Consider the following 72,089-nt stretch of genomic DNA (forward strand, 5'->3'; position numbering starts at 1 on the left):
GGTCGCAGGCAATAGTCAAAAACAAACAATACCTCACAACCATACAAACAGAAAGAACTGAACTAAATAGGGAGCTGATGAGACCAGGTGAGAAACGAACACAGGTGAAATCAATGAACAAAAATGAAAGACAGGGCTACGTTCCAGGACACAAAGAAACAGGGCTGTGTTCAAGAACACAAAGAAAAGGCACACAAGGTTGACTAAGAAAAGAAAAGCAGAACCTTATAGGTACAGGTGTCTTTTTTAAGCCCATAACCATGTGTGTGAGGTGTATGCTTTTGTTTCAAAGTAGATTTGTTTAAGACTACCAAGAAACACTCTGTGTGACCCTGATTTTGCCCAACGCAGTAAAAGGTTAACCTGTTTCCTCGCCTTCATCTACACTGATTAAAGTGGATTTAATAGGTGACATCAATAAAGGATCATAGCTTTCACCTGGATTCACCTGGTCAGTCTATGTCATGGAAATAGCAGGTGTTCCTAATGTTTTGTACACTCAGTTGTCACAATGTTGCCCTGTTGGGTGAGGTTTATGACCCTCCCATAAATACCTTTCCCACTTTTCTCTCCACTCTACAGAATGGACTCTTGGAAAGTGCTTTGTTACCACAGAGAAAGTATGGTCCCATCAAAAGGTTGTGGAATGGAACAATATTTCGTTCTCAACCAGTTGAAAGTGTCCGTTGGTACTTAAAGAATATGATGTCAGATCAGTTGTTGTCTGGGACATTATATCTGATGATAGGACGACGTAAATTGTATCTTGGAAAGTCTACACATTCCAGTTATCAGATTCACATGGAATTGTTGTGMAATTTAAATGTTTAAATATGAAACTATTTGTGAAAATATTAAATGTAATTTTAGCTTCTAAATGAGAGAATTGTTTTCATAAGTAAACGACGCTCACTTAGTGGCCACGCCCAAGTGAACAGACATTGGTTGAGAACTATGAAACACGCCCTTCTCTTCCACAGTACAAAAGCCCATTGACGGAAGTCAACCTTAGTTCCCGATGACATGAGGACTGGTGTCCATACGTTTAAAAGGGCTAATTTCAACTACAACCTAACAAATTAAGATTTAGTTCCAGAAATGTTAGGACTGCTGTGCTAACGTTTAAAAGGGCGAATTTCAACATGGAGGTTACGATCACCACGCTGGAATGTAGAATTTTGACTAGACCAGCCAGAATACAGCGCGAGCTGATTATTCACTAAAGATGTGATACATCCTAGACGTCGAGTTATCAGTTGTAAACGTACGTGGCCTAGGAAAGGACAAGTAATATCTAACAATTCCACAACAAGTACCTAATACACACAAATCTAAGTGAGGAATGGAATAAGCATATACAAATATATGGATGAGCAATGTCAGAGCGGCATAGGCTAGATGCAATAGATAGTATCGAATACAGTATATACACATAGTATGAGATGAGTAATGCAAGATATGTAAACATTATTAAAGTGCCATTATTAAAGTGACTAGTGTTCCATTTATTAAGTGGGCAGTAATTTCAATTCTGTATGTAGGCGTCAGCCTCACTGTGCTAGTGACAGCTGTTTAACCGATGGCCTTGAAATAGAAGCTGTTTTTCAGTCTCTCGGTCCCAGCTTTGATGCACCTGTACTGAACTCGCCTTCTGGATGGTAGCGGTGTGAACAGGCAGTGGCTTGAGTGGTTGCTGTCCTTGATGATCTTTTTGGTCTTCCTGTGACATCGGGTGCTGTAGGTGTCCTGGAGGGTGGGTAGATTGCCTCCGGTGACAAACCAAATTTCTTCAGCTTCCTGAGGTTGAAGAGGCACTGTTGCGCCTTCTTCACCACACTGTCTGTTTGGGTCGACCATTTCAGTTTGTCAGTGATATGTACGCCAAGGAACTTAAAACTTTCCACCTTCTCTACTGCTGGGTCAGTTTTTTTAATTAACGACCTTTCGTAAAGGGTTTCAAACTTTCTGCCTCTCAGTATCCAAGAATGGAATGTTTGTGGTATAGAGAGACTCTTGGCTAAAGAACTTCAACATCCAAAAGTGGATAATGAAACAATATTTCTAAACATAAAGAATGTGGGAAATGGTCSGTGATTTTGTGATGTCATTAAAGACAGTATAATGGAAACATTGTAACTTTAAGAGCKTTCACAATGTWTATGTCAGAGTCACATCTAAATGTTGGAAAACTTATATGATTAAATATGAAACTATTTGTGAGAAGATGAAATGTGATGTTAGCCTTCTAAATGAGAGAATTGTTTTTCATGTAAAGTTTTACCCAGTCAGTAACCACGCCCACGTGAGCAYAGACATTATGCCAAAAGGATGGAATGCCACTTTTGCCAGAGTGCTTATAAAAGGACTGCTAACGAAATTTACATTAGACCAAAACATGCCGGGTTGCTGCCGGTGTGGAAAGTGGTCTTAGCTGTACCCTGAATAATTAACCATTGAGACCAGAAAATGTGGAGCGGTGAATGCACGTTGAAATGGTTGCAATTTAAATACAAACCAGTACATTACCTGGTTGCTACTGGCGTAAAACTACTAGACMAGTATACGTGCAGCGCGAGCTGGATAAGTGACAAATGGTCTAAAACTACAAGACCCTCTGAAACTCGACGAGTGAAGAAGACTAAGACATGCATGTAAAGTAGTCTAGAACTTTTACAAAAGATGCGAGGAAGATCTTATCAAACGTATCCAGTCCAACAAACACTTCCAGAACAAAGAAAGCTACTACTACAACTACTAAGGACATGGTGACCTCTGGCGGACAACCAGAGACTTTCTGTCGACCTATTCCTCACAGACGGATCGGGCGATTTCAATAGAGACGACAAAGACATTGTAAGGTTCTGTATTTATTTTCTTAGTCAACCTTGTGTTCTGTTTCTTTGTGTTTTTGAACATAGCCCCGTCTTTCATTATTTGTTCATTGATTTAACCTGTGTTAGTTACTTACCTGGTTTCATCAGCTCCTTATTTAGTTCAGTTCATTCTGTTTGTGCCTTTGTGAGGTATTGTTSATTTTGAATCTACACCTTTTCTCCCCGAGTATTCATTACAGAATACCTCACCTAAAAACGGAATGGAATCAGCAGAGCCACAGCGGCGCCTAACCCAGCAAGAGGAGCGTATGGAGGAAATCTGCCATCTTCTCTGCAAGCCTATCCCTACTCCTCCGATGCCAGGTATCATAACTCATAGCCCTCCTTCGTTCATACCCATGCCTGGAAAATTTGACGGTTCACCTGGGAAATGTCACGGATTTCTGATGCAATGCAGCAAATACATTGAGCACATCCCCACTAACTTCGCCACCGACAAGAGCAGGGTGGATTTTGTTGTGTCTCTACTCACAGGCAAAGCCCTGGATTGGGCCACCACCATATGGACTGCCAACAGCACAGAACTCGGATCCGAGACCCATTTCCACATCGTCTTCATAGAGGTATTCGATCACTCTCCTTCCGGTGGTCCTATAGGAGACCTCATAGAACTTCAACAAGGACACAATTCAGCTGCCGAGTATGCCCTCAAGTTCCGCACCATGGCTGCAGGGAATGGATGGAGTGAGGCTTTACTTACCATCTACCGAAGAGGGCTCAACAGGGAACTTCAGGCGGAGCTGGCCTGGAGAGGTGACATTCAGGATTTAAATCAATACATTTGTATGTCCATCTCCATCGACCACCTCATCGCCGACCTCCGAAGAACTCTGCCACCCAGGAACCTGAAACCTTCTCTTTCCATGATTCCGTCATCCCGTCCKAGTCTTCCAGAGCCCATGCAGTTCCGTCATCCCGTCCGAGTCTTCCAGAGCCCATGGGCCTGAAGACCAGTCCTGGGTCCCCGACCAGGGCCTGAAGACCAGTCCTGGGTCCCCGACCAGGGCCATGCTGCTCTCTCATGTATCGAACGTCAAAGGCGGATCCAAGAAGGGCTCTGCCTACACTTTAGAAGGTAAGATTATCTACTCAGCCATTGCCATGTTCGCCCCCCACTGAGAGATGAGAAGGGTCCCCCCGCTGCCATGCAGGTAGGCATGTCCTTATTTCTGAATATCTCCCAGAAGCAATTCTCCATCCCAGTATTGATAACCGTGAACGTAAAGTACATAGAGGGCTTGATAGATTTGGGAGCTGCAGGTAATTTTATCGATCACCAGCTAGTAYAAGAGCTTGACATTGATCTAACACCTGTCACCCCTCCCTTAAGGATTAACACCCTGGACGGGCAGCCATTGGGCACGGGCTTCATTATGCACCTGACACAGAGCGCCACCCTCCAGATTGGAGTCTTCCACACCAAAACCATTCAACTCATGGAACTCTCATCCCCCAAACAGCCACTCAACCTCGGACACCCCTGGCTTTGTCGTCACGACCCTGCCATCTCGTGGCGACAAGGTGAACTACTGTCCTGGTCTTCTACCTGCTTCATCAGTTGTCTCAGCCTACCCTGCAGAGCCACCACCATTGAGGACTCTGCCTCTGCAGTGCCACCCACCATACTATCTGAATACGCCCAGTACAGCAATGTCTTCAGCAAAATCAAGGCCTCCACTCTGCCACCACATCGCCCAGGGGACTGTGCTATTGACTTACTTCCTGGAGTGTCCCCACCGAAGGGCCATGTTTACCCTTTATCTATCCCGGAAAATGAGGCAATTGAGAACTACATTGATGAAACACTCAAACGGTTTCATTCGTCCTTCTTCCCCGGCTGCGTCCAGCTTCTTCTTCGTTGGAAAAAAGGACGGTGGTCTCGGTCCATGTGTTGATTACCGTTCCCTGAATGACGTCATGGTCAAGAACCGTTTCCCTCTTCCTCTGATCCCAGCGACACTTGAACAAGTGGGCCGCGCCAACATCTGTACAAAACTCGACCTGCGAAGTGCATATAACCTTGTCCGTAAAAGTGAAGGCGACGAATGGAAGATGGCCTATATCCCCGCACGAGGGCACTACGAATACTTGGTCATACCCTACGGCCTTAGTAATGCCCCCGCCGTCTTCCAATCCTTTATGAACRAGGTTTTCCAGGTTATGATCAACCGCTTTCTCACCATCTACATTGATGACATCCTGATTTACTCCCACTCCCTGAAAGAACACATACAGCATGTGCAAAAGGTTCTTCAACGGCTTCTTGACCATAACCTTTATGTGAAGACTGAAAAGAGCGCCTTCCATGTAATCTCGGTTAACTTCCTCGGCTTCGTACTGACACCTGGAGGGGTCAGCATGGATGAGAACAAAGTCACCGCTGTCAGTAACTGRCCCAAACCCACCACCGTTAAGGTTCTCCAACATTTCATTGGGTTCTCCAACTAATATCGCCGGTTCATTCGGAACTTCAGTTCTACTGCCGCCCCCCTCACTGCCACTACCAGCCAAAAGACCCAAAGCCTTCAATGGACTGATACCGCCCTGATTGCTTTCAACAACTTGAAACGTCTCTTCATCTCAGCTCCTGTCCTTCGCCAACCTGATCCGACCCTTCCTTTCACCCTGGAGGTGGATGCCTCCGAAGTAGGAGTAGGAGCCATACTCTCTCAGCGGGTGGGAACACCTCCAAAATCACATCCATGTGCCTTCTTCTCCAGGAAGTTATCCTCCGCTGAGAGGAATTATGATGTGGGGAACAGAACTCCTCGCCATCAAGCTGGCCCTCGAGGAGTGGCGCCACTGGTTGGAGGGCGCACAACATCCCTTTCTCGTCCTAACAGATCGTTGTAATCTGGAATATATCAGAGGGGCCAAGGGGTTAAACTCCAGACAAGTCCGCTGGGCGCTTCTTCACACGCTTCCATTTTCATGTTGCTTACATCCCTGGAAAGAATAACGTAAAAGCTGATGCCCTCTCTCGCAAGTTTGACCTTCCGACCAGTAACTCAGATCCTACACCCATTCTTCCTTCCTCTTGCTTTATGGGACCGGTACAGTGGGAGGTTCACTCTGCCATACAAGAAGCCTTAACCTCAGACCTCCAGAGACACCAGCTGGGAGGAGTTACGTACCAGCAGCTGTTAGACCCCAACTGATGCAATGGTGTCACATGTCCTTGGGGTCAGGACATCCGGSCATTACATGAACCACCAAACTTCTAGCCCGGAAATTCTGATGGTCCTCACTGGCATCCGACGTAAGGGATTACGTACTCTCCTGTCCAGTCTGCGCCCAAACCAAAAGCCCTCGTCATCACCCTTCCAGTAAGCTTCAACCTTTGCCAATCCCTCACAGACCCTGGTCCCACATAGCTGTTGACTTCATCACAGACCTTCCTGAATCCTCTGGTAACACCACCATCCTTGTCATAGTAGACCGTTTTTCTAAAATGTGTCGTCTGGTTCCTCTTCCTCATTTACCTAACACCATGGAATTGGCTGAGTGTATGTTCCAGCAGGTGTTCCGTCTGTATGGTATTCCGGAGGACATTGTCTCTGACGTCGGGCCCCAGTTTGTGTCCCGGGTGTGGCGAGCCTTCTGTGACTGACTGGGGGTCGCCCTCAGCCTCTCCTCCGGGTACCATCCCCAGACCAACGGGCAGACGGAACATCTGAACCAAAAAATAGGAAAGTACCTCCGCCAACAATGTTCTGCCTCGCTACACGACTGGAGTCGGTATATGGCCTGGGCTGAATACGCTCAGATCTCACTCATGCGTTCATCCCTCCGCCTTACTCCATTTCAGTGTGTACTTGGTTACCAACCCCCCATGTTTCCCTGGGAGGCAGAGCCTGGTACTGTTCCAGCTGTTGACGACTGGTTTCGGTGCAGTGAGCGGGTATGGGAGACCGCTCACCGGCATCTGCAGGAAGCCTCTAATACCCAGAAAAGCTTTGACAACAGACACCACTGACCTACGCCACTCTTTCACCCCGGACAGTGTGTGTGGCTCTCTACCGCCTCCCCAGCAAAAATCTCCTCATCCTTCCATGTGTCTGTGTTAAAACCAGTCACCTACAGTCCTCTTCATCCTCCAGTCCAACCCACAGTGCGCCCCACCATTGGACGTCGGAGTGGAGCCTTCCTATGCCATTCAGGCCATCCTTGATTCCAAACGCCTGAAAGGTTGCATCCACTACCTAGTGGACTGGGAAGGTTATGGGCCTGAAGACCAGTCCTGGGTCCCCGACCAGGACATCCTCGACCCAGAGATGATTCAGGCATTCCACCGTAACCGTCCGGATCGTCCCACTCCCCATCCTCGGGATCGACCCCCGAACAGACCCACTGGACATCAGCCTCGACGCAGAACATTGGGTCAGTCCACAACCTTGTCGAAACAGCCTGCCGGATCTCGCCTCCGAGGTAGGCGGCCACGTCTGCTCCTCCCTCCGGTGCCGTTGGGTCATCAGGAGCCTCCCTTGGGGGGGGATACTGTAAGGTTCTGTATTGTCTTAGTCAACTCTGTTCTGTTTCATTGTGTTCTTGAACGTAGCCCTCTCTTTAATTTTTTGATCATTGATTTCACCTGTGTTAGTTACTCACATGTATCAGCTCCTTATTTAGTTCAGTTAATTGTGTTTGTGCCTTTGAGGTATTGTTTGTTTTGACTCTACACCTTTTTCTCGAGTATTCACTACAGACATAAGCATAAATATGTACATTGCATTTCTCAATCCGAATGAGCGGTTGTTGGGGTGCTAAATATCCATATTTACGATGAGCGTATTATTCAACTGTATGTACAATAGTTGAATTCCTTTGTCTCTCCTTCTCCCGCTCTTTCGTTCCCCACCCCTTTCATTGTGTAACAAGACGTCATATCAGCTTAGTCCACTAGGAACTTTTCATTGCATTATGTTAGTAATCGTTAGTATAATCTATCGTGTGTGTGTGTTTATGTAATTCTGTGTGATAATTTAGTTAGTAAATAAATAATTTAGCCAATTTGTGTATCACTGAGTCATCATGTAGACTAGGGTTCATGCAGATTTAACTGATTATGCAATGTTCAGAATGAGACTGATATGAGAATGGTTGACTGCTATGATATTGAGATTCTGATATTCTTGAGTTAATTCGGAAAATGGTTACTCATTAAACTTTTCCCGTGGTGCCCCAGGTTACTAATTATTCGATAAATAGCATGTCATCGCATTAATGATAGTCACGACACCACAATCATTTGTTTTGTTGATGTTGAGTGAGAGGTTATTTTCCTGACACTACACTCCGAGAGCCCACACCTCCTTCCTGTAGGCTGTCTCGTCATTGTTGGTAATCAAGCCTACTATTGTTGTGTCGTCTGCAAACTTGATGATTGAGTTGGAGGTGTGCATGGCCACGCAGTCATGGGTAAACAGGGAGTACAGGAGGGGGCTGAGCACGCACCCTTGTGGGGCCCCTGTGTTGAGGTTCAGCGAAGTAGAGATGTTGTTTCCTACCTTCATTACCTGGGGGTGGCCCGTCAGGAAGTCCAGGACCCAATTGCACAGGGCGGGGTTGAGACTCAGGGCCTCAAGCTTAATAATGAGCTTGGAGGGTACTATGGTGTTGAATGCTGAGCTATAGTCAATGAACAGCATTCTTTAATAGGTATTCCTCTTGTCCAGATGGAATAGGGTAGTGTGATGACGATTTTTGAATTAGAATCTTTGGAACAAAGACGAGGACAAAGGTAAAATGTTTATTTTACAATGTCGACACATTGCCAATTTAGACAGGTGGAGCTCTACCAAGTTTTAACTATAATGACAAATTCTTATCACCTTTATAAAAAAATTATTAGGCTAGTTGATTTGCAGCCAACCACCATTACTGTGTAGATATGCTTATTTCTCAAATCAATATGGATACGAGGGCTTCTTTGTTGGAGCCCTATTCAGAAATAAGAGATAGCATAGGTCTCTAGTGCACAGTTCAAAACAACAGGGAACTCGGAAATCAGCAATCTCTGACGACTTCAGTGCGTTCAAGACAACTGTGGAAAATCTGGAGRRAAAAAAACGAGCTCCGACTGGGAAAAATAGTTTTGAATGATCATCCAACTCGGAATTCCAATTCGGAAACTCGGGTATCTTTCTCCGACTTTCTGACCTGAAAATCCCTGATGTCATGATTTGACCTTGTTTTTTCCCTCAGAGCTCCCAGTTTACCGTAAATGTACCTGTTTAACAGACACAATCACTGTCACCATGCACTCCTTAGGCTATCAATTTATATGGTTAATGTTGTCCTATTATTTTGCATAAGCTAACCATTGTTATTAATGATATTTACTATCTTCTGCTTTTTATGAATAGACAGGCATCGGTAAAAATAATAATTGTTTTTCGATGTGCCACATCGGCCCTTTTGATTTTTCGTTGGTTTTCCATAAATGACTACTGCTTTATACCTGACCATGTGAAGGTTACACCTAGGCCTATTCCTTGTAAGGATTAGGCTACGTGTACTGAGTATTAAAACAAATGTCTAGACAAGAAGGGAATGTGGTGAAGATGCACTAAAGGCATGTTTCTGTCTCTTTACAAATTGTGAGCATTTATTGTTGTCACGTTCCTGACCTTATTTCCTTTGTTTAGTCTTTGTTTAGTTGGTCAGGACGTGAGCTGGGTGGGCATTCTATGTTTTGTGTTTCTATGTTGGGTTTGTTGTTTGGCCTAATATGGTTCTCAATCAGAGGCAGGTGTTTGTCATTGTCTCTGATTGGGAACCATATTAAGGTAGCCTGTTTTCACTGTTTGTTTGTGGGTGATTGTTCCTGTTCGGGTGTTCATCTGTTCTGTGTTCCCATGTTCACGACTGTAGCGTTTTCGGTTCCTTCTGTCAGTTTGTTGTTTTTGTTCGTCGTTTAAATATCCTAATTAAAATATGGATTATCATCACGCTGCATTTTGGTCCTCCTCTCTTTCACCCGAAGACAGACGTTACAATTGTGTCATTGTGTGAATTGTTTAGGCTACCCTTTGCTTGTTAATGTTGATAAATTCCCTGTTATACACACACACACACACCGTATCTCTATCACCACCAGTAAATGTTCACTTAATTCCCGTCTTTTATAATCTACAGCGTTGATTTACTGTAATTTATGTTAATGCATTCAAGCTGCTACATGTTATTTCATAACATTTAAGATTTTTGTAAAATGTCTTATTTTATTTTTTTGCACGTGAGCATGTCTTTTTTGATGGTTCTGTCCATGTTGAGTGATCACGCATGCAAGCAGGCTGCTTGTAAATGTGCTAAAAGTGGACATGTTTCAWAGTATTTCTGATTATCTGAACACACCATGATTTAACTTTTTTTTACAGAAAGCTACGGAACCACCACTGCAATATAGGCCTGCACTCTTAGAAAAAAAAGGTGTTAACTAGAACATAAAATGATTATTTTGCTGTCCCCATAGGATAACCCTTTGAAGAACCCTTTTTGGATCCTGGTAGAACCCTTTTGGGTTCCATTCCACAGAGGGTTCTACATGCAACCCAAAAGGGTTCTTACTGGAACCAAAAAAAGTTATAGGCCTACCTGTTTCCAAAAAGCGTTCTCCTTTGATGATAGCCAAAGAACCCTGTTGGAACCCATTTTTATAAGAGTATACTATTGGAATGCATAATTGACATGTTTAAATCCAATGCTACAGTGTCAACAACAAAAAACAGTTACAAGCAATAGTCCTATGTTACGTTCCCCAGTTTCTGTGTTGTAGCTTTTGTATTTGAGTGTGTGTGTTTCAGGAGATGGCTTCCTGGAAGCCTCCCCAACCAGCTGATTGGTCGATTCAATGGATGATTGGAGAGCTGACCCCGCCCCCTCGTCAAGAAGCAGCTGACTCTAATCAGCTAATAGCCACCTGAAGATATAAAAGCCAGTGTTCTGTTTAMGAGGAAGAGAAATTATTAGAGAGAGGATAGGCAGGGAGAGATCATTGAAGGCTGAGGAATGCAGAGAGTTTGATTGAAAGATTAGAGGGAGATTGAATGTTTTGGAGAAAAGATTAGAGAGAGATCATTGTAGGTTGACATTGAATGTTATATAGAGCATTGCTGAGGGTTAAAGCATATTGGTTGTGAGTATGTACTATGTTAGTTGTTGTTGGTAGCAGTTTTGCTATGTTCTGTGTTTGTTGTTCTTTAGTGACATGAGTTAGTTTTGTCAGTTTTGTTGTGGATTGTTTGTTCTGTTTCATTTGTTCCCAGGGGGGAAGGGGAAGGCACCTAGGGAGTGCTTAGGCAAGAGGCCCGCGGGCATACATATACCCGTAGTATATTTACTGTCTAGGCACACTAGGTAAGACCTGGGCGGACCACCCCCTGTATTTTGGTTAGGGCACCAGGTGGTGCTAAGTTAGGTAAGTTAAGTGGGTAGGCAGGTTAGATAGGAGAGGGGGAAGCTTTGATATTTACTTTCTTTGCTTTGGTTCCGTCCAGCCCCTTTTCCCCATATTACCGTGTAGGAAATAAATCCTAGTAAACGGTAAATTCTGCCTTTGTCGTCCTTTCTCGCACCTACAGTCCATACCTCTTGCACTTCACAGAGAGTTGAGCTGTAGCAGGGAGTTGCGTTCCCTCTTCTCAGAGGCGTGTGTAACATCCTACCATGTAAGAGGAAAGCGTGCTTCTTTTGAACCTACAATAAAGAAAATCTAATTAAAATTGTGAGTTCACCCTCCCGCAGTTGTGAAGCTTAAAGATGAATAATATAGCTCTAGGTGATTCTAAAGTGTAAGGCATTTTTGGAGGGATTTTGACTACCTTAAAATKTTGGTTTCTAGAGTGCTCTTCCTGWTTWGGAGAATCAAGCGTTTTGAGGCAAGTAGAAATTATTTGGTTTTTATTGTGAAAAGCACAGCAAACCATTAAAATATATATATATATATATATATATTAAACACCAGATTGTGATTCCCCAGGTCTTGAAAATAACTGTACCGGTGTTTGGGGGCAAAAATACTAAAACTGAAATAAACAAATACATATTTTGGGTACTACTGCCCACATCTGTTTTTCAACAGTACAAAACAAAAATCTACCAAAATGTACATTATTATTTTTAAACTACAGTACATTCCTATCATTATTGACATACATTTTCATCAGCAATGACAAAAAGGAGACAAGAGGGCACCCCACACTTTATTTTCATATGTTCTCACTCACATCACTATCTCCTTTGCCATCTTCCATTTATTGCATTTCAAAATTGACAAGTGCACATCACATGTCTTTTTTTGGAACTCCAGCATTTCTCACATTTTAGGCATCCAGTTGAAGCCTTGGTGTAAAGGTCTGGGTGTAGCTGGTGCAGAGGAGTCAGGCGCAGGACAGCAGAGATGAGTAACACAATGAACTTTACTCAAAATGACAAAATACATGAAGTAACACCAAGCCCACAAACATCGGACTGAACTTACAATAAACAAACACGCAMAAAAAACATGGGGAAACAGAGGGTTAAATAATGAACATGTAATTAGGGAATTGAAACCAGGTGTGRAAAAACAAAGACAAAACAAATGGAAAATTAAAAGTGGATCGGCGATGGCTAGAAGGCCGGTGACGTCGACCGCCGAACGCCGCCTAACAAGGAGAGGGACCGACTTCGGCGGAAGTCGTGACACTTGGATTGATCATGTTGCACTGAGATGGGCACAGGGCAGTGGAGGCTCTTCAGAGGAGGACCATCCTCAGTGAATTTCATAAAAATAGTGAAACAAAAAAAGTTTTCCTTTTTAGATTGAACTATAATAAATATATTAACATGTCGCCAAATAATTTATTAAAACACACTGTTTGGCAATGAAGGTCTACAGTAGCCTCAGCAGCATTCTGTAGGTTAGCACCATGGTGTAGCCGGAGAACAGCTAGTTTCCGTCCTACTATGGGTACATTGACTTTAATAAAAAACCTAGGAGGCTCATGGCTCTCACTCCCTTCCATAGACTTACACAATAATTACGACAACTTCTGTAGGACGTCCTCCAACCTATCAGAGCTCTTGCAGCATGAACTAACATGTTGTCCACCCAATCAAAATATCAGAGAAGCAATCTAGTACTGAATGCATAAGCTACAGCTAGATACCACTGCAGTGCATAAAATGTGATGAGTAGTTGACTCAAAGAGAGAGAAAGACAATAGTTGAACAGTTTTGAACAGATTCATTTCTTCCCAAAATTAAGAAGAAGCGAGAGAGAGAGATATTTGGTTTTATTTTTTAACTTTCACTTAGCTAGAGAATGCAGCTAGCTAGTTTAGCTTACTCAAACACCGGGCTCAAACAGAGAGGGATTCTATGTTAGCTAGCTGACTATGGCTATCCAACACTAGAACTCTTCCAAGAATGTAGTTGATTTAATCTGATTGTCATAAGGTTCCATGACGTTGTCCACACAGGGCATCTGAACACACAAATACATTTAGATGATTTTCATTACATTTTGCGTGTTTTATTTAACTTTTGTACACCTGTGGTGTTCCCGGTCAAAAATGACCAGTCATTAGAAAGGAATTGGTGAGACTACAATTAGTGTATAAAATTGAGTTCAGTCACATGCCCATTCATCAGATGAACACACTTCCTCTCCCAGACCCCCACATGCATGTGTGTTTGAGCACACACACACACACCTCACTCCCCTTCTTGGCTTCCATGGCAACCCCCAASGGGACCTTTCCCCAAAATAATATTTCCCGCACGAGAACCACACCTGTTGGCATTCTCACAAACAATCGCTATATTGTTTCAATAATATATGGAACTTTTCTCGCAGCTCTGGTATATAAAGCTTTTTTGATGTCTTGCTCACAATTCATTCTGTGGCAGCCCAATGACCAAACGATATACGGTATGTAAGGCTCTTGATCATATCTTTGATCATGACACTGGAGAGGAGGAGATAAGCCAGGAAACTGACAGTGAAGATGCATTAGAGGAGGAAGTGTCAGAAGTTGAAGACAATACAGAATATGATCAAGACCAAGAGACTACCGATGTGGAACAATCCAGTGATGAGGAACAGGGCTCTGCTGAGGTTGTTGTTACATTCCRGTTAAAGAATAGGAATTTGTCCTGGTCTTCATCCCCACCTGAGAGGTTGGCTGTCGGCTGAAAATGTTATCAGAATAACCCCAGGGCCATCGAGATACGCCATATCCCAGGTTGATGACATAAAATCCTGCTTCGGSCTATTCCTGACAGAGTCAATCGAAACTATAGTGATAAACATGACAACCTGGAGGGGAGACGTGTTTACAAAGACAACTGGAAAGAGGTAGACCGGACTGACATCCAAGCAGGCGTGGGTCTCTTGATTTTGGCTGGTTGGTACAGATCCAGAAACTAATCTACCACCAGTTTATGGGATGCAGAATCTGGTCGGGCAATTTTTCGTGCCACTATGTCACTCCAGACATTTCACGTGTTGTCACGGGTGATTTGCTTCGACAACCGTGATACAAGACCAGGCCTCCGTCAACAAGACAAGCTGGCAGCGATCAGAGAGATTTAGCACAAGTGGATGGAGTGCCTGCCACTCATCTATAACCCAAGTCCAGACATCACAGTGGATGAGTGTCTGGTCGCTTTTAGGGGACGCTGCCCATTCAAACAGTACATGCCAAGCAAAACCCGTCAAAATATGAATAAAGATATGGGCAGCATGTGACGCCAGGACAAGTTATGCCTGGAACATACAGGTTCACACCGATATACCTGCTGACGGTGTTCCCGAAAGAACCAGGGGAAGCGGGTGGTCCTGGAATGACTGCAGGTCTCCAGGGCACAACATAACATGTGACAATTTCTTCACGTCATATGCTCATTTCTGGAGCTGCTCCAAAAAAAATTACCATTGGTGGGTCGTCAGGAGGAACAAGCCTGAGTTGCCTCCTGCCGTATTCACTACCAAGGACAGGGATCGTTTTCCCTCTAAACTTACCTTCACCGATACACACACTCATGTCCTACTGCCCGAAGAAAAATAAGAATGTGCTCCTGATGACAACTCTGCACAGGGATGTCGCTGTGAGTACCAGGGAGGACAAGAAGTCCAACGCTGTCCTGGATTAGAACAGGAACAAAGGGGAGTTGACAACCTTGATAAGGTATGTCACTTTTTATGTTTCAAGTCTCATGTACTTTTTTTCCTATTACCAGATTGTTTTATCTGCACCATAAAATAAGAGATGTTGTTGTTTGGTGAAATGCTCATTGAATTTTGTGAACAATATGGAGTCAATTCTATTCATTTGAATATGTAAATATGTTTTAGATGTGATAAATTAAAACAACGCTTGATGCAATTTTTCACGTCATCATGCAAGACAGAAGTATCAATTGCATCTACTCATATTATTTACTGATTTTCCACTTTTGCAGGTTACTGGCACATACTCTTGTAAGGGGATGACGGCACATTGGCCATGGTGTGTTCTTCAACATCCTAGATGTGTCGGCCTACAACGCGTTTGTGTGTGGATGGAAGTGAATCCAGGCTGGAAGCAGGAAATTCTTCAAGAGGAGATTATTCCTTGAAGAGTTGGGAAAGCCATGGTGGCACCCCTCATTCAAAGGCACCAACATCTTCCTTGAACATCATCCTCGGCTGGATTGGTGAGAGATATACAAGGGCCAGAAGCAAGATCTACGGCCGCCAGAGACAGAAGAGACAAAAGGAAGAGGTGCAAAAGAGATGTCAAAACGAGCATTATGTGCCATATATACAGTGCATATATTTGCAAGGCACATGCAACAACCACCATGTATTGTCCAACATGTGCATGAGAACACACAAAATGTAACCACCATTGATTGACAGATTGTGAACATTTTAATGTTTTTGTTTATTGTTAGTAATACTGTTATTGTTACTGTTGTTCTTTAATGTGTTCAGACATTAATTTTGTAATATGGTAAAGTTTTCATGTGTAGTTTTGGGCCTATGTCCTTTCTTTACTGATAAAATCATACCGGTCAGTTTTGACCGTGAACACAACAGATGTTATTTTGTGCCACTATTTAAACATTTGAAATGGTTTCAAAACAAATGTCCTTATTAAACTTTGACACAAAGTAGTCTATGATAAATAGCACAATATGTTTCATCTGAGTATTTTTATAGTCAAAATAATCCATACATTATGCTTTTTTTACTCAAAAACGAGTTGTATGAGCTCAGATCAATGAGGCCTGCAGGCCATAAATAGCAAATAGAATTTCAAAACGTGTAATGTTCACAAGAACTTAAGTTGATAAAAAAGATCGAACACAACATTAGGTAATAATATATGTATTATTATGGATTTATAATCAGCTATAATGGGGCGGGCATTTTGGACCGGGAACACAGAATTAATTAACATGAAACGAACACAACAGGAGGATTAATTAAGAAGGTTTTGTGAATCTGGGCCCAGGGCCATAAGAAAATATTTAAGAWTCATGTCATCAACTGGAACTCCTCAAAACCATCTGCCGCCTTTCCGGAAGGGAAATAATGTAACACTTCCTGTCTTGAAAGAAGTCGCGTGTTTTTAAACTTTGCACTGACGAACCTACATGTGTTTTTTTCCCAAACGTCTTTGTATTGCTACTACAGCTAATGACCTATGTAGTAGCTTCATATCATTCATATGACACAATGTTTGTTTCAAATACCGTTGTAACTTACTAAGTAACAAGCTTGTTCCTTGCATGACTAGAGTAAGCTAGCCGGCTAACGTAAGCTAGCTACCGCCCGGTAAGTTAGTTCAGGAATTGTTGGCCCATGCCATGTGTCTCACTCTGTATCGATCTAGCATAGTATAGTATATAGCAAGCAAGGCAACGTTGTCCTAAAGGAATTTGTTTTGTTGAGTTCATTGACTTGTGTTAGTTGGTAGTATTCATTGAGCCATAAAAGAACGGTAGTATCAGCTAACGTTAGCTAGTACGTAGTCAGCTAACGTTAGTCCAACATGGTCTTCTTCACGTGCAATGCGTGTGGTGAATCACTAAAGAAAGCCCAAGTCGAAAAACATGTGAACATGTGCCGTGGATGTGAAATTTTGTCATGCATTGACTGCGGAAAAGACTTTTGGTAAGTGCTTGTGAATGTTTTTTTCTCTTCTTGCTATGTTGGGTACATCGCAGTTTGGTTGCTTGCTTTRCATAACCAACATTGAACCAGTATCTGTCTGTGCGTTAGACACCTCTAAGGCTCATATTCAAGCGCTCAAAGCTCTCATTCCCCAGCTGTACTATAGCGTTATAACGTTAAAATACGTTCATTGATCACTACATATGGAGTTTCGCTGAGTAACTATCTTAATTTACTCCCGTTACGGCTGATATGTACTTTCAAAAAATGTCTAAATAGAAATGTATGCATTGGGGCTGCCGAAGAGACACTTTTTCGATTGCTTGTACATTTTTATTTAGACCTTATTTGGAAGTACATAAAAGTCTAATTGCATTCATCAAATACTTCGTAAAACACAGATGTAGACTAACAGTGAAATGCTTACTTACGGGCCCTTCCAAACTATGCAGAGAAAGAAAGTATACGAAATAATAGAAAGTTAATAACATGTAATAATAAATACACAATGAGTAACGATCACTGGCAATATACACAAGGTATCAAATCAAGCTTTATTTATACAGCACATTTCAGACATGGAATGCAACGCAATGTGCTTCACAGGGGGGAAAATGAAGGAGAAAAAAAGCTCTAATATTAACTCCACAACAAACTTAAGATTAAAAAAAACGTGACGTATGGAAAAGCAAAGCTAAAAAAAGATTAGTTTTAAGATCTCTTTTAAATATTTCCAGTGTTGTCCCCCCTTAGATTCTCTTGCAGGTTATTGGAGAGGCTGAGGGCATAATAACTAAAGGCTGCCTTGTCATGCATTTTGGTCCTAGGCTTTGGGATAGTTAAAAGGCCAGTGCCAGGGGGATCTACTGGATGCATAACTTAAAAGCATATCTGACATGTATTGGGTTGCACAATAGTCGCTTGATTTAAAAACTAATAGAAGAATCTTACAATTAATTCAAACTCACAGGCAGCCAGTGAAGAGACCTTAAAACTGGTGTAATGTGTGCTCTGTCTGGTTTTGGTCAGGACACTATTATGTCCACTCTAAGGAAATGGGAGACTGTCACAAACACGATGGTGTGTCACGGGACTAGTCTGAAGGTAACCGGTACTGGTTATAAAAAATGAAAGTATGAAGGTAGTGTTGTGCTACCCAAAAAAGGGGTTAAATATGCGTTTTTCAAAATATGTATATATGTTAGAGGTTGACCGATTATGATTTTTCAATACCGATACCGATTATTGGAGGCCCAAAAAAAGCAGATACTGATTAATCGGACAATTTTTATTTTATATATATATATATTTGTAATAATGACAATTACAACAATACTGAATGAACAATTAACACTTTTATTTTAACTTAATATAATCCATAAAATCTATTTAGTCTCAAATAAATAATGAAACATGTTCAATTTGGTTTAAATAACGCAAAGACACAGTGTTGGAGATGAAAGTAAAAGTGCAATATGTGCCATGTGAAAAGATAACATTTAAGTTCCTTGCTCAGAACATGAAAGCTAGTGGTTCCGTTTAACATGAGTCTTCAATATTCCCAGTTAAGAAGTTTTAGGTTGTAGTTATTATAGGACTATTTCTCTCTATGCCATTTGTATTTCGTATACCTTTGACTATTGGATGTTCTTATAGGCACTATAGTATTTCCAGCCTAATCTCGGGAGTTGATAGGCTTGAAGTCATAAACAGCGCTGTGCTTCAAGCATTGCGTAAAACTGCTTGCGAACGGAGGAAAGTTCGGTTTGAATGAATGCTTACGAGCCTGCTGCTGCCTACCACCGCTCAGTCAGACTGCTCTATCAAATATCAAATCATAGACTTAATTATAATATATAATCACACAGAAATACGAGCCTTAGGTCATTAATATGGTCAAATCCGGAAACTATCATTTCAAAAACAAAAAGTTGATTCTTTCAGTGTAATACGGAACCGTTCCGTATTTTATTGAACAGGTGGCAACCCCAAGTCTAAATATTGCTGTTACATTGCACAACCTTCAATGTTATGTTATAATTATGTAAAGTTCTGGCAAATGAATTACGGTCTTTGTTAGGAAGAAATGGTCTTAACACAGTTCGCAACGAGCCAGGTGGCCCAAACTGCTGCATATACCCTGACTCTGCTTACACTGAACGCAAGAGAAGTGACACAATTTCAGGCACCGCATTGATTATATGCAACGCAGGACAAGCTAGATAAACTAGTAATAWCTTCAACCATGTGTAGTTAACTAGTGATTGTGTTAAGATTGATTGTTTTTTATAAGATACGTTTAATGCTAGCTAGCACCTTACCTTGGCTCCTTGCTGCACTCGCATAACAGGCAGTCAACTTGCCACGCAGTCTCCTCGTGGAGGACACCATAATCAGTGTCCAAAAATGCAGATTGCCGATTGTTATGAAAACTTGAAATCGGCCCTAATTAATCGGCCATTCCGATTAATCRGTCGACCTCTACACCAGATACTGGGAGATTTAATTCAGCAGGAAAATAACCTAAAACAGAAGAACAAATCTACACTGGAGTGAAAGTTTTGACCTAAATGTGCTTGAAAATGTATGGCAAGAGTTGAATGGTTTTCTATCAATGATCAACAAATATGACAGAASAATTTAAAAAAGAATAATGGGCAAGTATTGTACAATCCAGGTGTGCAATGCTCTGATACTTACCCAGAAAGACTCACAGCTGTAATTGCTTCCAAAGGTGATTCTAACATGTATTAACTCGGGTTCACTTTGTCATTATGGKGTATTGTGTGTCGTTGGGTGATGGAAAAAATCTATTGAATCCATTTTTAATTCAGGCTATAACACAACAAAATAAATGTGGAATAARTCAAGGGGTATGAATACTTTCTGTAGGCACCGTATAACTAGGACTAAACTGATTAGGTATTGGGATAGATACCGGCCGTAACGGGAGTAAATGAAGATGGCTGCTTAGCGAAACTCCATATTTTGCGATCAACAAACGTGTTTTGATATAACGCTTGCAGAGCTGGTGAATGGGAGTTTGAATCTGTGCTTTGTCTCAAACACATATACTGGTTCAAGCCAACATCACACGTTGAACAGGTAAATGATTATGATGGGTACATAGCTATTCTATGTCTTCTCCCAACAGGGGAAATGACTACAAGGACCACATCAAATGCATCAGTGAGGATCAAAAGTATGGAGGCAAGGGCTATGAGGCTAAGTCCAAAAAAGGGGATGTCAAACAGCAACAATGGATTCAAGTGAGAAATAGATCATTCATCTGATTTCCCTCTTTTGTTTATCAGCACTTTGTGGGTAGATGATTAATGGATGAGATTTTTCCATAGAGGATCCAAGAAGCCATGAACAAACCAGGAATCAGTGCCAAGCTGAAAGATGTTCTAAATCAAGTCAGTTCGTATGATAACGTCCCACGAAAGAAGTCGAAGTTCCAGGTTGGTTATTTCTATCGTTGCTAAGGATATGATGGTTCGTTATTGTCAGTGGTGCGTGAATTTGTGCTGGCCCGCGGTGTCCGTTTACTGCTATTTTATGCTTGGCTTGCTGAAATGTTAAATCACTCTGTTGTAATAATGCGGTCACCTGGTGCTCACTCCATCAGAACTGGATGAAGAACAGTCTGAAGATCCACAATTCCACGCTGCATGACCAGGTGTGGGACATCTTTTCAGCAGCAACCAGCAACGTGAGTATCTCTTAAAGGAAGAGTGTTAACATAATTAGGGTCATTTAGCAAACACTTTTATCTAGGAATGCACCGATATTACATTTCTGGCCAATACCGATATTTTCCTTGCCAAAAACCACAATACCGAAACCCAATATAAAAAAATATTTATTTCACTTACTTGCTGTGCTGTTTCGTTGTTCATTTGTTCAGTCGTTTCATTCTCAACCAGGATTTCATCATACATGTCAAGCAGTGACGTTTCAGCTCTGTCTGTCCATGGCCTCTTCTGTCGTGGGTCCTCTTCCTCGGTGTGCACTGTCACTGTGTCCGTTTCCATCTTCTCCAACTGTCTGTAACATTTCACGTAAACCCTGTTTCTTGTCTGCATCGAAGTAGCGGTCCTTGTACCTAGCATCGAGAATGGTGGCGACACAGTAAAGAGACCTCAGAGAGAATGCCACAGAATCGCTTGTTCACAGCCTCTAGTAGAGGACTTTTGCAAGTTTTAACCACACGTTCTGTGTCTGCAGTTTTGTTGAGCGGGCTTTTTAATGCTATGTCAGAGGGTATCACGTCTGCTGCAGATGCAGTTGATGAACTTATTTCTCGAGTCAGTGGCGCTAGGAGTGTGTTCATGTTTCCAAGGTTCAAACATGTTCTCATGGCAGCAGCGGTATGAGAACAAGCACATTTTTGAGAATGCAATACGGCTTTCCTCAGTACGAAATTCTCATCGACCCACTGTGCTGTCAGACTTAGCATGCTCATGGGGCTGACATCGCTGGTCCAAATGTCAGTCGTGAAGCTAATAGCAGTGACGCCCATAGCAAGTAGCTCATGGATGTGCGTTTCAACAATACTGTGTAACTCTGGTAGGGCAACATCTGAAAAATAGCACCTACTTAGATGTGTGTACCGGGGCTCAAGGTGCTCAACCGGTCGGCGAAAGCCAACATCATCCACGACAGATAGTGGTTGATTGTCAAGGGCAATGAATTCCGTTATCTTGGCGTTAATGGATTTCGCCTTTGAATTGTCTCGCTGAAATTCTTACTCTTTCAAATGACTGCTCGACTTGAACTTGTTTAGTTGTTGGAAGTGTGTGTGTGTTTTTTTTTGCTTTTGTTCTAAGTAGCCGCTGAACGTCTGGGAGGATGCACTTTCGAATGAGTTATTAGGTTTCTGGTATTGACAGATTTCACTTTCTCCCCTCTGGAAATAATAGCAGCACAGACGTTGCATATGGACATTTCGTTATCTTCCTTTGAAACTTCAAAAAAATAGATCCACACAGCAGACATGGGCTAGGTTAATCAGCTTTGATGTCGGTTTTGCACATCGACGTTAAACTAGACATCGGGCCGATGTTGGCATTTTTAGCTAATATTGTCCAATTCCAATATGCTTACCGATATATCGTGCATCCCTATTTTTATCTAAATTTTGACACTTGACACCACTGGACAGATGTCACGTTAGTACTGTACACTGAGTGTACAAAACATTAGGGACAGTTGCTCTTTCCATGTCAGACTGACCAGGTGAATCCAGGTAAAAGCTATGATCACTTATTGATGTCACTTGTTAAATCCACTTCAATCAGTGTAGATAAAGGGGAGGAGACACATTAAAGAAGGATTTTTAACTTCTCTGGGATAGGCGGGACGCTAGCGTCCCACTTGGCCAAATGCCAGTGAAAATAAAGAGCGCCAAATTCAAATAAATTACTATAAAAATCAAACTTTCATGAAATCACACATGAAAGACACCAAATTAAAGCTACACTTGTTGTGAATCCAGCCAACGTCTGATTTCAAAAAGGATTTATCCCGCGAAAGCACACCAAACGATTGTTAGGTCAGTACATAGCCACAGAAAAACACAGTCATTTTCCCAGCCAAAGATAGGAGTCACAAAAAGCAGAAATAGAGATAAAATTAATCACTAACCTTTGATGATCTTCATCAGATGACACTCATAGGACATCATGTTACACAATACATGTATGTTTTGTTCGATAATGTGCATATTTATATCCACAAATCTTAGTTTACATTGGCGCCATGTTCAGAAATGCCTCCAAAATATCCGGAAAATTGCAGAGAACCACATCAAATAACAGAAATACTCATCATAAACTTTGATGAAAGATACATGTTTTACATAGAATTAAAGATACACTTGTTCTTAATGCAACCGCTGTGTCAGATTTAAAAAAAACTTTACGGAAAAAGCAAACCATGCAATAATCTGAGACGGCGCTCAGAATTTCTTTTTTTATCCGCCATGTTGGAGTCAACATAAATCAGAAATTACAATATAAATATTCCCTTACCGTTGATGATCTTCATCAGAATGCACACCCAGGAATCCTAGTTCCACAATAAATTGTTGTTTTGTTCGATAATGTCCGTTATTTATGTCCAAGTAGCTACTTTTGTTAGCGCGTTTAGTAAACATATCCAAACGCTMGTGCAGGTCCCGCATAACGTCGGACGAAAACTTCAAAAAGTTATATTACAGGTCGAATAAACTTGTCAAACTAAGTAGAGAATCAATCTTTCGGATGTTGTTATCMTAAATATTCAATAACRTTCCAACCGGAGRATTCCTTTGTGTCTGTAGAAGTAATGGAACGCAAGTCGCTACCATGTGAAATGYGCGTGACCAGGACTTGGCTCTCTGCCAGACCACTGACTGAAACAGCTCCCATCCGGCTCAACATCACAGTATAAGCTTCATTCAACGTTCTACAGACTGTTGGCATCTAGTGGAAGGCGTAGGAAGTGCAAACAGATCCATATCTTACTGGGATTTGAATAGGCGATGAGTTGAAAATCGGCCAGCTTCAGAATTCTCACTTCCTGTTTGGATTTTTTCTCAGGTTTTTGCCTGCCATAGGAGTTCTGTTATACTCACAGACATCATTCAAACATTTTTTAGAAACTTCAGAGTGTTTTCTATCCAATAGTAACAATAATATGCATATATTATCATCTGGGACAGAGTAGGAGGCAGTTCACTCTGGGCACGCTATTCATCCAAAAGTGAAAATGCTGCCCCCTATCCCCAAAAAGTTAAGCCTTGAGACACAGACTGTATGTGCGCTATTCAGAGGGTGAATGAGCAAGACAAAGGATTTAAGTGCCTTTGAACGGAGTATGGTAGTAGGTGCCAGGAACACCGGTTTATGTGTTAAGAACTGCAACGCTGGTGGGTTTTTCACACTCAACAGTTTCCTGTGTGTATCAAGAGTGGTCCACCACCCAAAGAACATCCAGCAAACTTGACACAACTTTGGGGAGCATTGGAGTCAACATGGGCCAGCATCCTTGTAGAACGCTTTCGACACCTTSTACAGTCCATGCCCTGACAAATTGAGGCTGATCTGAGTGCAAAAGGGGGTGTAACTCAATATTATGGTGTTCCTAATGTTTTGTATACTCAGTGTATATGATATATAAAACAGAATCAATGTGTATTTTTACAAATCAGGTGACGTTTACTAAAGCAATTGATATAATTTTCATAATTCAAAACAATGTTATATGAATAAACTTTTGATTTTAGCTGGCTCCCGAAGCCCCGACTCAGACAGAGGAACCCAAGCAGTCTGTTGCTGAAAGCAAAACCGAGACTAATGGGGGCCATCAGAATGGCACATCGGAGGAGCCACCACCAGAGAAGAAGAAGTTGAACAAGCGTGAGCGCAAAGAGGCAAGACAAAAGAAGAGCGGGAAGAAAGAAAAGAAAGCCCCGGAGAACGGTAACACCGAGGAGGAGGAGGAGGAAGCCAGTGCAGGCAAACGAAAGGACAAAAAAAGGAAGAGGAGTTCTGAGGAAGATGCTGGAGGAGAGGTGACCACCAAGAAACGGAAGACAAGTAAAAAGGACAGTTCCGGAGGTATTTAACACATTTTCAAGGGGTTCTTTTCTCACGTGAGTGTGACACTGCGTTGCTTCTCTTCTTCACACTTGCGGTTGGAAAATGCACATTAGTCTTTGATTCAGTTTCTTTTTATTCTACCTTCCAGATGACCAAAACACAGAGGCGGCTGAGGAGGAGGCAGAGGGTGCTGCAGRACAAACAGGTTCCAAAGGTACCAGTTCTTCTGAGAATGTGCTCATTGTCCTGCACAGTTTTCATAGTGTGAAAAGACCCAATTCACCACACTTTTCCCCCCGATGTGTGCACTTGCACACCACACATGCCCCTTTCGTGGATTGAAAAGCATTGGCTGGAGGGAGTTTTCAACTTTGTTAAATCCATGCCGAGAAGGGTGCATACTTCGAGAGAAGTGGAGAATTTGGGACGTACATTGGACTTAGTTCATTACCTCCGTTTTTTACATTTTCAAAATGAAGCCACCAGGGGACAGTGTTGACACGTCCCTCTGCTGCAGAGTAGGCCTACATGAATGTTCTTTCAAGAATAGTTGGAAACAGTGATTATTTGATATCCAACAAAAGCACCTTCAATTTTAAATTGTCATGCATGTAGTCGGACTCCAGCCACCCAAGTCATAGCCTGTTCTCTCTACTACCGCACAGCAAGCGCTAYCGGAGCGCCAAGTCTGTGACCAAAAGGCACCTGAACAGCTTCCAAAGCAATAAGACCGCTAAACAGTTCATCAAATGGCTACAATTTACATTGAACCCCCCCTATTATTTATTTCTTTATCTTAATTGCTTTGCACTGACTCCATTGCACTGGCTCTATGCACACTTACTAGACTCTACACACACACACACACACACACACACACACACTCATTGACATTCCAACACACATGCATACACACACACTACATACGCTTACACACACAAAAGACACGCTCATATTGACGGCACACATACACTTTCACACTTCACATACGCTGCTGCTACTCTGTTTATTATATATCCTAGTCACTTTTACCCCTACACACATGTACAGTGCATTCGGAAAGTATTCAAAAATAAAAATCCCTCATCAATCTACACACAATACCCAATGGCAAAGCGAGAACAGGTGTATTTTTTTTTTTGCAAATGCGTGGGGGGGGGAATGGATACCGTATTTACTTAAATATTCAGACCCTTCGCTATGAGACAAGAAATTGAGCTCCGGTGCATCCTGTTTCCATTGATCATCCTTGAAAATTTTCTACAACTTGATTGGAGTCCACCTGTGGTGAATTCAATTGATTGGACATGATTTGGAAAGGCACACACATGTCTAGATAAGGTCCCACAGTTAACAGTGCATGTCAGAGCAAAAACCAAGCCATGAGGTTGAAGGAATTGACTTTAGAGCTTCGAGACAGGATTGTGTCGAGGCACAGATCTGGGGAAGGGTACCAAAAAATGTCGGCATCATTGAAGGTCCCGAAGAACACGGTAGCCTCCATCATTGCTAAACGGAAGAAGTTTGGAACCACCAAGACTCTTCCTAGAGCTGGCCACCCAGCCAAATTCAGCAATCGGGGGGGGGGGGGCCTTGGTCAGGGAGGTGACAAAGAACCCCATGGTCACTCTGACAGAGCTCCAGAGTTCCTCTGTGGAGATGGGAGAACCTTCCAGAAAGACAACCATCTCTACAGCACTCCACCAATCGGGCCTTTATGGTAGAGTGGCCAAACGGAAGCCAATCCTCAGTAAAAGGCACATGACAGCCCGCTTGGAGTTTGCCAAAAGGCACCTACTCAGGCCATGAGAAACAAGATTCTCTGGTCAGATGATACCAAGATTGAACTTTTTGGCTTGAATGCCAAGCGTCACATCTGGAAGAAACCTGGCACCATCCCTACGGTGAAGCATGGTGGTGGCAGCATCATGCTGTGGGGATGTTTTTCAGCGGCAGCAACTGGGAGACTAGTCAGGATCGAGGGAAAGATGAACGTAGCAAAGTACAGAGATCCTTGATGAAAACATGCTCCAGAGAGCTCAGGACCTCAGACTGGGGTGAAGGTTCACCTTCCAACAGGACAACGAACCTCAGCACACAGTCAAGACAACACAGGAGTGGCTTCGGGACAAGTCTCTGATTGTCCTTGAGTGACCCAGCCAGAGCCCAGACTTGAAGATGATCAAACATCTCTGGAGAGACCTGGAAATAGCTGTGCTGCGACGCTCTAACCTAACAGAGCTTCATAGGATGTGCAGAGAAGAATGGGAGAAACTCCCCAAATACAGGTGTGCCAAACTTGTAGCGTCATACCCAAGAAGACGTGTGGCTGTATTCGCTGCCAAAAGTGCTTTAACAAAGTACTGAGTAAAGGGTCTGAATACTTACGTAATGTGAGATTTCATTTTTTTTCTGCAAAAACTTCTAAAAAAAACTGTTTTTACTTTGTCATTATTGGGTATTGTGTGTAGATTGATGAGGGAAAAAKTACAATTTTAATAAATTTTAGAATAAGGCTATAACGTAACAAAATGTGGAAAAAGAGAAGGGGTCTGAATACTTTCTGAATGCACTGTAAATACTGTACCTCAACTACCTTGTACCCATACACATTGACTCTGTAATGGTACACTTTGTATATAGCGTCTTTATTGTTTTTGTGCTACTATTTCCTTTTTTATTTAGCAAATATTTGTCTTACTTTTTAACACTGCACTGTTGGGAATGGGCTCGTAAAACAGCATGTCACTGTGAAGTCGACACTTGTTCTAGTTGGCGCATATGTCCAATACAATTTGATTAGCCATGATCAACTAATGCTCTTGTTTGACTTCCAGGAAAGTTCAATTGGAAAGGAACGATAAAGGCAGTCTTAAAACAATCTCCTGAAGAAGGACTTGCGGTTAAAAAACTCAGGAAGAAGGTATGTTCATCAGACATCTAGGAATATTGTGCGTCACACAAGATAGTTAGAGATCAGCTTTTTTGGCATCTCACTTTTATTTGCACATTTGATCAAATATAGTTCATACATACTACTGGAACAGCATGTTTAACCATTTTACATTATGCCCGTAGGGCTAGAATAGTGATATGACATGGTCATGATTGTAATTGTCACTGTTTTCACTAATGGCACAATACATTTTTCCTTCCAGGTTTTGTCAGCTTACTACTCATTCAGCGGAGAGGGAAATTTCAAATCAGAAGAGGAGCTGCTCGCACTCTTCAACAAGAAGATTAAAGGCAACCCCAAGTTTAGAGAATTAAAAGACAAAGTTAGACTTGTAAAGTAGATGTAAATCTCTCATCACACTCTCGTGAATTCCAGCATGGCTGTTTTAACAACTCTCCGTGGTATACGTCACCTGAAAGATTAAATCATCTTTAACACCAAGTCATGACCCTTTACTGACTTTTAATTGGACACCAATGTTGTCTTGTGTCTTTAAGACTAGAAACAATGCAGGCTTTAGTGTAAAGAGCCACTGAACATGCCAATTTGCATGTGTTTTTCTGTTGCTCATTAGAAAAATTAGATTTCAGTCTTGGAGGTGTGTTTCCTGAAAGATTCCACGTTTGGTTAATGATGTTTGTTCCCCATGAGACACTAGCCTATTTCATGTCCTCAAAAGCCCCAGAAAGAATCTATAACTCAAGAACTCCGTAATMAATGTTGACGCTTTTGCCGAGGATGTTTTAGTTGAGTAATTTTACATTTAACTAAGGTGTTTGGTGCAGTATTTCTATAGTTATAAAATATGYGACATGTCTTATGTAAAGAAAGTCAGCTGCTGGGCAGGTCTGCCTCACTGTCTATGCTATTGGATAAAGCGTAATCACCGCAGCTGGTCGTACCATGTTAGTGGGAAAATGGACTTTGTCAAATCAGCACCCAACCTTCATTTACCCATTTTGACGTACAGATGTTCCAAACTTTTTTGTACATGACTGACCATTTAATATATGATTACTTACACTGTAGTCAATTTTGATACTAGAATAACTGTTTCTGACTCATCAATGCCAAATAGGCTGTTTTCAAGGGGATTTGTTGCTTTTTAAAGGCAGTCGCTCTGTTTGCAACATGTGCCAAATTTGTTAATTTGTATAGAGACACTTGTTTAATGATTGGTGTGAACAGACCTAATGAGTCTTCTGTAAAAGCAAGACTGACAAATGGAGGTGGTTTAGAAGCACTTGTGTGATAAGGGCTTACCAAGAAACTTCCAAAAGGACTTATTCGAGACAAAGAAGTTGGAGCACTTAACAAAAAAGGCAGAGATTAATTAGTTGAATTATTCCTTTTGGAAGTTTTTCTTGGTAAGCCCATTCAATGGATTTTTGTCATTGTTGTCGAACACCCCTCCTATTTTCCTGTTTACTTTAGTGCGGAGGCCCACCTGGACTCACCCCAGGCTAATACTTAGGCTTTAGTTCAGCAAGATAAACACTGTCTTTTTGCATGCTTTGTTTGTTTAATTGTTTGCATCCTATTAATTGAGCAATAAGAATTTACAAAAATTATTTTCATGTGCCTTAGGGTTAATAGTGGTTGTGGAGGATACAGGCTCTTTCACATTCCAACCCACAGTACGGCTGTGAAACGGTACCTTATCTCTGGGATTGGATGTGGAAGGGGAGGGGTGCACCTGAGGTGAATTTGACTCTCACACGGGACGGGGCTAATGCACATTCCTCGGCACCCAGAACGGGGTTCATTTGGCCGGGTACACAGAAGCGCCATAGAATCAAGACACTGGTGTCAGCCTCAGGTGAAGTTTTAATGCTGTCTGATTTCCACCACTCAAATGAGCAGCCTGTTACCTGCATACACACACACACTCACTGCACACAAACACCCACGGCCACAGTCACTAGGAGATGCTGGAGGAAATATCCTCAGCTTTATGAAGCTCCTGCTAATCCTTCCGAGTTTAACACTGATCCTCATTCATCGCTGTGCTTACCTGTAATTATATATTGCATACTTTGGGTATTAGCAAAGCTGTTACTCAAGTTTGCAAGTATTAAAATTGTGTTTTCTGGCCTGTATTAGGGTTCAAGCTCACTTTTTAAAATAATTTTTCAGTGCAGACCCTACAGAATACGCCAAAGCATAAATGTCATTACACGAATAGTCTTTATTTCACCAAATTTTAACATGGTCATAAAGACCACATGTTTAACTTCATAATAAATATGTTTCCCATCTCAAGAGGTTTGAAATTGTTAAAACATTTCTAGCCATCTATATGGGTAACAGAGTTGACGTGTTATGCTCAGTTTTCCACCAGAAAATTGGGGGGGGGGGGAGAGTAGAACCAGCTCACCTGCTTTTTATACTGTAATTTGACTAGTAGATGTTCAATATGTTTTTGTTTTTTTTACGATTTAAGGAATAGTTTTACTTCAGTTCACGTTAGAGGGTTGACATTAAACCTGAGGGACAGATGTAAATGAATCAATAATCACATTAAATAAGTAAAAAATCTTCAGAAATTACATTCCCAAAGCAACAAAATAACTAGGGCTTTCCACTGATGGTGAACACCGGGGAGAACCTTGGTGTTAAGTGGGTTAAATTATTCCTAGAAGTTGCACAAATATGACCAGACATGCCAAAACAGGGATCTTCAGATAAAACAAATGGTTTAGTTAGAGCATAGATGGGATATCCAATTGTTAAATWAAAATTAAGACAAATTTACACACTTATTTGTCTAAAGGACATAAAAGGCACTATTTGTGGAGCGACCCGTAAGACCTCGCATGATATTGGCTTTGGACATTTCAATAATACCGCTTGCTCAAGCTGTCAGTATTGATCCAAGTAATACTACTGAAACATGATTACAAATCAAATTGTATTTGTCAYATATACATGGTTAGCAGATGTTAATGCGAGTGTAGCGAAATGCTTGTGCTTCTAGTTCCGACCTTGCAGTAATATCTAACAAGTAATCTAACCTAACAATTTCACAACAACTACCTTTTACACACAAGTGTAAAGGAATGAATAAGAATATGTACATAAAAATATATGAATGCGTGATGGCCGAATGGCATAGGCAAGATGCAGTAGATGGTATAGAGTACAGTATATACATATGAGATGAGTAATGTAGGGTATGTAAACATTATATAAAGTGGCATTGTTTAAAGTGGCTAGTGATACATTTATTACATACATTTTTGGCTAGAGTTGAGTCAGTATGTTGGCAGCAGCCACTCAATGTTAGTGATGGCTGTTTTTCAGTCTGATGGCCTTGAGATAGAAGCTGTTTTTCAGTCTCTCGGTCCCCGCTTTGATGCACCTGTACTGACCTCGCCTTCTGGATGATAGCGGGGTGAACAGGCAGTGGCTCGGATGGTTGTTGTCCTTGATGATCTTTTTGGCCTTCCTGTGACATCGGGTGGTGTAGGTGTCCTGGAGGGYAGGTAGTTTGCCCCCGGTGATGCGTTGTGCAGACCTCACTACCCTCTGGAGAGCCTTACGGTTRTGGGYRGAGCAGTTGCCRTACCAGGCGGTGATACAGCCCGACAGGATGCTCTCGATTGTGCATCTGTAAAAGTTTGTGAGTGTTTTTGGTGACAAGACRAATTTCTTCAGCCTCCTGAGGTTGAAGAGGCGCTGCTGCGCCTTCTTCACCACGCTGTCTGTGTGGGTGGACCATTTCAGTTTGTCCGTGATGTGTACGCCGAGAAACTTAAAACTTTCCACCCTCTCCACTACTGTCGCGTCAATGTGGATAGGGGGCTGCTCCCTCTGCTGTTTCCTGAAGTCCATGATCATCTCCTTTGTTTTGTTGACATTGAGTGTGAGGTTATTTTCCTGACACCACACTCCGAGGGCCCTCACCTCCTCCCTGAAGGCCGTCTCGTCGTTGTTGGTAATCAAGCCTACCACTGTAGTGTCGTCTGCAAACTTGATGATTGAGTTGGAGGCGTGGGTGAACAAGGAGTACAGGAGAGGGCTGAGAACGCACCCTTGTGGGGCCCCAGTGTTGAGGATCAGCAGGGTGGAGATGTTGTTACCTACCCTCACCACCTGGGGGGGGGGGCCCGTCAGGAAGTCCAGGACCCAGTTGCTCAGGGCGGGGTCGAGACCCAGGGTCTCGAGCTTAATGACAAGTTTGGAGGGTACTATGGTGTTAAATGCTGAGCTGTAATCGATGAACAGCATTCTTACATAGGTATTCCTCTTGTCCAGATGGGTTAGGGCATACAAATAGGTTTGCATGTGATATTGCGACACGGGTTATCTATCCAATTTAGTGAACTGGCCACCAGAGGCAGCACCTTCAACCTTTTTAAATATACAAACATATTCATACAATATTCATGAATAGATTTCACTGGAGGTACAAAACCAGTGTGAGGTGCTYGGATGAATTTCAGATGTTCACTTGAATCTCATACTTCCTCGAACGGCAGCTGGCATCTACTGTGCATGTTTAACAAGCTACGCTGTGGTAGTGTCATTATGGGGAAACAACCTGAAAACAACTCGGGTGTGTCACTACCCATAAGCCGATGAGTGATGGACTTACCCAGTAGCACACTATGTTACTAAGAGAGACAAATGTAAAGTTATTTTGAAAGGCTAAGCAAACAAAAGCAATGCCTGCATAACAAATGAGTTGCATAACTGACATGGAGAAACAAAGACAACAAGCCAGAGACAATAGGGGCTTACCTAAATGAGTGTTACAAAATATCTTGCCATAATTGCCATATTTTAGCTGCTGTAAACATTCACATTTGACTGCAGTCAAGGAAACATGCCAAATTGGAGTAATGTAAACAAAACGAAAAAACGCACTTAACTGAAAGCCATTATAAATAGTCAAATATAATGTACAGTATGTCAACATCAGTTGAGGCAAGTTTCAATTTTTTTTGATAAGGCATCAAAAAGCATAATTGATTCCCCTGCTCTCACAGATACAAATCCCATCTGGGAATTGGACAAGACTTAAGTTGTTGTGCAGTGTAGAATTCAGGCCAAGTACCCTGTATGTAAATGTATACTTTTTTAAAACTAGGCAAGTCAGTTAAGAACAAATTCTTATTCACAATAACAGCCTAGGAACAGTGTTTTAACTGCCTTGTTCAGGGGCAGAATGACAGATTTTTACCTTGTCAGCTCTGGGATTCAATCTAGCAACCTTTCGGTTACTGGCCCAACACTCTAACCACTAGGCTACCTGCCGCCCCAAAATATGTAACAGATAAGCTTCCTTACCTGCCACTGAGAATATAGTACTGTATTTCCCAATTAAGTGTGCGATGAGCAGGTTTTTCTCCACACTTGGATTCATCACCTTAGGTAGCCATTTCTGCAGTCTTGACTTTTAAATACTTTTCTTAACATACTTTTCAATGTCATATTGTGAAATGTAGGCTATAGGCATACCCATTCAGATTAAGCCTAAAGTTAGTGCTGGGCTAAAAAGCATGCTCAATGTAGAATCTCCATTGAAAGCTTTTTAGTCCAGGACGAGGCTTCAGCTTTGGCTTGGTAACTAGCCCTTAATATACCAAGCTTATTTTTTATTTTTTTTACATCATTCCAATTTGGATTTGAGACTGGATCTTTAAGTATCCTCTCAGCAAGCAAACATAAAGATATCTTTTTTTTTTTTTGATGAACCATGTTGGTCTGTGATTTGTGCATTTTTTAAGTATAAAGTAAAAAATAAAAAAAATAAAATCCTTTTAGATAACCCTTTTCCTAACCTGCTACTTTCAATCTCCTAACCTGCTGTGTAAATCATTCTAACTTGTTACGATTCCGTTAGAATCAGAGGACTCAAAAAATACTGTGTTGAAAAGTTTAGGGAGAAAGTGGGTCAAATTGACTGGTCACCTGTGCTAGATAGTGTGGGGGTAGACAGTGCCTGGGAAGTATTTAAATGTAGATTCCTTGATGTGGTGAATGTGATGGCTGCTGTTAGACGGTTCAGGGTAAAGCAGAGATCTAGCCCTTGGTTTAATCATGACATTTTAGAATCTATCCAAGCAAGGAATAAGGCCTTTAAAAATTGAAGAACTCTCAAGAGCAGCATGATTTTGTCCTATATAAACATCACAGAAATGAAGCACAGAGCAGGATGGATGAAGCTAAGAGGGGTTACTTTGCTGAGAACAAAAATGACCCTAAAAAGCTTTGGAAATCATTTAAGGAACTAGGCTGTAGTAGTACTACCAAAAACAATCTAAACAGTATTGGACTGAACATCAAGGGGGAGATGGTATATGAAAAAGCAGAGGTTGCTWGGTTKCTCTTTTTTTACTTCTGTTGCCAGCMAGCTGGTTAGCAAGCTGCCCACCAGTTCTGGTCTGTATGGAAGCAACCAAGTCAAGAAGTATTATGTAAAGTTAGGGGTTCAGCCAAACTCTTTTTCTTTTGCAAAGGTAGAAACAGCCAAAATAGTCAGTATGATGGCAGAGCTTAAAGGCCAYAGKCCTGGATAATATTTCTGCAARGTTTCTTATAGATTCTGCTGAGCAAATTGCCCCTTGTATTACGCATATCGTTAATCTCTCTCTTGAACATTTCCCAGGGACATGAAATAAGCTAAAGTTATACCTCTGTATAAGAAGGGGATAAAGTCTGACCCTGGTAATTATAGGCCTGTATCTATCCTCTGTATAACATCAAAGATCCTGGGGAGAGTTGTACATGAGCAAATTTATGAATATGTTAGCAAACAGGGTCTAATGTATGATTTTCAGTCGGGTTTTAGAAAAACATACTCCAGTGATTCATGTCTACTTTACTTGACTGACTTCATCAGGAAAGAGATTGATGAGGGAAATCTGTGTGGAATGGTAATGCTTGACCTACAAAAGGCCTTTGATACAGTTAACCACTGTCTCCTAATGTCCAAACTGGAGGCACTGGAGTTAAGCAGTATCCCTCTAGGCTGGGTAAAGTCCTATTTATCAGGAAGGGAGCAAGTAGTAGAGGTTAATGGTTCACTGTCTCAAGCCCACCCAGACCATCCCCTATAGGTTCAGGTTTTGCGTCCAGAGTCCGCACCTTTGGGGGGGGGGGGGGGGGGGGTACTGTCACGCCCTGACCTTAGAGAGCCTTTTTATGTCTCTATTTGGTTGGTCATGGTGGGATTTGGGGTGGGCATTCTATGTTTTATTTTCTATGTTTCTTTATTTCTATGTTTTGGCCAGGTATGGTTCTCAATCAGGGACAGCTGTCTATCGTTGTCTCTGATTGGGAACCAGACTTAGGTAGCCCTTTTTCTCTCCTTTCAGTGTGGGTAGTTAACTTTGTTTGTGGCACTATTGCCCTGTAAGCTTCACGGTTGTTTTTCGTTTGTTGTTTTGTTGGCGACATTTTAAATAAAAAGAGAAATGTACACTCACCACGCTTCACCTTGGTCCACTTCTTTCAACGGCCGTGACATGGTGATCCTAACTGACCTAAAACAGGGCATTTTTACTAGGATTAAATGTCAGGAATTGTGAAAAACTGAGTTTAAATGTATTTGGCTAAGCTGTATGTAAACTTCCGACTTCAACTGTAGATGTTCTTCTTCTCTGTTTTTGTTTTATATTTCACTGCCATACTGTGTTCGAGCTTGTCTAGCCATATTGTCTCAAGAGGACCACAATGGAAATAAGTCCCAGACTTTGTGTTATCCTCGATGATTTTATTCATGTGCATGTATGGCTTTTTAWAGTTTTATGTGTGCTTGTTTTTTTAAATGGTYGAATTAATAAACAAAACTAAAAAAGAGAAATGTAACTACAACATTTCACATCATGCCAAACTAGTCTGCGCTACAGTCCGCCAAAAAGCTAGTTATCTTAGTTAGCTTTYTGCTTACCAGCTCTAAAGAAAACGCAAGGATGTTATATTGTTTTGCYYCAGGCTGCAACCATATCTCTTCARCGGGAAGGTGCTCATTTAWTTTTTTTACGAACGATGTCCAGAGAAGACTTTGGGTCCGTCTGATAAGGTGTAAGCTCAGCATGTCCGCTATACATCAATGGCATGAGACCTGAGGTGTAGTTTKATTTTTTAGATGTTAGCACATTGTTAACGTTTTACTTGTTTTGATTACATAAACGTCACAAAGAGTAACGTTAGCTGATGAGATATCATAGAACAAAATGTATAAGMTCTCTCTGTGTTGACCACAGACCTCATTTCGGTGTTAATCCCCAAGAAACATTAATTTCCCCCTAGACTTTGGCCAAGGATCCATGGCAGAGTTAGCCTTTGTCAGTGCCTACAAAAAKACACCGTTACTATTGCTTTCTATAACTATGATGTGGTTGGTTGATACTTAAAACCAGTGGTGGAAAAAGTACCAAAACTTGAGTTAAAGTAATGATACTTTAATAGAAAATGACAAGTAAAAGTCACCCAGTAAAATCCTACTTGAGTATAAGTCTAAAAGTATTTGGTTTTACATATACTTAAGTATCAAAAGTAAATGTAATTGCTAAAATATACTTAAGTATCAAAAGTAAAAGTATAAATCATTTTAAATTCCTTATATTAAGCAAACCAGACGGCACCATTTTCTAGTTTTTTTAAATTTACGGATAACCAGGTGCATGCTCCAACACTCAGACATCCTTTACAAACAAAGCATGTGTTTAGTGAGTCTGCCAAATCAGAGGCAGTGGGGATGACCATGGATGTTCTCTTGGTGTCATGGAAAATGTATGAGGTAAAAAGTACATCATTCTCTTCAGGAATGTAGTGAAGTAAAAGTTGTCAAATATAAATAGTAAAGTACAGATAGCCAAAAATAGTAGTAAATAGTACTTTCAATTATTTTTACATAAGTACTTTACACCACTGCTTAAAACACCTTTCCAGGCATTGTAAAATGTTGCATGCTTCAGGAAAACCTGGGAAAAGGAACGCGCCTATATTCTTTGAATTCCMCCTGCTACGACTGTCGCATTAAATAAACGTCACCAGCAAACCTGTGAGCAGGAAGCGTTAGCCAAAGCTAGCCAGTCAGACAAGATAAACAGCCTGATATCAAACATGCTTGCTGGTAGTGATTTCGTAAATCTGCGAAATAGATTCAAGAAAGATGCTGAACTTCTTATGCAAGGGGTTTCAGCAGGTGACGGCAACGAAAAGAGTAAGTAAAGTTAACTGTTAGCCATTAAAATACCATCGTAGCTAACGTTAGCAGCTAGCACAGACGACAGTTTCAAGAAGTAACAAATCAATGAATGAGTCGTAAATAACTTAYTTGGACTGTGTCGTTGCCTATCATATTCAACTTCCCTATTTCCAATTGCTATTACACCTATAGGTGTGTAATATGGCCAAAATACCACGGCCAATGGCTGTTCTTAGGACATAACCCTTAGCCGTGGTATAATGACCATATAACGTTACCACAAACCCCCGAGTTGCCTTATTGCAATTATAAACTGCTTCACAACGTAATTAAAACAGTAAAAAAAATAAGTCATTCCCGTGGTAAATGGGCTGCTGTTATGTGCCAGATGTTAAGACTACAACCCGTTATAAATGGCCAGATGTTAAGACTACTSTTATAAATGGCCTATTTGCGAGATTGACTTATTGCAATAGGCATATGCTACTTACTAAAATCTGTGTTTATAATTGCAATTAAACTTTGCCATGGTTTGCTGAGSTAGATGCAGGTARCCTATAGCCCCTGGTAGGCCAACATCTAATTTCAGGGAAATATCCTCAATRATACWTTTGCGATAGAGCTGTGAACATGATCACAATTGATCACTTTCAATTTAATGAATTAAACATGGCCATTAATAATTGCATAATAACACAAGCCTACAACAACAAACTGAGTAATAGGCTATTTAATMAAATCCATTTGCCAGCTCCAGGTAGGCTACACAGGTGGCACAAATTGATTCGCAATGGCTCCAGTGATATCGTCATTTCAATATATTTATTGTACCAAATGGTAGGCTACAGTATACTTACAATGGTATATAAATTAATAGCCTACTTGATGGTAAACAGATGCAAATGTACCCTATCATTCTCCACATTTAATGTAATGTTGCACTCTCTCAACCAGTGCTCTCAATGCTCACACACCTCTCCGGCCCTCCCCACAATTCTCTCACTCACTCATAGCAGCAGCAGTTAACAGTGAAAAAAAATATATATATGTATATTTATTTTTAAGAGAAATGCCAAGTGGCCCAAAAACCCGCCACCTGCGACCAATACATTTTCACCCGCTACATCGTTTTCAAAGTAGCCCAATTTCAGGAAAACCACAAACATGGCAACCCTGCTCCCACAAAGCCTAAAACTAGAACCATCCTTTTTGAGAGCAGTTGACACATTTTTCCAATAGGTGTCTCCAAAATGACAATCTAAATACAACTGAAAATTGCTTTACCCTGTTCTCTGCATTTCTTCCTTTGTTATTTGTTCATCACACCAAATGATTTAATCTGAACTATTACTATAGAAGTGATTGATAAAATAAAATAAAAATCTTCAGAAAACATTGTGAAATTGTGTTATACAGAAAGAATTTTTATATATATTAAAAAAATGTCAATAGAAAAAACAGGTCAAACTAAAAAATGCAGTAGTTGCGTTCTTTCCAGCTTCAATTTTGAATGCTTGTTAGCTGTGTTAGTTGGCTAGCTAGCAAAGGAGAAGAGCCTCCGTAGTGGGGGTTGGAACCAGCTACGGAACAGAACAGAAAACCGGAAAATAACAATGTTAGGAACTGAACTGGGAACGAAAGTGATCTCTAGTGTTCCGGAACAGAACCATTATTTTAAAAGCATGATAATAGGTTAATAACGTTATTTTACATTCCTAGCATTTTTTGAGTCCCTACAAAAAAATACCTTCAAGCGCCTATGCAAAGCACTCACTCTGTCACTCAGAAACGTTTCCTTCTATTGTTTTGCCTGCCAGCTAGTTTCTATGCAGTTAAGGATGCTAAAGTTATGACGTTTCACATTGGATTTATTAACAACCAAAAGGTAAGATGTGTTTTAAATTCTGGTGCTGCTGCACCCACAAGCTTGTTAGCTAGCTCTGGTCCAGGGGTGTTGAGCTAGCCTTGGCGTTGAGACAACTCTCGGATGTTCAAAGTTCYTCCATATTTACCGCTTGTCCGTAGCTAGCTAGGAATCTAGTTGGCATATAATTATGTCATTCGTTGAAGTAATGATAGGCCTACTAATATCGTAAACACATAATGCACCTCATATTATGATGYCAAGCCTCCTCCATGTCCACCCCCTATCTTGCTCTCTYCCCACCCTGCAAAATWWCAGTTGCATCTCACACACTACACTTGTCTGTTCATCAAGCATGTAAACATCTAGTTTGCCTGGTCCATAGAAAGCTGCTCTATCTGCATTGRTTGATTGGTGGAGTAAATTAATGAGTTAAATGTAAAAACTGTYGATTTCACAAGTTTAAAAAAGGAATGGAAMGGAACGATATAAACTGGTACTTTTCTGGTTCGAACCAGTTCAGACCTTTATTATGCTGGTCGGATAGTGGTTCGAAACGATTGGRAAATAATTTTGGTTCCAACCCCTGCTCCATAGCAACCATTTTTGTTTTCCATAGYAACCTGCCAATCAAATGAACAACCTGTAAACCTTGGCTGGAAACAATGCTAATCGAACGAACGACCAGACGGCTTGRGTAGCAACCTCGGGACTATATCTTCGTGGAAGGATGAAATCGTATGAATTCATTCATAAAAATAATGTTTTTAATGATTCTAACCGTTGTATTTGTCTCGAATAGGCTTGCAAAATTCCGGGAACTTTCAATAAATTCCCTGGTTTCCCAAAATCCTAGTTGGAGGATCATGGAATCAGAAGGGAATAAGCAGGAAATCCGGAATCCTCCAACCAGGATTTCTGGAAACCAGGGAATTTATTGAAAGTTCCCAGAATTTTGCAACCCTAGTCTCGAACCTAACACGGCCCAATATATCCTCCAAACCACGGCTTTAGGTATTATCACTTAAATATAGCCAACATTGTGCCATCACACAGGAGGTCCAGTAGGCAGATTTGACAACAGAGAGAACAATTGTCTTATCTTCAGAACCAAACTGGGCAACATGCCAGTGATTCTTGATTGTTTTGACTGTGTAAATGCTGTGTCAGCACTGCAGCAACATGATAGTTTCAGACTATACTTCTGGACTGTACTCAAGACTCAGCCCAGTGCTTGCGTAAGCTGATATGCATCAAAAGAAACAGCAGACCCAACATTGGCTGGCTGGATGGTCCAGTATATGGTATTCTTTTACGCTGGCGATATTTTGTGCCATACTGACATTATTCATGTGAAATATTCCCTTATTTTTAATACTATTAAATTACCTTTGAAGTTACTATTTGAACTGTCTAGTATGAGACAGCAGCATCTTGGTGGGCCCGGATTTTCAACTAGAGGAGATATTTGTTCCAACGCCAGTGCGCTGGGTTCATACCTGAGGACAGACCTCGCAGCTTGTCCACTTCACCAGCCAACTCCTGTCTCTGATACTTTTAATCAACTGCTAAATTATAGGGATTAATAGGCTTTCCAAAAAATTATCTTATCGCCTACTGCCCCTCGTGCTATCTGTATCATCTTGAAATGTCTTGAACCTTTAAAAGGTGCGGATTGGGCACCTTCTGTTCTCATATTTTGTTGTAAATTCAATCTGTTTTTGTAACCCCTTGGCAAACTGACAATATTCAGCATTAAACTCAATGATGCTGAATAGCCTAGGCTACAGCCTACTATCATCATGCATAGGCCTAGCTAGATTGTGTAGCACCCTTCAACAAATCTCGAAACACTAAACTGTGAGCGCAATTACACATGATCACTGTAGGCCTTTGCTGTTTCTTTTGAGAAATCAAMTGAATAAGTGATGATCTAGGCCTACTTCATTACCAGTGACCATGGCATTTTGTCTCAAACCTGCAGGTCAAGAAGAGAAAGATGCCAAACCACTCTCTCGGATCAACCGCCATTCCATCTTCTGGATTGTGTCATCTGTTGGGTTGACGTATTATTTCGACTTCTTCCGGGTCCTCATGGAGAATGAGGATATCAAAAGGTGTTGTATTGAGGAAAAAATATTTTGTCCGCAAACCAATCCAGCTAGTTTGAAAAGATGAGGAATTGTGTGTGTGTAGGTCTTTGCTGTAGACCATCTATGATTAGTAGGCTAATCAAATGGGTTGTTAGCCTGGATCCAGACTTGAGAATTGGTCAATGGAATTGTAAAAGTCCCAAATATTGTGCTTTTTTTTTTTTTTTTGGTTAGGCACATTTTATTCATGCAGGATTATCTGAATACTCAATGTTTGCAAAATGCAATTATGATGACTGCATTTACCGAAGTTCCTATCATTTATTTGCTGCTTTGGGGTTTTGTTTTCCAGCTGGTGGTTCAATCTCGGTGTGATACTGCTGGGAATATGCCTATCTTTGGCCACATTTTGCATCGTATACCTGGAGTGGTTCAAGGGCATAAAGGACTACGACCAGGAGTACCCTGCTATTGCTCCTATTACCACAGCAGCCTTCATTGCAGCATCATGCAGGTAATACTCTTTCAATTACATTGTACATCCTCAAAACTGACATGGGATGTGTTAACATAAAGTATGTTTTTTTTCTTCCTGTTGCCGACATTAACTTACGCCTCTTGTAGAAGTGCAAGGTGCTTTATGTTACAAATGTCATTAGTTCAAGCATAGAATATTAAGTGTCAAACATACATTTGTATAATTGTTACTCTCTTGTGGCTGGGTTTTGCAGAGAAAAAACATTACTTTAGCTACGAAGGCTGTAGGAAACCCATCACTTAACTTTGCAAAAAGTAACCGGGGTTTACAAAAAAGACAGATTAATTTCTTATTTGCTTACTTTAATCCAGTGTTCATCCTCAACAGGGGATTAAAGTGAGAAAATAAGAAATTAATCTGTGTTTTTTGTTGAGTTCTCCAACTCGTCTCTGCCTCGAATTATTCCTTTTGGAAGTTTTTCCTTGGGTAAACCCTTTTTGTTGGATTTTTGTCATTGCTGTCAAGCACCCCTCCTTAGTTTTCTTTGTTTGCTGTAGCACGGCAGCCTTCCTGAAATCTTCGCAAAAAGTACCTGAATATTCATTAAAGCATACCCTGTTATTGATCTACAGTGTCTTGCAAAAGTATTCATCCCCTTGGCGTTTTTCCTATTTTGTTGCATTACAACCTGTAATTTAAGTWGATTTTTATTTGGATTTCATGTAATGGACATACACAAAATAGTCCAAATTGGTGAAGTGAAAGGGGAAAAAAATCACTTCTTTCAAAAAATAAAAAACTTAAAAGTGGTGTGTGCCTATGTATTCACCCCCTTTTGCTATGAAGCCCCTAAATAAGATCTGGTGCAACCAAAGTCACATAATTAGGCCTCCTGTGTGCAATCTAAGTGTCACATGATATCAGTATATATACACCTGTTCTGAAAGGCCCCTGAGTCTGCAACACCACTAAACAAAGGGCACCACCAAGCAAGCGGCACCATGAAGAMSAAKGAGCTCYCCAAACAGGTCAGGGACAAAGTTGTGGAGAAGTACAGATCAGGGTTGGGTTATAAAAAAATATCAGAAACTTTGAACATCCCACGGAGCACCATTAAATCCATTATTAAAAAATGGAAAGAATATGGCACCACAACAAACCTGCCAAGAGAGGGCTGCCCACCAAAACTCACGGACCAGGCAAGGAGGGCATTAATCAGAGAGGCGTCAAAGAGACCAAAGATAACCCTGAAGGAGCTGCAAAGCTCCACAGCGGAGATTGGAGTATCTGTCCATATGACCACTTTAAGCCGTACACTCCACAGAGCTTGGCTTTACGGAAGAGTGGCCAGAAAAAAAACATTGCTTAAAGAAGAAAATAAGCAAACACGTTTGGCAAAAGGCATGTGGGAGACTCCCCAAACATATGGAAGAAGATAGTCTGGTCATATGAGACTAAAATTGAGCTTTTTGGACATCAAGGAAAACGCTATGTCTGGCACAAACCCAACACCTCTCATCACCCCAAGAACACCATCCCCACAATGAAGCATGGTGGTGGCAGCATCATGCTGTGGGGATGTTTTTCATCGGCAGGGACTGGGAAACTGGTCAGAATTGAAGGAATGGTGGATGGCGCTAAATACTGGGAAATTCTTGAGGGAAACCTGTTTCAGTCTTCCAGAGATTTGAAACTGGAACAGCGGTTCACCTTCCAGCAGGACAATGACCCTAAGCATACTGCTAAAGCAACCCTTGAGTGGTTTAAGGGGAAATATTTAAATGTCTTGGAATGRCCTAGTCAAAGCCCAGACTTCAATCCAATTGAGAATCTGTGGTATGACTTAAAGATTGCTGTACACCATCGGAACCCATCCAACTGGAAGGAGCTGGAGCAGTTTTGCCTTGAAGATTGGGCAAAAATCCCAATGGCTAGATGTGCCAAGCTTTTAGAGACATACCCCAAGAGACGTGGAGCTGTAATTGCTACAAAAGGTGGCTCTACAAAGTATTGACTTTTAGGGGTGGGGGGAGGGGGTGAATAGTTATGCAAAAATAATAATTATTCAAAGTGGTAGGTAGGCATGTTGTGTAAATCAAATGAAACAAACCCCCCCAAAATCTATTTTAATTCCAGGTTGTAAGACAACAAAATAGGAAAAATGCCAAGGGGGGTGAATACTTTCGCAAGCCACTGTATGTGAATGGACACAAATGGCATAGCTAGCTGGCTACATAATGCTTTTGGTTAGTAAGTTGTTAGCCTATTTTACAATATCTCTAAAGGTGATCAGAATGATTTTGATCAAGCACATTTTTTTATTTCTTCTCCCCAGTTTAAATATAGCACTGTGGCCTGTGTGGTCGTTCCTCACCCCCATCCTCCTGTTTACCCAGTTCATGGGAGGTGTTATGCTCATATCCATGCTTGGGTGAGATGTTAAGGTAAGATAGCAAAATGTAAATAAAGATGGTCTTATGAATCAACAATATAGATTGTGTAAGAATCGGTATTGTGAACTGTATTGTTAATATTTGTTCCATCCGATACTTCTCCCTCCATTTCAAATTTATATCATTGTATTGCATAACTACCAATAATAGATAACCAAGTACCTACTGCTGAGTGCAATTATTTTTGTTTCATTTACAGAACTAAAGCCTCAACAATGACGACAGTTTGACTTTCGTGTTAATAAATTGATAATGTTCAGGAAAGTTTTTTTTTTTTACGTGAATATATTATATTTGATAAATTACCAAAGCTTTTTAAGTGCTTTAATTGTTTTTGTATCGCATGTGTATTTTTGAGTCACAAAGCCATTGTGCTATTAACATTGTAAATGTGTGCTTACATTCTGTAAAATCTGCTCAATAAATAATGGTTTGTAGCTAATGTCAACCTTGTTTTCCTGTATTGTTGGCAAAAAGCCTAACTGTCAGAATTATTGATATGAACTTGAGTGCCTATATTTATTTAATACTGTATGTGGGACTAATAGGTCATTTAAGTGGACAAAATTCTTCCACTCATTGGGTCACAAATAATCCTCAAGGTTTTTGTTGCATCAAGATGAGCTATACTGTAGTTGTCTAACTGTTGTGGGATCAGTTATTATAATCTCCTTGAGAAAATCTATAGGCCTACCTAAAAATGTACAGGCCTACGCCTGCAAGATGGTTGTAGAATCAAATACCCTTTACTAACAACTGCAATAAGATACACTTGAGCAAGACACCTTTAAAACCCTTTACACTCGTAGGAATCAGCCTTATAGGGCTAAATTGAAATGTTTCTTACAGAAGAAATATGAAAAGCATATGCATAACTGTGGTAGCAACTGAAAGGGAACAATTTGGAGATAATGGGAAAGTTATTAGACCAAAGGTCAGGACACAACAGTTCATCTGACACCAGATTTAATCCAAATATTACTGTTGATTTTATGTGCATTTTACATTTCCTGTACTTTTCAACGCATTTGTTGAGAACAATATCTGAAAATACTCTGTATACATTCGGTAACGTGATAAGAATATTCCTGGAAAATGTGGGGTAGTGAGAGGACTAGTCCTAACTCCACGTGGCCACACAACTCTCCAAAATGTACACAGTTCCTAAGTAATTTAAATGTACTTTTATGATCCAAAGAAAAGTCTCCAGCTGTGCCGTTGAAGAACTAGAGCAAGCACAATTGTATTTGTTTTGTTTGGAACACAGACCTGTATCCCCGACATCACACAATTACTGTTGAGGTTTACGCAATCCCAAAACTTCTCAAAACATTAGGAACACCTTCCTAATATTGAGTTGCCACCCCATTTTGCCCTCAGAACAGYGTCAATTTGTGGACTACAAGGTGTCGAAAGCGTTCCACAGGGATGCTGGCCAATGTTGACTCCAATTCTTCCCACAGTTGTCAGGTTGGCTGGATGTCCTTTGGGTGGTGGACCATCCTTGATACACATGGGAAACTGTGGAAAAACTCAGCTTCGTTGCTGTTCTTGACATACTCAAACTGGTGCGCCTGGCACCAGTGGAGGCTGCTGAGGGAGGACGGCTCATAATGGCTGGAACGGAGCTAATGGAATGGCATCAAACGCATGGAAACCATGTTTGATGTATTTGATACCATTCCACTGACTCCCCTCCAGCCATTACCACAAGCCCATCCTCCCCAATTCAGGTGCCACCGACCTCCTGTGCCTACTGACATACCTCATTCAAAGGCACTTAACTTTTGTTTTGCCCATTAACCCTCTGAATGGCACACACACACAATCCATGTCTCAATTGTCTCAAGGCTTAAAAATCCTTTAAACTATCTCCTCCCCTTCACCTACACTGATTGAAGTGGATTTAACAGGTGACATCGATAAGGGATCATAGCATTCTCCTGGTCAGTCTATGTCAATGTTTTGTACACTCAGTGTAAAACGCAATCTGGGTCAGGTGGGCATCATTTGAAAGATTGTTCTATTGCTAACATGACTAGCTAAATTATAAAGTACAATCTTAGTGTTTAGGCTTTCACGGGGCAATTCAGAGAAACTGATCGTAATTGTGGTGTGTATAGAAAGGAGTCGTGTGCATTAGGTGTGTGTTCAGCGGCACATTTTCATCACAACAGACAAACAGGCTCATTCTGTTCAGAACAACCCAGAGTACGACGCCATGTCGTCTCGTAAATAACTATGTACATCATAGTGATCATAAACGTTGACACTGTGTATGACATGAGTTTCATATGGAAATGTGTAGTGCACATTTGGGCTCGGGTGTTTGGCTTGCTTGTGTGACATCATAGTGGTATTTGTCATCATCCTCAATGTCTCATCTTTAAAAATACATTGAGTCCCTCACTCAGACAACAAACAAGTAGCTGCTTAATTAGCGGGAGGGATGGGGGCAACTTCTTGTTGCATGCGGTGCTCAAGTTTAGAACTGCTGTCAGTCAAAACCCATCCAGCGCTGTAAAGTGCAGAGCCTGAGCTTTGATGTCATTTCTAGCATATTACTGTACAGCCACTGTGTTCCAATTTAGGAGCTTATCAGTGTCCAAAACTGCCATGTTCAACCTGTATATGGGTACAAGTGTAAAGGGCTACCTGCATATTATCGGTCTGTAATAAACAACTATTGCTGGCCTAGAATCGAAAACACTCGACTCCGTCGATCCAAGGGAAGTTTCAAACCTAAATAGGCCTATCTTTGGTTGAATAAGAGCACAGGGAAGTTGGAACCCCACCATGCATGCACGCGCGCTCCACTGTTCAAAATGACCGTCTCCGATCAATTTGAAATGCCCAGAAACAGAATCAATCAGGTTGATGGAATTAACATTTAATGGATGTTTGTTTACTTGACTGATAGGAATCGAGAGCAATGATTAACGACATGGTGTCATCTCCGATTAGGATTCCCATTCAGAAAGGTTAGCGCTGATGATCACCTCAACTGAGAGTCCATGAGTTAATTTCCTGATGCTTTGACTGCAATGATCAAAACAACGAGTGTAAATACAACAACGGAAACGAAGTTCTGATTAGGCATGTAGAGTAGTATTGAGATTCGATATAGATCTGCGCCAACCCATCTCATGAGCTAATTGATCATTATTTCATGGCCCTGTATTTGTTTTACGCCTCTCCTGTAAGCACTATTCAATGCACCCTGGTCAATGTATAATTTGCAGCCTCTAAAACTGCAGCTATGGCAACATAAAAAGCACCAAAGGGAATTTGGAGTCATGCGTAAAAGGTGTAAACCACTCGGGACAACATCTTGGTCAGGGGTTCCCGGGTCAGATTTTCCCAGAGTTCCCGAAGGATATTGAAATATAATGGCTCCCATTGTTAAACCATTACTCCTACCTGTATCAATTTCACTAAGTGTATCTCACACTATCTACCACGCATTGATAGCCTATTGCATGCAATATGTTATCATGCATTTGATAAATGTGTCAGAGGGGGGGGGACAACAAATAGACTAGGTTAATTTTGACTTTACTTATATCCCCCTCACACAATCCCCTTAGTGCTCTAGATGTTGCCAAAGACGATTTCATTTCAAGGGGAGGGGGGCTGGGGAGCAATTCTCATTGAAGATGAGTCCTCCTACTTAAACAAATCCATTTACAAAAAGGGCCATTGTAAATTCGACCATTGAAATCCGATTCAGTTTTTTTCACTCTTGGAAAGCATAGTTCTTAACCATGACAAGGCAAGTGGAGGTACACGTTAACGGACTATTGGACTGAGGGGCGGTTGGGTACGAGCACATTTGGAGAGTTGGGAAGACTCTTAGCCCCATACCTATAAAACCTCGCCTAAGTGGTTTGACAAATATCGTTTTCTTTTTATTTTACACGGGATAACCCCTCAAAACGGATCTCAGAGACTTGGATAGCAGTGCTAGTTGGCAACGACTATAGAAACGAGGATCCGGTGACGAAAAAGCTTTTTGGGGATTAAGTTATTCCATGATCACTTAATTTTTTTATGTAGATTAAGTGAATGGTTGGCACTACTAGTCCACCAATTTAGCAAAAAAACGTATGACAGGTCCAATCGGACAACGGATGGCGGTCACCGATGGCTGAAACTCAATCTATTAATCTGAATTCACACTGCTAGAGGGTATATGATGCGCTATAAAGTAGCCTAATTTCAGCTAAATGGTCCAGGGTGACAATAGGTTACATCAAACAGTGAAGTTAGGGAAACTGGACACTGAAAGCATGCGAAACAATTGAGACCGTCTTTGGATTGAATCAACATGCAATTGGCACAGTTCCTATCCATTTGCGTCCCCGCCTTGTTGCAACAGGTTGCGCGCTTGGCCTTCCACAAATGCACTTATAGCGCACAGTTTTGACTTTGCTCTTACGTTCAGACTCGAATGTTACAGATTTCGGCGCCATGGTTGAGCACGGAGGCCTCGATCTTATGTGTTTAAATAAGTCCTACAGCCACAGTTCCACTACCTCGTCCTCCAGCTCAGAGCGAGAAAAGAGAATATTCACCAAGTTGAAAGTCAGTTTGACTGAGGACTATCCGCAGAAGAACGCGGAGATCCTGAGCGGCCAGTATGGGACTAATTTACTGTTGATCGGCGTGTCGCTGATGCTGGCTATTGCGCACCATGGCGCATCAGTGAAGGAAGAGCACCTGCTGTCGTTTATYACGACCCTCATGATCCTCCAGCTGATATGGATGATATGGTACATCGTGAGCAGAGACAGGCAGAGTAACTTACAGCCAGAAAAGGATGTGCATGCCACTACCTGTTGGATAAGAGGTGAAGCTGACACGCATGTTTGGAAGATTTAGTCTTTCCCTTACGTAAAAATGTATTTATTTCATCTCAAGGTCGTTATTAGTCCATAGGAATAACGTGGTATTATATTATATCTTGAATGTTTTATATAGTTTAATGCTTCTCAACTAGCTAAATGTGGCGTATTTTCCGAATATATTTGTTTTTCAAACATTTTATTGACATCAAAAGCAATTAAAAGTTATTTTGCATAGTTTTCCGTGCAGCCGCATAATAACGAATGTTTCATTGATATAGGTGGGTTAACTCTTCTTGCGCTCCTCTCGTTGATTATGGATGCCTTCCGAATTGGTTATTTTGTGGGCTATCGATCATGCGTGTCGGCTGTTCTAGGGGTATACCCTATCATCCACGCAACTCACACGATAGCACAGGTAAGATACAACCCCCATTMTATGTTAATTTGATCACGCTTTTCATTATGGCCTATACTTTCAAGGATTTATAAAGTGGTCTGTAATTTCTAAACGGTTCATTATTCATTTAAAGATTGTTATTTTTGGTGCTTGCTTAATAATATGCTTGTGAATGTTCTAATGATTATTACTGTTATTATTGACAGTGCAGCCACATAAGCTCAGTATTTGCCAAGCAGCTAAATGACAAGCACACCGTTTAAACCAATGTGTTATTGGAGCCTACAATTGCAATGTACACAGACTAAGTAACAATTAACCGCTTATAAACCATGAATAAACCCCTTTGTCCTCTTAAATATGTAAAGTGTTACAGGTAAATTGGCTGCTCTGTTTGAAAAGTTATTGAGTAATGGTATCGAAATTCCACTTAAACAGGTATAGTGCTTTGTCTTGGAGTGGAATAATGTAAGCTTTGTTGCTCGGGCAAGAGAGTTGTCTGTACAACATAATCCTGTCATTGTCCATGTTACTGGAGTCTAATGTAGCACTAACGTAATCCATCAGCTGAGAGGTCGCTTGATATGGCCTTCACATTCTGATGATTCATTTTCACAGTCCAAATGAAAGCCTTCACCAGAATTTGAATGTTTTTTGTATTTTTTTTGTATTATGTAGTGTGTCTTGTCAGTGCTATGATACAAGTATAATTTTGAGTTTTGTTTTAGGTGCATTTCCTTTGGTTTCACATCAAGGACGTCATCAAGACCTTCGAGACCTTTGAAAGGTATTGTGAAATATAATAAACCAGTATTTTGAGAATGTCACAACCCATGCACGCCTCTCAAGCCTAAGGTATGTTTAGGTTATACTCAAGTACCTTTTTCATTGGTGCAATTCAATAAAACAGTTGATGAGTTTATTTATCCTGTTATAAACATTGTACTAATTTAAAGTGTCAATGTAAATTCATTTTGTTCCATTTTGTTTCATGTGTTTCCCTCAGATTTGGCGTCATCCATGCAGTCTTCACCAACCTGCTACTGTGGTGCAACGGTGTGATGTCTGAGGCTGAGCACTTCCTAAACAACCACAAGAGAAGGCTCTCTTCCCTGGGCTATGTAAACCTCACCATAGGTAAGGGGACCAGGGGTCGAGTGGCTGCTTGTACCCAAAGAAAAAAGGACAATAGTTCACTTGAGAAGCTCACTTCATTGGATGAAAGACAGGGGTGCGAGGGGGGTTGGAGGGGAAGGTGGGATGGATTAGGCAGTCTGGCAGGTCTTGTTTGTGTCGAACGCCTCTCTCTTAGGTTTCACGAGACATGCACGGTCGCTGGCCCCCMCCCCCCCCCCCCCCCCCCCCCCCCCCCCCCTGCTCTAGCGACCTCAGACGCCTTTGTCCCAGGCCGGGCTGCTCCCATGGGCGCTGCAATTACAGTAACTGATACATCTTAAGCCGTGGCTGCTCCACCGGCCCCCTCATATCCGGCCGACTGTGAGGCTGACTGTGCCGCTGTTGTTCCCTTTTTAATTAAAGAGAACAGGGCCGTAGTGGTACCCTTTGGGGAGGGGGTCGTGAGTGGGTAGAGATAGTAGTGCTTCAGGGTTGAGTTTAAAAGCAGTCTCTAGAGGGCAGCACTAGGAAAGAGTAGTACAAATGGTAAGGGCTTCAAGTACAAAGGGAAGCATTATTTTGAGGAAAGACTAGAAGTCATTGTATACCATTTTGTGGAATTGTGTATTTTGGTGTTCAGAAGGTTGATTGATACACTTGATCCACCAACCTGATGATCCTCATCACACATGTGAAGAGGAGTTTGTGGGAATATTTATCAGACCACCCACTGGTACATGATGGATTGTCAAAGTTGAAATGACTAGGACATTGAGCTGGGAGGCCCTAACAGGACATTTTCTCTATATTCCTGTCCAGATCAATTCATTTGGTAAATAACTGAATTCTAAATTCAATTCCTACCTCCCTTTAAAGTGTATTGTTGCTTTAGACTCTGATGGCAAAGAATTGATTAATTATGTTATATAAGACACAAAGAAAACAACTGGCTTCATGAAAAAAAAAACGTTGAAATATACTTTATTGCCATATATAATTTATTTTGTTATATTTGAATAACTTGGGAGTTTACATCCTCTGTGTAGTCTAGTTGTATACACAAACTGGAGGCCACTGTTTTGTAAAGTACATTATGGTTGCAGAAGTGGGATTTCACTGTGCTTGAAACTGACAAGATATTGTTTTTTTCTATGTGTTTCAGTGGATATGGAGCCTCACTGTAATTGCACTACCAGCGCCTGCTCCATGTTCTCCAACAGCCTCTACTACCTATACCCCTTCAACATAGAGTACCACATCTTTGTCTCTGCAATGCTCTTCGTCATGTGGAAGAACATAGGGCGCAGCATTGACCTCCAGTACAACCGGAAAAGGCCGGCTACCAGGACCCAGGGGCTGGTGGTCGGCCCCATCCTGGGTCTTGTCGCCCTGGCCAGCACCATCGGCGTGCTGGTGGTCTACATCATCCATGTGGAAGAGTCGATGGACACCCGGGAGTCGGCCATCGCAATGTTCTACTGCTACGGCATCGTCATGCTGGTGTTCATGTGCTCGGCCGGGGCCACGGGTCTGCTCATATACCGTGCCGACCCTATGCCCATGGACACCACCAAGAACCCCTCGCGGACGCTGGACACAGAGATCCTATTCGGATCGTCGGTGGGCTCCTGGCTCATGTCCTGGTGCAGCGTGGTGGCTGTGACAGCCTCAAGCAGCAGCCCGAGCTACCGCTGGACCAACCTGATGTACTCGCTGCTCATCGTCCTGGAGAAGTACATCCAGAACCTGTTCATCATAGAGTCCCTCTACCGCCAGCGGGAGGACGGTGAGAGGGTGGACGCTGAGGCGGCGGGGCCTGTGCCGGAGATCTTCTCTGTGACCTCCTCCTTGGCGCCGCCCTACAACGGCATCATCAACCGGGCGTACGAGAACCCAGACAAGGGCTGTGTCACGCTGGAGAACGAGCAGGTGGAGAACGGACAGGTTTACGGAACATTCAGCCCACGGAAACATTCGGCAGTGCCCCTGCACGTCGGGAACAACGTAGCGGAGACCCCGAGCAAGAAGAGGCAGATTCTGAAGAACATCGCTGTCTTCCTCTTCATGTGCAACATCTCAGTAAGCTTGCTGTTTTTTTTAACTTATAATTTATCATTTATTTATTGACAATAGTCAGCATTGATGTTATTGTCTCATAACTAGTTCTCAAACGCATAGGATTCCCCATTTCTTACCCTACTAGCTACTCTTATTCTCTACCTTTAATGCAATGTTCCAGTAGGGAAATGTATTGTGTGTGAGTTTATGAAAATACAAGGCTTTTTCACCACACACAAAAACAAAACAAAAACAACAACAAGGTAAGTTTAACCTTATTTGGTATCTCCTCACTGCAGCTCTGGATCCTCCCCGCCTTCGGCTGCAGACCCCAGTATGACAACGGCCTGGAGCAGGAGACGTTTGGCTTCACCATATGGACAACAGTTCTCAATTTTGCCGTGCCCATGAACCTCTTTTACCGCATGCACTCTGTGGCCTCCCTCTTCGAAGTCTTCCGAAGGGTGTGACAAGACGAAGAGGGACCGACGAGACGACGCAACATGCACAAGAACACTTGTCACCAAGGGCTCCATAGAGGAAATTAATAGCAACACAGGTCAACCTTTCAGGAGGAGCTCTTGTCATGTACTTTAGACTTCTAAATAAGCATTGAAACATGTCAGTTTAGGGGGATTATACTAGATGAGATGTCCCTTGTAGCGATGCATCTTCGGAAACATTTTATAGCACCAGATATAAACAACAAATTACATTGATATCAGACCCTGGATTCAAATAGTATTCGGAATCTTTCAAATACTTTAGCTGTGCTTGATTGAGCTAGCCTGGCACAATGTAACCAATGGAATAGCCCCAAATGTGCAAGAACTGATCCCCCGCCCCGGGAAGGCTCACCCAAAACGCCAAAGTCTTTGAAAGATTTCAAATAGTATTTGCTTTRCTGTGTGTTGCTGCACTGAAAAGTGAAATTGACATTTGAATTTAGGTCTCTGTTATAACAAGTGTTTGGGTTTGTCTTTTGATGTTCATCAAAGTTTTGTTGAACGCGTTATTAAACGCGTATGTAATAGTTTAGTGTCGAGTTGTCTCTCAGATCTAGTACAGATGTAAGCCAGGCTATGTATGAATGCATCATGAGAGTGGAGCATGATAAGTGATGATACATGATGAAAGTAGATGGTGCAGTGAAACAACTTATATCGAAAATGCCATGCCACATTCATTTTTCAAATCCTGTATCATGGTGAGACTAGTGGGTCTCATCCCCGGTTGCGCTGATTTCACACACACCACTGTGTTTGCAGCAGTACTCCAACATCATAGAGAAGCCAAAGAAGCTCTCTCGGTCTCGATTATTTAACGTCACATAAGAACTGTACTAAGGATTGTAAAGATGACGTGCAACTGTAAAAGCCTTAAAGTTTTTTTTTTTTTTTTTTGTGTTGCCATTTTTATGTATATTTCAAATGCACATACTGTCATGGAGGATGTTCTCAGTGGTCAGAAAAATACACAGGAAACTCAATACTTCTGTGTCAAACACTTGAACTACTTGACTGGCCACAGTCTAGAGTCCTACATGTACTGTAGTATAGGGCAGCGCTAGACTTGGATTGCTCTTCGGTGTAATATTGGACTGTAGTTCTCAATCTCTCGAAAAAGTCCATTGGACTGTAGTTCTCAGAATCTCCAACAAATGAACACTGGACTGTAGTTCTCACAATCTTTCGCAAACGTCTCATTGTATTGACTGTCCTCAATCATGACTTGTTGACATCATTCCGCGTATATTTGATGGCATACACATACAGTTGAATGCTGTACGGTGTTGACTCATCTGTAATGCCCGTAGCTCTACTTTCCTTTCAGTTATATAGTTTCTTCTTCTAATGAACCTCAAATGTGGTTCCCTTAAATATATTTAACATTTCAATAATTGTTATGGAACTCAATTTGACTAAGAAACCGCCTGGGAGTGTGTGGAGCGTGCCCCAATGCCCACTGATGTATTCCCTGGACCCATATTAAGCCTAGTTCTGGACTAAAACAAATGCTCAATGGAGAATCTCCATTGAAAGTGTCCGTAAACTTGTCACCGGCCGACAGTGTGCCCCATTTGCTCTCCCGCTCCATAATGTTGGTGAAGAGACTAAGTATGCACTCTGCATCTTAAAGGGACAATCTGCAGTTCAAACAACACCAAAGCGTTCCACCCTGCCACTGTTTTGGTAAACAGCGGAAGAATGGGGCGGTTATTATGTCATTGAAAAGGGAAACAATACAATATTTGCACACATCAGTATATACTGTATTGACTGACATGCATTTTCCAAAAAGCAAWTATGTTGCTTCAAACTGAAAGAACTCTGAAACTGAACCAAATATCTTGATTGATGTAGTTTTGAAAAGTAAGCGTTGACAATAATCTTAACCTGTGATGTTGTTGATCGATTTTGTGATGAATTAGTGAAATGTAGTGCTACTGTATGGTTCATTTTTGGACAACATATTTAGGCTGTAGGGACTATCAGAAAACTGTGAGTTCTACATTGGTGCTAACTACTGTACTTGTTTTCAGTTGTACGTGCCAATCTGTGGTCAATGCTTATTGGTAAACCTGCACCAATACTATATCCTCCCTGTGTACATATCTGAACGTAGATTAAAGCGAATGTACATAAAGACTCCTGGCTCTGTAATAAAAATGATTGTGAAACTGACATTTTAAGTTAAAGAAAAGACATACATTCGGTCTATTATCTACAGTGAAGTTATGAATATATAACTCACATAAAACCTATGTACACACAGTGGGTCCTATAACCCACTGCTGGTAGGGGACCCTGGTCTCTCTCGCTCGCTCAATCTTTGCACGTTAGCTAAAAGTTCATCAATTCACTGTGGACCTTCATCGGAGCATATAGGCCTATGTAGCATAGCTCAATGCTCAAATAGCAGAAACTATCTTCTTTCACCGCAAGAGTTAAAACCATATTTTTGGAAACAAGATTAATCAATTTGCCTCGTTATAGAACTCTGGGAATATAGGCCTAAAGTTCTCACCCCGTCCTTAGTTGATCCTGCTAATTATTTGAATTTCCTAACCATTTTCTAACTTGCTAAAATGTCGTCTTGATGGAATAGCTGGCCACCTGGTGGCGACAAATGTTAACTTTCTAGCCGACTATGCGTTAGTGCGTAAAACCTCGGAATCAGATACATTGTTAAGGTTGTTGCCCAATTCTAAGCGTGCTATATTATCTTTGTATTCAACTCTTCAATAACGGTCAGCGAATGTAAAATTTTGCAATCACCCATTTTTGTCAGTTAGCCTAGTCCCATTGTTTGTTGGAATGGAATTGCTAAATAATTTCAAAACAGTTTGTGACTATATTCCCTAGGGGTTTTACAAATGATTGGGATATAGCCTATTTATTATCTGAATTATGTCAATCATAATTTCAAATGCAGAGTATTATCTGAATATAATTCATGCTCTATAGGTAAGCATATGCTCGCCTATTATAAATAGTTAACATTAAAATGTTCAATTTGTATACATCTTTGTCATTGATTGACATTGTGCAGGTACAGGGGCTGACAAATCTCTTTTGTTTGGTAAACTCTCACTCTCTATATTCAAGGAAGGTGAAAGTCAGTAAAAAAAAGACGGATCATCATTTGMACAAATTTCCATGAATGAAAGAAGTAAATCGTCAGAATTCGACATAACATATCCTAGATTTTACTCGACAGAATTTTGCAGGACGCTGAGAGATTATGTAGATGGTGCATGAAATCGATTTGACAGGCATGTTGTTGACACAGCTAAAAATAAAGATGACGTTTAAAAGACGGAAACTGCCAACGCAAGAGAGGATACACTGCAAATGCAGATGTTGCAGTGCACTGAGTTATTGTGTTTCTACTTGCACGTCGAGTGTGAGAGTGAGTCACCTAGGATGTCTAGCCTGAAGTTGAAATTAAACTGAAAACATCACGCTCACTCCAAACGCGTCGTGCATAATTTAGAGAGAGAGCTGTACTATCAATTGCTCACAACGTAGTCTAGTGATGACCTTTATAAATGTATGACTTGTATGCAATGTTTGTTTTCACACAAACAACGTCGATTAACAATAGAATTCCATCCACAAAAGCCTAATTCGAAAACAAGTATCGTGCGTAAAATTCGCATTCCTGAGGCAGAGTTGTCCCATGTGCAATTTCAGTACCACTGACAGCACCCCTGGATATTACTATTCATTATCCCCACAGCAATGAAATGCTCCATAATTCTTTCACTGTTTATAGAAAGGTATAGATTAAATTAAAAAAACATTCACTCAGGCCTACATTTTGCAAATTGAATTGTTGCTTTTGAAGAACAGAAACCCACAACTGGAGTATGAGTGTGCAACCTAATCCAAAAATATAATCCAAATAGAATGCTCATTGGTATCTTTCTAGCGAGAGGAGTAGAAACTCAATTCATGTAGTGCGTGTTTCCACAACGGAGGTATGTATGTGTGTGTGTGTGTGTGTGTGTGTGTGTGTGAGTGTGTGTGTGTGTGTGGGGGGGGGGGGGCGTTGGCTCAGGGGACTCCCTCCCTTCTCAAAGCGCTCACGAACTCAAAATAGCCTCGACCAACAGTGTCAGTGCTGCTGTCTTACTTTGGCATGGCAGGTCAGACGACACGCGAGGTAATAACATGCGGTCGCCAACGCGCTTCAATCTTTTGACGCACCGAACGCTCTGTTCGGTTCAGCGTGGATGCAACACATTTGTCGCAAATTCACTAAGCAATCTCAAATCCTTTGTTTGTATATTTATTTCCAATAGAATGGCTGACGAAGGGACGACAGAGCACCGTGAGTTGGTTACTACTGCGTCCTCAGACGCGCATGGCGCAATGGACTGGCTTTCCACTTGAGAGGACACAGAGAACCCTGCGAAATACAACTCAGTACATAAGAACCACTCCATCCCGTTATCTCTTGGGGAGATTATGTGGAACTCGACCGAATCGGAGGGAACATCCGACGGTGGAAAGGAATTGGTCATCCGGACAGTGACGGGCTGTTTGCTCTCACTGCTCATCCTATGGACACTGCTGGGAAACCTTATGGTGTGCTCTGCCGTGCTACGAATTCGGCAATTACGAAGTAAAGTGACCAACATTTTCATTGTTTCTTTGGCTGTGTCGGATTTATTCGTTGCAATTCTGGTGATGCCATGGAAAGCTGTGGCTGAGGTGGCGGGGTATTGGCCATTTGGCACTTTTTGTAATTACTGGGTGGCGTTTGACATTATGTGCTCAACTGCGTCTATCCTCAACCTCTGCATTATCAGCGTGGATAGATACTGGGCCATATCAAGTCCATTCCGCTACGAGAGAAAAATGACCCAACGAGTTGCCTTTGTGATGATAAGCGTCACGTGGACTTTGTCTGTTCTCATTTCATTCATACCCGTCCAACTGAACTGGCACAAAGCCAGCGAAGACGAAATAGTTGGAGCGCATAACGCCTCCTTGGGTCAAGTAGAGGAAAACTGTGACTCTAGCCTCAACAGAGAATACGCCATATCGTCATCTTTAATAAGTTTCTACATACCCGTAGCAATTATGATTGTGACATACACGAGAATCTATCGGATTGCTCAGATCCAAATCAGGACTATAGCTTCCCTAGAGCGCGCGGCAGAGCACGCCACAAGTTGCAGGACCAACAGACTCGAGTGCCAACACCACAATACCTTGAAAACGTCTATTAAAAGGGAAACCAAAGTTTTAAAAACGTTATCGATCATTATGGGTGTTTTTGTGTGTTGTTGGTTACCTTTTTTTATTTTGAACTGCATAGTTCCATTCTGTGACAAACCACAGACTGACCAAGATGCAGGTCTCCCGTGCGTCAGCGAGACAACATTTGACGTCTTTGTGTGGTTTGGCTGGACTAATTCATCCATGAATCCTATTATTTACGCTTTTAACGCAGAGTTCAGAAAAGCATTTGCCAGTCTGCTGGGTTGTCGTAATTTCTGCTCCAGCACACCAGTTGAAACGGTGAATATTAGCAACGAGTTGGTCTCCTACAACCAGGACACACTTGTCCACAAAGAAATCGTGAACGCCTATGTCAATATGATCCCCAACGTAGTGGAATGCATTGAGCACGAGGACACGTTTGACAGGATATCACAGTTAACTCACAACAATGAAAATGGCACCGACTCCGTTTGTGACTTGGGCGATTGCGAGGAAGAGATTAGCATCGAACGGACGACACCATTTACCCCCAATGGTTTACATTGAATTCCCTTGTCTCACCTCGTGCGTAAGAGGATGTGTTGCTTCTATCAGATATTTGACATGTGGTGTTGTTGTCCCATGCTGAAAAGTGACGTAAATTTGTGTCTTATAAGAGTAGACACCAGTCTTTGTTTATTCATATGATCTCTAAAGGTTATAGCTTCTATGTATTTGGAGCAGCAGATGTATTGAAACCAGTTGCTCCAATTGGTACAAGTTACCCAAGATGGTATTCAGAAATGACTGCTTATCCATTATCCGATCAATGACAGTGGGACCGCCGTCCTACAGACTATGGAAAATATGGTAAGCCTTACAGGCGCAGTGTAACCACATGCAGTTGTATAAATGCCTTATTTATTATGGGAAAGAGTGCAATATCGTTTTTAAACAAGGGGAATGTTAAAGGATTACAAAATGTTTAATTTACATGAGGCCAAAATATTAAAAGTGCTTACTCTCTCTCTGATGTCTCGCGCACAAACACACACACAAATCTCCCTGCTCTGCACGTACTCTGAAGTAACTGCACATTAGACAAAGCATTCTCAATCGAATTATGCACCTGCAGCAGCAGACCTCTTATAGGCTTGACTTTACCCATAATAAATCCACACCGGTCCAAAGCTAATTAGGAACTGTTGGAAAACTTCCTTTGAGTGATTATGGCGAACACCTGCCAAGTATGACAAGTTTAAGGCCAGGTACCACACCCTAATAGGGTAACCCCCCCCCCATCATATCACAATCAACTTTTACCAGTTGAATGTGGACACAATTATAATACTTTTTTGTATATATTTTTCTGAAATAATTTAATTAAAATATGCAAATTAGGTGGCCTTGTTAAATATGCGCATATTTGCATATCACGCAAATTCATTTTTCTGGACACTGGATGAAGTCAGCCTAAATATTTTGGTTTCATTTTGTTAAAACTCCAGGATCGATATGTAAAATACATACTGGCTCATTTTTCAGAAGAAAATGTAGTCGAGAAGAAACAATTTTACAACATATCAGCAATTCCCTATGTATAAGTATGGAGAATACTTCTAAGGATAACCACACACAAATTGGTGAATGCAGATGCGTCTGAGGCTGACAAAAATGAGTTGACATGTGGGAAGAGTTTGACTTTCGGCAAATGGCAGTTAAAGACAAGTAGACTGAATTTAGACTACCAACCCATTGGGCACAGATACCAATTCACCATCTATTCCACGTTGGTTCAAGGTCATTTCATTGAAATTACGTTGAAACAACGTTGATTCAACCAGTGTGTGCCCATGAGAAACGCCAAACACCTACAGTATTTAGACCCAATCACCATCTCTTCAAAATAAGTTACTACATATAGTCCAGTTTGTAACATTGTCTATGAAATGGGCTTTTATTAAATTCTGTGTGATTCAATGTAGTGAGCTTTGCAATGATCGATATATGGACATTTAAAGCGGGTTACAATTCAATAACTTTTTATGATGGTAGTATGATAAACTAACGAAAATATACATTTTCATCAACCTATTTTTACTTTTTAGAAATACTAATATTATTGGACTAAAGTACCAAAAAAATCTCCAAATTGCTAGGTAGATGAAAAAATTTAATTTCAGCTTGTGGTGCCTGACCTTAAGGGATATTCAGTTCTACCTCTCTCTATTTGGTGAGAAAAATGGCCAAGACACACAAATCCAACCATTCTCCATTCTCTATCATACAGCATCCATGTTAATAAGAAGTCCACCAAACACCGTTCGCAAAGCTAATTCCCACTTGGCAAAAACTGGTTGAATCAACACAGTTTCCATTGTCACTTCAACCCCACAAATCTATGTGATAACGTTGAACGTGGAAAACTGATTGGATTTGCAAAAAGTAATCAAATTAGGGGCATTTCATATTTTATTCACCCAAATTTTAGCCCAAAGCCAATGACATGGGGAATTTTCTGTTTTTGTTTTCACGTTGAATTCACCTTAGTTGACAACTCAACCAAATGTAAATCAAAACTAGAAGTTGAACTGACGTCTGTGCCATGTGGGTTGTCTCTATGAATCTCCCCAATTCCCAGTTAACAATCCGCTTTTCAAGATCACATAATATGTGATATGACATATTATGTAAACAAATTAATCAACAATTACAATTATGTGCAACGGGGTAATACAGATCTTGGTGTGAAACTCCACAGTGGGACCATGGTCAGTTTGACTTCATTTCATTTGAGCTACTTTACATATTTTGAAAATGTACAGATGATATTCAATGTATGCTGCCATTCAAACAGTGAAGTGTGTCACCATTTTGCAAATAAAATACTCTCTAGCAGAGACTCAATTTATTCTAGTGGTCACTGTTCTTGTAGCCTGACTACCCATCTACATCGCTCTGGCCAAATGCCACGCCCACTAGCGTTTCTTCTCCATGATGAGTCTGGGTTAGCTTTCCTCCCTGACGTCTTGTAGAATGCAAACACATTCTGATCATTTGGGTTGGGCCAGAGCCGGCCTACGTGATGATGTTATCAACTTTGATACTCTGATTGGTTAGATTGGTTAGAGATGATCCAATAGCTGATGAATTAGTTTTGTACAACGCCGCTCATTTTGAAGTCAACATAAGCGACTTCCCGGATGTCAGTTTCAGACTGAATGTATGTTTGAGCGATCGATAGAGCTTCAGAATTCAATTCAGGATAAGTCGTCAGGCAACTGTTGTTATAGAATGAAAGGGGACAATTATACCGTGTCCATATTATGACAGCCTCAGAGTAACAAGGAGTTAGTCAAGGAACTACTTTGTGTTTTATTCCCTAGTGGGAAAACAATGTTGTATTTGATATTAGCTATCTTTCATTTAATAAGTTCTTAGTTAATAAGGAGAATTCCATTCAAATCTATTAATATGATACTGCTAATAGGCCTACACACAAAAATACAGTTAAATGCTTAAGTGTTTAAATACTTTTGGTCTTTGGGAAAAAGTTGCACCATTGTGTTGTTCAATGTCTCCTTTCAGAGTTGTTGAACATGCCACCATCGGAGGCCCTCCCAACCAACCATTCATGTATTAACTGTCAGAAGTAAATTTCCAGTTGAAAAGATCGACTTTGCTCAGACAAAATCACCCCGAGGGAAACGTTCCAGACTTTTGCCTCACCTTGCATCTCTGTAGAATTGTTTGAGTCTTCAGTTGTCGCTATTTCCTTCCCATAAAACAGAGTTTAGGTATACTGTGAATTGTTCTCATTTTGTCTCTGAAGAGTAGAACAAAACCTAGGGAGATGGCTACGTGCCATGCTCTTGTCTCGGTGAAACCACAGGGGCTTAGCGCTGTGGCTCGTCCTCCCCTCCCCACGCTGAGGAGATGTGAAAGGTAGTTGGTCATGATGTTCTGCGATGACAGGAGGTTTGAAGAGGAAGCAGAGGCAGGCTCAAGGGGGTTTCTCTATTGGTCACTACATATTCATCAAAAGCCTCTCTATTTCCATAGATTCTCTCTCTCTCTCTCTCTCTCTCTCTGGTTGGAGTCATTAAAACTCGTTTTTCAACCACTCCACATATTTCTTGTTAACAAACTATAGTTTTGGCAAGTCAGTTAGGACATCTACTTTGTGCATGACACAAGTAATTTTTCCAACAATTGTTTACAGACAGATTATTTCACATATAATTCACTGTATCACAATTCCAGTGGGTCAGAAGTTTACATACACTAAGTTGACTGTGCCTTTAAACAGCTTGGAAAATTCCAGAAAATGATGTCATGGCTTTAGAAGCTTCTGATAGGCTAATTGACATCATTTGAGTCAATTGGAGGTGTACCTGTGGATGTATTTCAAGGCCTACCTTCAAACTCAGTGCCTCTGTGCTTGACATCATGGGAAAATCAAAAGAAATCAGCCAAGACATCAGAAAAACAATGGTAGACCACAAGTCTTGGTTCATCCTTGGGAGCCATTTCCAAATGCCTGAAGGTACCACGTTCATCTGTACGAACAATAGTACGCAAGTACAAACCCCATGGGACCACGCAGCCATCATACCGCTCAGGAAGGAGACGTGTTTTGTCTCCTAGAGATGAACGTACTTTGGTGAAAATCAATCCAAGAACAACAGCAAAGGACCTTGTGAAGATGCTGGACGAAACAAGTAAAAAAGTATCTATATCCACAGTAAAATGAGTCCTATATCGACATAACCTGAAAAGCCACTCAGCAAGGAAGAAGCCACTGCTCCAAAACCGCCATAAAAAAGCCATACTATGGTTTGCAACTGCACATGGGGAAAAATACTTATTGGAGAAATGTCCTCTGGTCTGACGAAACAAAAATACAACTGTTTGGTCATAATGACCATCGTTTGTTGGAGGAAAAAGGGGGAAGCTTGCAAGCCGAAGAACACCATCCCAACCGTGAAGCACGGGGGTGGCAGCATCATGTTGTGGGGGTGCTTTGCTGCAGGAGGGACTGGTGCACTTCACAAAATAGATGGCATCATGAGGAGGGAAAATTAGGTGGGATATATTGAAGCAACATCTCAAGACATAAGTCAGGAAGTTAAAGCTTGGTTGCAAATGGGTCTTCCAAATGGACAATGACCCCAAGCATACTTCCAAAGTTGTGGCAAAATGGCTTAAGGACAACAAAGTCAAGGTATTTGGCAGTGGGCCATCACAAAGCCCTGACCTCAATCCTATAGAAAATTTGTGGGCAGAACTGAAAAAGCTTGTGTGAGCAAGGAGGCCTACAAACCTGACTCAGTTACACCAGCTCTGTCAGGAGGAATGCGCCAAAATTCACCCAACTTATTGTGGGAAGCTTGTGGAAGGCTACCTAAAACATTTGACCTAAGTTAAACAGTTTAAAGGCAATGCTACCACATACTAATTGAGTTTATGTAAACTTCTGACCCACTGGGAATGTGATGAAAGAAATAAACCTGAAAGAAATCATTCTCTCTACTATGTTTCTGAAATTTCACATTCTTAAAATAAAGTGACCTAAGACAGGGAATGTTTACGAGGATTAAATGTCAGGAATTGTGAAAAACTGAGTATAAATGTATTTGGCTAAGGTGTATGTAAACTTCCGACTTCAACTGTATATATACTATACAAAAATGTATTGTATACTCACTCTACTGGAAGTCGTTTTGGATAAAATTGGGTTATTATATTCTGTTTTGTTTCTACTTTAGCTTTTTCTCTTCACCCCTTCTAACCTTTCTTCCCACATCAGGCTCCGTCTCTCCCCGACACCGTGCTTGATTCAATTGTTTACGCCTTGCTGTTCGTATCTCCTCTCCGTCTCTACCAGACGTTTGATTCACTCAAGAATTCCCATTGGTCATGTAGGGGAATGCAACTGCTGTCCACTTTCGTAGAGTCACTTGGACTACTCCATTACATCTCTTCTAGCTCTAGGCTTAGGGCTCTATTCAGTCTGTAACGCTGAAGCATTACCGATTCCACGCTAGAAATGTAAAGGTAATATCCGATTGAGCCTACATATGCAGTGTTTACCGTGCATGTAGTCTCAGTTAAAACGGAAACATTGCCTTTTCAATCATGCTGCACAGCTGAACTCCCGCGATTCGGATTGCGGGAGTCTGGGTGGGAACTGGGAAGAGGGTGTGTAGAAGGCATCAGCACCTCCCTGATACATGCTGTGGGTGAGTTCCACTACTTCCTCCCTGTGGGCCATTAGAAAGCATCAATTATGGATTTCATTCTAATGAACAGTTAACTCGTAGGCCATGCATTCACACTTACAATCCTCAAAGATGCTGTGTACTTCAAAATTCAAATAATTTGCAGATCCTTGTACATCCCAGGGTACACATAACGTTTTTGGATCGACTGAACATATTGTCAATGACTTGTCATATACATCTGAACGTTTCAGTTTCAAACCTCAACCTGGTAACATGGCTTAATAAATGCTCCAGCCTCTCTTTGCATCAACAACACCGTCATTTAACAAACATTGAATACATTTTGGTTGTTTTTAAGTGCTTGAATGGAATGAGCAATGCCTATTCAACTATGAAAACATTTCAACAATACACATTCAAGACACCACATATTCACTACTGTTGTACATTACCTACTGGATATGGTCACTAAACCAACAGCACGGTGCTCCCCCAAAAGGTCAAAGGTCAGCAAGGATGACCCTTATTTCTTGTAGAGGTCCTTGTTATACATTGACTCTCAGTTGGCCTCTTGTTTTCTCTGACTTCACAGACCTGAATTCTATGTATGGTGTCACAGTCATAAGCATGCCCATGTCCTTTCCTCCTGTAAGGTGGTAACTGATCTCCAAGGGAGCATCATTGTGCTTCTGGTGTATGCTGACCATTAACCATGATACACTCCATTTACAACAGAGTCGTATTAAATAGGCAACAACTGGAACAAAAATATACGGAAACAGTGAGGGACTTCTTGAACTTCTCCAATAAGAAATGCTCATTTTATTTTTATTTTGCCAAACCTTTTACTACAGTGTGCCCTAATGAATGACTCAAGTAAAGTTAAAATGGTATGTCCAATATGTATATCATGAATTCAGTTGCTTTTACAGCAAGATGGCTCAGAGATATGGAATTAATTAAGCAGGAAATTATAAAAGGAAGGACATTGGCATAAGGATAGTTATTAAATATTGTTTCATATCGTACAGTAATTGAAAATAAACGATTCTCATGTCACTGTCACCTTGAGATAAGTGTGGGGATTGGTGTATTTTTGGCCCTGTACGTCACACCACCCTATAATAAGTGTCCATCCATTTAAGGTTGTCTATCGCTATATAGCTATAATTGATGCAAATAAACTGAAGGCCGCTGTCAAATGTCATTCTTATTCAGCGAGAGTGAATTTAAAGTGGAATTGTATGCATAAGTTCGGGACTCCATTAGGATACATAATGCAGGGGGAGTTTTAGTTTTATATCCCTATATTAAAAAAGCTAAAAAGTTCAAATGATTGTGTGATAGGTTGGCGCCCCCAAAAATCACTGTCTCCGCTGCACTGTGTCAGTACAATGGACAGGGCACGCTGCAATGTGTGTAGACAGCCTGGTCTCATAGACTAGACGTAATATAGTACATGTAAATCTAAAACACTCAAATTAGTATGATATGTTACGTTTGGTATGGTTACATAAGACAGAAGGTTACTTAAAGGTGCAATATGCAGAAATCGCACCGCCATTTCCTGGTTGCTAAAATTCGAATAGTTCGGCTAATTTCAGTTTATATGACAGAACAAACAGTCATTGTGTAGAGAATCATTATAACATCTAAACCGCTGTGAAATATATTTTCCATTATCAAATATATTGTATTTTCAGCTGTTTGAAGCTGGTGTACAAAACCGAAAGTAAAAGACGCAAAAACTAAACTTAAGAATGGGAAGGATAGTGCACATAGAACAGATCTACCACTTCTTAGACTTGCTTTCAATAACAATTTATAACTCAGCATTTCTATGCGAATTTGGTCAGGTCGAAGAAAAAGTTACATATTGCAGCATTAAGGCAAAAACGTATGGCATGCTTTGCAAATTCGTAACATATTGTACGTTTCACAAATTCGTAACATATCATACATGAATTTAGGGACAGAATAATAGAAAATGCTCTGAGAACAGGTTGCAGCAGGGGGTCTATGGAAAGCCACTGGGGAGTTAGGTATGACTCCTTTGGGTTACTGTAAAAAGCGGAGAAAAAATGCTTCTCATCTCTCTTCTCTGTGGTATTTTAGGAAAATTAGGAAAGCTAAGGAATTTATCTGCCCAAATTGTTGCAACCCCTATTACTAGCCTATTCAACCTCTCTTTCGTATCGTCTGAGATGTAGTAAGATTAGGGAGGTAAGGCAATAAATAGGCCATAGTGGCAAAATAATTACAATTTAGCAGTTAAACACTGGAGTGATAGATGTGCAGAAGATGAATGTGCAAGTAGAGATACTGGGGTGCAAAGGAACAAAAAAATAAATAACAATATGGGGATGAGGTAGTTGGGTGGGTTATTTACAGATGGGCTGTGTTCAGGTGCAATGATCGGTAAGCTGCTCTGACAGCTGATGCTTAAAGTTAGTGAGGGAGATATAAGACTCCAGCATCAGCGATTTTTGCAATTCGTTCCAATCATTGGCAGCAGAGAACTGGAAGGAAAGGCGGCCAAAGGAGTTGGCTTTGGGGATGACCAGTGAAATATACCTGCTGGAGCGCGTGCTACGGGTGGGTGCTGCTATGGTGACCAGTGAGCTGAGATAAGGCGGGGCTTTACCTAGCAAAGACTTATAGATGACCTGGAGCCAGTGGGTTTGGCGACGAATATGAAGCGAGGGCCAGCCAACGAGAGCATACAGGTCGCAGTGGTGGGTAGTATATGGGGCTTTGAGTGACAAAACTTATGGCACTGTGATAGACTACATCCAATTTGCTGAGTAGAGTGTTAGAGGCTATTTTGTAAATGACATCGCCGAAGTCGAGGATCGGTAGGATGGTCAGTTTTACGAGGGTATGTTTGGCAGCGTTAGTGAAGGATGCTTTGTTGCAAAATAGGAAGCCAATTATAGATTTAATTTTGGATTGGAGATGCTTAATGTGAGTCTGGAAGGAGAGTTTACAGTCTAACCAGACACCTAGGTATTTTTAGTTGTCCACATATTCTAAGTCAGAACCGTCCAGAGTAGTGATGCTAGACGGGCGGGGGGGTGCGGGCAGCGATCGGTTGAAGAGCATGCATTTAGTTTTACTTGCATTTAAGAGCAGTTGGAGGCCACGGAAGGAGTGTTGTATGGCATTGAAGCTCGTCTGGAGGTTTGTTAACACAGTGTCCAAAGAAGAGCCAGATGTATACAGAATGGTGTCGTCTGCATAGAGGTGGATCAGAGAATCACCAGCAGCGAGAGTGACATCATTGATGTATACAGAGAAAAGAGTCAGCCCGAGAATTGAACCCTGTGGCACCCCCATAGAAACTGCCAGAGGTCCGGACAACAGGCCCTCAGATTTGACACACTGAACTCTATCTGAGAAGTAGTTGGTGAACCAGGCGAGGCAGTCATTAGAGAAACCAAGGCTGTTGAGTCTGCCGATAAGAATGTGGGGATTGACAGAGTCGAAAGCCTTGGCCAGGTCGATGAAGACGGCTGCACAGTATTATCTTTTATCGATGGCGGTTATGATATCGTTTAGTACCTTGAGCGTGGCTGAGGTGCAGCCATGACCAGCTCGGAAACCAGATTGCATAGCGGAGAAGGTACGGTGGCATTCGAAATGGTCGGTGATCTGTTTGTTAACTTGGCTTTCAAAGTCTTTAGAAAGGCAAGGTAGGATAGATATAGGTCTGTAACAGTTTGGGTCTGGTGTCACCCCCTTTGAAGCGGCAGCTTTCCAATTGAGATTGAGGACATCTAGCTTAGATTGTAGGACTGTCGGGATGTTAAGCATATCCCAGTTTAGGTCACCTAAACAGTTTAGGTCACCTAACATAACAAACTCTGAAGATAGATGGGGGGCAATCAATTCACATATGGTGTCCAGGGCACAGCTGGGAGCTGAGGGGGGTCTATAACAGGCGGCAACAGTGGGAGACTTATTTCTGGAGAGATACATTTTTAAAATTAGAAGCTCGAACTGTTTGGGCATAGACCTGGAAAGTATGACAGAACTTTGCAGGCTATCTCTGCAGTAGATTGCAACTCATCCCCCTTCGGCAGTTCTATCTTGACGGAAAATGTTGTAGTTGGGGGTGGAAATCTCCACATTTTTGGTGGCCTTCCTAAGCCAGGATTCAGACACGGCAAGGACATCAGGGTTGGGGAGCTTGGTGGAGTTTAGTAACTTTCTCAGCACTTGTTGTCTTTTTAAGTATTTTCTGGGAAGAATCCTCAGAAGAGTTTTTATTGTCACAAAAAAAGATTGAAGATATTGCTGAGGCTCTCAAAACACACTATGTGCTTGCTCACATCTAATAAAATTAAACCGCTCATGAAACTGAAAGAAAAGTAAAAGATGCTAGTTACACCTCTTGTTTGGGATACTTGACCCGTCAATTATATTAACCTAATTGACGCCTCTGGCAGGCCTGTCTTGACTATTATTTGTAGAATACCTCTATTTCTATAAAATCAAATTAATATTACATCTCTGTAAAACCCTGATGGTCTATTGATCGAAATGTTAGTGATAAGTAATGAGATTTGTTGACCAAATCCAATAAAATGATGCTTTAAAAAACCCTGTATCATCACCTGATGATGTTCATTGTGATTGACAAGACTAGAATAGACTATACTAGACGACCCTTGGCCGTCGATGACAAGCAGGGTCTGTCAATCCTCAGTGACATGTACAACCTACATCAAATTATTACTGAGTGTCTCCCCTTCAGGGACCCTTGTGATTACACAATCAATCAATCAACCGAAGGTTTCCGTGGGTGCTAGTTTGAACGCCAACATGCTAGGGTGACGCTCTAACCCAACATACCCAGGACTCTTTGACCTCTAACTGGCATCCAGCATCTGGCTGCCTGAGGTCAATACTTTCCTGTCTTGGAACATATCCTGACTTAGATATGTTGGTGACGAAATTTATAGTTTAAGTTACAATGAGGATTTTTGAATGTTTCATTATTTTAATTTTCCCTAAATTTAATGAGGACTAACCTGACTCGGAAGCTACCTTGCCAATGGTGTTGCCCAGCTTCTCTGCCCTTAACCCTGCCCTTCCTCCAACAATGCCTTGTCTTTGTTTTAGGTCATCTTTGCAGTTTATCAGATCTCACAACTCCTATTTAAAAAGATTGAACTGAGGTTTTCTATACTTTTAAGCCAGTAGATCTGAAAGTATCGCTCAAGAGCCTAAAAGGGTCCCCAACAATTGTACACAATTGTGTACAACGTGATCACGTCATTTGTCTTGAGCCCCTGTAGCATGTGCACAAAGAGAGTAAAAAAACTGTGGTGTGCATGTTGAGCTCACCACACAACCTCATTGGACAATACTGTGCCAGCCTGATCCTGCCTCCCACTTTAACCTTGCAACCTCATTCCACCTGCCAATCAACATTGTCCTTCACGTTTGGTTGTTGCAGGCTAGTTTGCATTGTTGCATGCATGGTCTCATTTGACTAGTATTGCAAACGAGCAAACGAATGTGATATTGTCATTTTATACAATGGAAAAGTTATACTTACAGTATATGTTTGCATCAAATGTCCTGCTCCTTGAAAGTTATGTATTGATTACATATAGCATGTGATGGATGATGATCTCTGGCAATCAACAGCTGCAGTGTTGGAGGACACCGCTCAACTGGCATCCGTGGTCAGCCCGCAGGCAACTGGCCCACCACAAGGAGTCACTAGAGCACAATGAGCCAAGTTAAAGCCCCACCGGCCAAACCTTCACCTAACCCGGACAACGCTGGGCCAATTGTGCACCGTCCTATGGGACTCCCGACAATGGCCGGTTGTGGCACAGCCCGGGATATGAACCCAGGACCGTAGTAACACCTCTAGCACTTAGACCGCTGCGCCACTCGGGAGCCTCACACAAACCCCAGCTTTACTGATCATTCCGTACAACACAAATTGATTTCATTATTTATTTACTACTACTAAATGATAACACAGGATACACACACACGGTATAGGTTATTGATTAGAAACTTAATACGATGGAAACAGGTCCCTAGCGGACAAACGACAACATGACTGCTTGTTTATCAAAAGAGGGAGGAGTAGAGAGGAACAAAGGGAGAAAGAAAAAGAGACAAACTTATGCACTTGGAACTACGCTCACTGTAATCAAAATACTTTGCCCCGAACCACCGCACGTTTGGGGTAAGAAATAATTAATGTATTTACGTGTTTGAAATGTCTTCCTTCGTCGTTCATCTCTGTTGGATCCAGGCCTTCGTGGACAGGGTTCCGTTGGCCTTCTCCCGAGCTCTTAAGTGTAAGGCTCTGATTGTCCACAAGAGGTCCACAAGAGGTCACAATACCTTCTTCTTAGTTGTCCATGGCGTCAATTCCTTTTCCTGTAGTCTAAAGCAGACTAACAGGGTGGTAACTTTCACTCCCAGGAAGAGAGGTTCTCTGAAGATAGCTAATCAGCCATGTCGATGGTCCTCAGTGGGGTGATGTGAGCAGTATAGTTGACGATGATTTGAAGAGAGTAACAGGATGGTCCTACTTAAATTATCTTTCTTAGATACAGTACTTCGAACAGCTACTCAGCAGTAACATTGATTGTTAGAGAGGCTACTTTGTCGTCTTCACCATGTGTGTTCAAGTTCCAATATTTTCGTTAACATTTTAATACCATTTTTAATGACATCCCAAAATTGACATTAGTTTTCCATAGACCATCTCTCATCATTCCCCACATTTGGATGTTAGGAATATTGTTCCAGTGTCCACTTTTGGACGTTAGAGTTTTTGGGTGGCAAAAAGTCTCTGTTAACAAAGGACATTCCAATCACCAATACTAAAAGCTAAAAAGAGTCCTCTGCTGCATACAATTTACAACCGGGTGTGAGGTGTCACAAAACCCCCACATCAATACCTCCTCCACCTCTACGGGTGAGAGCGATCTGGTAGAAGTTGATCCATTGTAACCTGATCTTTGGATCCTCATAGGAGAGTCATGTCACAAGTTGTGTGTGTTGTGTCGCGATTCACAAACAGGATAAATGGATGGACGCTAGCTCTCAAACTCTAGGCGGCATTCTGCCTTCTCCCTACATTTTTCAGTGGTTAGCTTCGCCTACAATTGGCTCATGTGAACAAAAATCCTGACGCTGTGTTTTAACAATTAGAAATATCAAAAATATTAAAAATAAAAAGTGAATATATTGTATTATAATGGAACTGAGAATGCCTGGAAAATATCTTATAGCCTATGTTGCGGCAGAGCGCTCACGATCGGGGTGGAGTAGTTAATGCAGAACAGAGTTTCCTAAGTACCACATTCCAGGCCAAGCGTTTACCGCTCTGTATTTGACGGCCCCCTTTGAAGCCTATCACGAGACAAATGAACTGCTCCCTTTACGACTCTGAAGGGACTGAGGAAGACAAGTGACAAAGAACAGACCGTCTTTTACGACTCAAATGTAATGTTTCCTCTAAGCTGCGTGCGTGCGCGTGTGCGCAGTAACCCCGAGACTGACAAGCAGCTCGCCTGGCAGTAGAGTGCAGAAGAAATATCAGCCCACTGAGAGAAGCACGAGATTGAACTTCACTCAACTTTCTAGAGTTTTCCCTGTGAGTTAACACGATCAATGTTTCTCTTTACTGTGACAATTGTTCTCGAATCAACGCAATATTAGCAACTTTCAATGCAACATACCGAAACAAAACAAACTATGCAAGAGATTTTATTTTAGGCAGAACGCATCAGAGTAGGATTCTATTGTGATATTCAGCCCATACTCTACACAGACAAGTGCGGCATAACCAATTAGAGCTGCAGTAGGCCTATATGCAAATAGATCATTGTCACGCCCTGACCTTAGTTCCTTGTTTATGTCTCTATTTTGGTTTGGTCAGGGCGTGAGTTGGGGTGGGCATTCTATGTTTTTTTCCTATGTTTTCTTTTCTATGTGTTTGGCCTGGTATGGTTCCCAATCAGAGGCAGCTGTCTATCGTTGTCTCTGATTGTTCCACCTGGTGTTTGTGGGTAGTTGTTTCCTGTTTTGTGTTTGCACCTTTCAGGACTGTTTCGATTTTCGTTG

The 72,089-nt window shown here is 41.5% G+C and overlaps 4 protein-coding genes across 4 annotated transcripts; all 4 read left to right on the forward strand.

Annotated features, from left to right (window-relative positions):
* The first annotated feature begins 16,454 nt into the window (after window positions 1-16,454).
* Window positions 16,455-28,318, forward strand: lyar (Ly1 antibody reactive homolog (mouse)). The gene is made up of 8 exons (XM_023985633.2): window positions 16,455-17,040; window positions 20,195-20,309; window positions 20,397-20,504; window positions 20,672-20,755; window positions 24,311-24,644; window positions 24,775-24,840; window positions 27,464-27,549; window positions 27,785-28,318. The coding sequence occupies exons 1-8, from the start codon at window positions 16,919-16,921 to the stop codon at window positions 27,920-27,922; spliced, it is 1,053 nt and encodes a 350-aa protein (XP_023841401.1). The 5' UTR covers window positions 16,455-16,918; the 3' UTR covers window positions 27,923-28,318.
* An 8,244-nt stretch (window positions 28,319-36,562) lies between these two features.
* LOC111962504 (transmembrane protein 128) lies at window positions 36,563-44,078 on the forward strand. The gene is made up of 5 exons (XM_023985646.2): window positions 36,563-36,757; window positions 40,591-40,723; window positions 41,052-41,213; window positions 43,513-43,621; window positions 43,830-44,078. Exons 1-4 carry the CDS (start codon window positions 36,658-36,660, stop codon window positions 43,610-43,612), a joined length of 495 nt encoding a protein of 164 aa, XP_023841414.1. The 5' UTR covers window positions 36,563-36,657; the 3' UTR covers window positions 43,613-43,621; window positions 43,830-44,078.
* A 3,930-nt stretch (window positions 44,079-48,008) lies between these two features.
* On the forward strand, window positions 48,009-52,620 carry otop1 (otopetrin 1). Its single transcript, XM_023985656.2, has 6 exons — window positions 48,009-48,479; window positions 48,756-48,892; window positions 49,603-49,661; window positions 49,881-50,011; window positions 51,153-52,069; window positions 52,348-52,620. The coding sequence occupies exons 1-6, from the start codon at window positions 48,101-48,103 to the stop codon at window positions 52,516-52,518; spliced, it is 1,794 nt and encodes a 597-aa protein (XP_023841424.1). The 5' UTR covers window positions 48,009-48,100; the 3' UTR covers window positions 52,519-52,620.
* Window positions 52,621-56,687: 4,067 nt separating this feature from the next.
* On the forward strand, window positions 56,688-60,673 carry LOC111962520 (D(1B) dopamine receptor-like). Its single transcript, XM_023985668.2, has one exon. The coding sequence runs from the start codon at window positions 57,022-57,024 to the stop codon at window positions 58,327-58,329; it is 1,308 nt and encodes a 435-aa protein (XP_023841436.1). The 5' UTR covers window positions 56,688-57,021; the 3' UTR covers window positions 58,330-60,673.
* Window positions 60,674-72,089: the final 11,416 nt, after the last annotated feature.

This window comes from Salvelinus sp. IW2-2015, linkage group LG1 (assembly GCF_002910315.2).
Source record: "Salvelinus sp. IW2-2015 linkage group LG1, ASM291031v2, whole genome shotgun sequence".
NCBI lineage: Eukaryota > Metazoa > Chordata > Actinopteri > Salmoniformes > Salmonidae > Salvelinus > Salvelinus sp. IW2-2015.

Excerpts from the sequence above, each read along its gene's own strand:
- LOC111962520 (XM_023985668.2), top strand. The coding sequence starts at position 57,022 with ATGTGGAACTCGACCGAATCGGAGGGAACATCCGACGGTGGAAAGGAA.
- LOC111962504 (XM_023985646.2), top strand. The coding sequence starts at position 36,658 with ATGCTTGCTGGTAGTGATTTCGTAAATCTGCGAAATAGATTCAAGAAA. Across the intron at positions 40,724-41,051 it reads GAGAATGAGGATATCAAAAG|CTGGTGGTTCAATCTCGGTG; the intron begins GTGTTGTATTGA and ends TTTGTTTTCCAG. Across the intron at positions 41,214-43,512 it reads TTCATTGCAGCATCATGCAG|TTTAAATATAGCACTGTGGC; the intron begins GTAATACTCTTT and ends TCTTCTCCCCAG.